Source organism: Patiria miniata, unplaced genomic scaffold (assembly GCF_015706575.1).
Source record: "Patiria miniata isolate m_02_andy unplaced genomic scaffold, ASM1570657v1 HiC_scaffold_24, whole genome shotgun sequence".
In the NCBI taxonomy this organism is placed as follows: domain Eukaryota; kingdom Metazoa; phylum Echinodermata; class Asteroidea; order Valvatida; family Asterinidae; genus Patiria; species Patiria miniata.
Genome location: NW_024037063.1, coordinates 15,182,221 through 15,246,339, shown reverse-complemented (window position 1 = coordinate 15,246,339; position 64,119 = coordinate 15,182,221). Strand labels below are relative to the sequence as shown.

Here is a 64,119-nt window from a genome sequence, read left to right as displayed (position 1 = left end):
CCCTAGCTGTAACAAGATTCCGTAAAATAGTTGAATTGGAAGGTGAAGTTCAGAAACACATAAACCACGGAGTTGGTAGGATGGGTCCTAGCTCTATGGTAGGAATGACAGATACATTTTTCTTACATTCATTCCCGAGATTAAGCCTAAGATTTTTATCTAAATATATGAGTGGTTAACATTGATTATTTCGACACCCCACCCCCTGCCCGAAAATATGCTTCGGTCTCAAACTCAATTTTCCTTGTCCGCATCCGGATCCGAGTCGAGTTGTTATTTCAATCAGTTCTAAATCTACATTATCTCAACACAACAAGCTACTATCACCCCACTGTCATAATGACAGCTTTCGCTTTCATTTTATCGTTTCGGCTTGAAGTTTTGTTGTTCACGAGGAGTTCGAGCGAAAACAAAAAGCCACAGTCGGACAAAGCTACGGTATCTTTGATTGTGTTCATTGGCGTTTAGATGACAATAGGGTTCAATTTGAAAAGAGCCACTTGTTTGCAGAATAATGCCAAGTTTAATTTTGTGATGTTATTAAAGGCGAAAAAAAGAGATAAATTGCCGTTAAATGTTGGGTTTTGTATTTCTTCAACCGACAGGTCCATTTTGTATCATAACTTTGAAGAAAGAAAAGACAATCGGGAAAAAACTTAGTTTTTTGGGGTCGCGTTTCCATTTCAAGTTTAATACTAAAGCATACTTATGTCATTGTTATAAGTGCCTGATTTCAGAGAACTGCGCGGCTTTTTAGTCACTGTGCAGCGTGGGAATTGCCGGTTGCTAGCATTGACCTTGGTTGTACTATGTGGCGGTCATGACAACTCCAAGAACGGGACAATGAATTCAGTCATGTGTAGAAATACTATGAGGATTTGTCAGAAGGGTTTTATGCAGACATAATAGGCCAGCGTAGGCAATTTTTGACCTATTTAATTTTCGTAGAGCCGCGATATGCTAGAAATAACTGTTGCTAAGCATATTTATTTGCTCTGCAGAAATCGGACGGGAATTGTCCCAAGCAATGTACAAGGCATGACATAATAGCTGGTAAACGCAGAGTTTGCTAAGCTAACATTTTCTTTTCTTAGCAAGCTTCTGTGCTATCAGGGGCGGATCTAGCTTTCAGGAAACTTGCAGGGGGGTGAGTGAAGGTTTGCCGAACGCGTTGCTGGGGGGGGGGGGGGGTTCCACCGGGCACCGGATAATTGTAAAATCTACGATCCTTTCTCCTGCATTTTCATGCAATTTGAAAATAAATTTAGGAACTTTTGCGTTCCATTTATTTTCTTTGGCACCATTTTATAATAACATTAGTCAGCGGCTGAACCGGGGGTGGGGGTGGGGGCCCGGAAACGATAGTCCTTGTCGACAAACTATCTAAAAAAAAATTAGTAAAACATTGAATTGAACGGTGGCCAGGTGATTTATCATAAAAAAATAGACAAACTAGACAGAAGATTAAGACAAAATATTCTCGTTCTCTTCCTCAACAGTGTCTTGTGTCAACACGGAGAAAAACTTGGCGATAGGATGCAGTCCCAGTTCAAACAGACCATTTTCCCCTCATTTTGCTCGGAAACGATAGTCCTTGTCGACAAACTATCTAAAAAAATTAGTAAAACATTGAATTGAACGGTGGCCAGGTGATTTATCATAAAAAAATAGACAAACTAGACAGAAGATTAAGACAAAATATTGTTGTTCTCTTCCTCAACAGTGTCTTATGTCAACACGGAGAAAAACTCGGCGATAGGATGCAGTCCCAGCCGAAACATACCATTTTCCCCTCATTTTGCTCGGAAACGACAGTCCTTGTCTACAAACTATCTAAAAAATTAAGTAACACATTAAATTTAAACGGTGGCCAAGTGATTTATCATGAAAAATAGACAAACTAGACAGAAGATTAAGACAAAATATTGTTTTTCTCTCCCTCAATAGTGTCTTGTGTCAACACGGAGAAAAACTTGGCGATAGGATGCAGTCCCAGTCAAAACAGACCATTTTCCCCTCATTTTGCTCGGAAACGATAGTCCTTGTCGACAAACTATCTAAAAAAACTAAGTAACGCATTAAATTGAACGGTGGCCAGGTGATTTATCATGAAAAATAGACAAACTAGACAAACTAGCCCCCCGTGGCTACGCCACTGCGTGTATTTCTTGAGTTGTTGGCCCCAAATCGGGTTTGGTGGTGGAGATCGAGACCACTACAATAGAGGGCGCGCCACATAAACAGTGGTCTCGGCAACGCATCAACACGGATGCTGCACAATTGAAGAAAAAGAACAACCTCGTTTCCGATGAACAACTCAAGAAATACAAAATAGATTAAATTGAAATTTCGTGCAATTAGTTTTCACGATGTGTAGCATGAGTAGTTTGAATGGCGTGAGAAACCGTGGAGCTATAAATATAATATGATCGTAACAATCTAGATAAGTGTTTTAAACGTTAAAAATCCATGTTGACTTACATAAGGATTGTATTTGTTGCGATTAAAACCCTTTATTGTTACGGCCATAATAGCTTGATTATTTGACTTTTTTTTTCTGAAATGAAATCTTTTGATGCCAAACATCATGACAAATGAGTGTACGAAAATTCATTCTAATGTAACGTGTATTTCTTGAGTTGTTGGCCCCAAATCGGGTTTGGTGGTGGAGATCGAGACCACTATAATAGAGGGCGCGCCACATCAATAGTGGTCTCAACAACGCATCAATACGGATGCTGCACAAGTGAAGAAAAAGAACAACCTCGTTTCCGATGAACTACTCAAGAAATTCCAAATGGATTAAATTAAAATTTCGTGCAATTAGTTTTCACGATGTGTAGCATGAGTAGTTTGAATGGTGTGAGAAACCGTGGAGCTATAAATATAATATGATCGTAACAATATAGTGTTTTAAACGTTAAAAATCCATGTTGACTTCCATTAGGATTGTATTGGTTGCAAATAAAATCCTGTATTGTTACGGTCATAATAGCTTGATTAATGGACTTTTTTTTAATGAAATGAAATCTTTTGATGCCAAACATCATGACAAATGAGTGTACGAAAATTCGTTTTAATGTAACGTGTATTTCTTGAGTTGTTGGCCCGAAATCGGGTTTGGTGGTGGAGATCGAGACCACTATAATAGAGGGCGCGCCACATAAATAGTGGTCTCAACAACGCATCAATACGGATGCTGCACAAGTGAAGAAAAAGAACAACCTCGGAATTCGAAAGAATTCGTAATTATTATGAAATATGCGACGTGTTTATCTACAACAATGTTGATCATTTTATGTTTTTCATTTTACATCTCACCGGCAAATGCCATTACAAAAATCGCTAATTTCTAGTGAATAAAACGTATAGGCGTATATAGGCCTGGTATGCTAATATGCTTTAAAGAAAAGAAAAAAAAGAATTTTGTTCTTCGATTAATACACTATTAATTAATTGACATATACACAAGATTTCAGTTTAACAAATATATGTTACAAACTTTGAAATGATAAATAAACCTTAATATTATAAGTATAGGGTCAAATTAGCATTTTTGTCTTGTCTTAATTCAACTTACGACCAAACAAAACTACTTCGGACTACGGCCGGTGTGATATGAAAATTGGACTCTCTTGAAAATCGGACTCCTTTTCCTTTTCATTGGTTAAACTTTCTCAAGTGACCGGTCCCTATGCATGAGCATGCGCAATACAACCAAAGAGTCTGTATTTCATAAAACCTAAATTCACGCTACACCGGTAGCTATAAGACGTGCAGGAAGTTAATTTGACAACTTTATAGGCGCACTGTAATTCCGGGCGCGCGCAGCCATGCATGTAATGCAGACGCATTATATTCACTCTTAATTAAGCGAAGTTTAGGTAAAACTTCTTCAATCTTGTTTGACGGCGAAAGGATGTGTCAGGTCTTCATCGAGACATTCTTGTTGCCGGGTGTTTATTAAAGGCCGCTTGTACAGGCTGTCACGAGAGATCATCATAAGCTCGATACCAGACGGGGATTTCTCGCTCGTCACACGGGTCGCCTGAGTGGCGTTGCCCGCTGCCGGCACTTTATCGTTCCCGCTTAAACAAAACACTCGCTTAGTTTTACTGATGGTGCTGAACTTCCCCCAAATCACTGCGCGGATGTTCTCCTGTCTCACGCAGAACAGCAGGAAGATGAACAACCCCTGGAGCGAGTTGAAGACGGAGAACAAGACCTGGAAGGCAAAGTTGGCAGCTTGGATCATCGAGAGCAGACCGAAGACCCAGGTCAGCCCCAGCAAGACCGAGATAGCGACGGCGTTCTGTACCCGGCGGTTGAGCTTGCGACGGCGGTTTTGGTCGGCCGTGCTGCGGACTTGATTCCGTCCGTAGAGGTTGACCAGAACCATGACATACATGGTCGCGTTGTACAAGAGAACGATGGCCAGTATCAGTATCTCGCCGAAAAAGAAGGCCGGGCCAGATTTCAAGAAACAGCTGTGAAAAATACAATGAGATATTTGTTTCGATGTAATTCCATGGTTTCCTTACAGAAATAAATTCTACACTGAACTCCCATCTCTCTTAATCACGGCCAAAAAAAACTGGGAGGGGGGGGGTCGAATTTTTGTTTAAAGCAATACAACAGTCCAGATAAATAACTGCAGGACTTACTAATCATTGTTCTGATATTGCGTGTAGTCAACTGCAAGGATGATGACAATAACCACAAGCGGAATTCCTGTTGTAAAAGGAAAACAAACAAGAATTCTTGAACATTTGAAATATTGTATAAAAAAAAATGACCTTCAACACCAGTTTTTGTTCTTTTCTCTTATTGTCGCCAACGGCATAAAACTATTCAATATTTTTAACCCGCCTAACTATGTCTGTTCGTTTTTGCCATCTTCCGGTGCAACTAAAGTTGACCATAATTTGTAAAAATGTCTTATCCAATGCCTATAATCCCATCGTCTTACTATATTTTACTGAGAGTGAAATTCATTCAACTGAAAATATCGAGTTTTCACTCTAGCCTCGACTGAATTGACACTTTATTATTTCAATTAAACAGAGAGATTTAATACCAAATCGTCCAACCCAAAATTTCACATTTATCTTGCCCCCATAAAGAGTTATAAATCCTGTCATTGAAATAAATATACCATTTTCAGCTATCCAAAAAGTAACACCAAAATATTGTGAAAAAGCTTAAGGGCCTACTTGGAGATTATTGACACTAAACTCCCTGTGAAATGATTCCTTCTGGCATTATCATGTTGTCATTTTGAAGAAAACAATAAAATAAAGGTAATTTCCAAAGATGTGTCAAGCGACACATTTTTGGAAATTGACGAGAATCCGCCCCGTAGTTGGTTTGCAATTGGGCGAATCCGTTAATGTAGACAGCCGGCTGAATGACAATCATGTGATATTAGGATTGTGTCACGAGAGGGCGCAATCAAATTAAAATCGAGACCCAGAATATTGGTTTGATGTCTGTTCTGTTTTCTCGAAATAAAAAACATTCACAGAGCTAAAGTTTATCAGGTTAGTTATTAAGCATCCGTCTTGAGCACTTTTGTTGGTCCAAACGAAAAAAAATAAAATACAGGGTGAGTCAAAAAGCGGAACCCAAACCCCCAAAATATATTTCTTATTTAAATTCATGATACTGCTCAATTCGTTCATAGAATATCACCATTTAAATGCAATGACCCTAAAACCTGTTTGGTTCAAAAAGTAATTTATTGTGTATACTGAATGCTTGAAACAACAAAGAAAATGATACAGAATACTTGTTTCAACAACTGTCAACAACTGTAGTACACAATATCTTTATTAGGCAAACAATATGATTTATACTGATTTGTTGAACATTTTTAACTTTTAAACTGAGGTTTTGAAGACGATTCTTGAAATCGCATTTTTGGACGAAAGAGGTTTTAGGGTCGTTGTGTTCAAATGGTGATATTCTTTGAACGGATTGAGTAATTTCAGTAATTTTTTTCATCTAAAAGTAGCTTATAAAAATGGCTTTCCAGTCATTATTATGCATGGTGATAAAGTGCTACATATTTTCAAAATATGAAATTTACAATTTGGGGGTTTGGGTTCCGCTTTCTTTTGACTCGCCCTGTATCACAAACAGCAAGGTCTACACTGCAAAAACTGTAGTCTTAATTTAACACCATTCGGTATCTATATAGGACAACACCAGTGAAATTTAACACCAGATGGTCCTATATAGATACCAATGGTGTAAATTTAACACTGCCGTTTTTGCAGTGTTCTAGCAACCTTTAAGGCACACTGTTTGTCTAGTCGACATCGTAAGTTCACATTGAATTATAATGTTCCTTTTTCTCCAAATTTCCCGTCCACGACATCAATACCCCAGCAACTCACCCCAGGCTGCGAGGGACGCCTTGAGCATAAAGTGTCTCATGCTCGTGGTATGGATGACTTTGACCAGTAACAGGTACATATTAGTGGCTTCTACGGCCATCCATGCCAGCGATGCCAGGGTGAAGTAATGAATTAAGATGGCTACGACTAGGCAGCCACGATGCGAAGACGTCTGCTCAATACCCGCCAAGAAGACCAGGTAAAGACACAGAAGAGACAGGCACAGACAGATCAGGATGCGGCTGGGTATCTTTGCTCGCAGAGAACTTTGAAAATAAAAGTGTGGCCGCGAAGAGTTTGGTAAAATTTAAAGTGCCAGGATTTTCATTTTTTTTGGCACGATATTTTGTTTCAAACGCATACAGTAACATTATACAGATATTGTAACACATTGAGATCAGTATGGGCTTACTAAACCGAGAAAACATCTGGACTACAAAATTAAAATAGTTTTCTTGAAGTTGTTACTTTATTGATGAACACTAATAAAGTTGTTGCTTAAAGACCAAAGTGAGAAATGTTATCCATTTTTTTTTGAGGGGGGGGGGGGGGGTAGGGGTGATCTCAAACCACGTGGTGACGAAACTGATGGACACTTTCCATCAGGTAAACTGGACCGGTAAACCTTAGCATAATGGAAGCAGCCGTCTGCCATATTGGGTCACCCACGATGCACGCGCAGTAAATATGAGTAAAATATGGATACGTACATGTATATAGTTGGGTACTATTTCCTCTCAGAATTACGGCAACGAAAATAAGAAATTCATTTTCTGACCTAGGACTGGCCAACATACAAAAAATAATTGATTATTAGGAGAATTGTTGTTTTAAATGAAAAAAAAAAAAAAAACTAGCACAGTGCAGAACAATGTCACGGTGTGACGTTTTGGGGATCCAAGATGGCGGATTATTTGCTTCAAGGGTTATATGACCAGTTTCGCAGCGATCAAGGACAGTTCAAAATAACGTACCGTATTCCTGTGTAGATAGTGATGACAATAACTAAACAAGCTACGGATATCCCACAGCCGACCTTGCTGATAATATCCAGGGTAAGACTAGTATGCGCCTGGCCGTAAATATCCTACAAAAAGAATTCGATTTTAGCCATTTATATAATTGTGCATTAAACGGCATTTGTGTCGTTGGACATTAAGGAAAACCGTAATGAAACTCAATATTAAATTTAATTTAATATTGACAGATAAATATGACTATTCATACGATGGAATTCGCGTCGGGGTGATGTAAATTAATATTAAATTAATATATTAAAGGGTTGTATGAATATGAATTTCAACATTTCTAGAATTTCAACATTTCTAGAATTGGCATATCTCGTGATGTTGAACGTTAATTTTCAAAGGATTTAAGAATGTGTACTTATTTCATGATTTTCTTGTTGAGGTACCGTAACCCTTGACAACTTGTATACTTTTAACCTTGAATTTGCACCCGACAATATTATATTTTTCCAAACATTCCCCGGTTTTGGCTGGATATCGTAAAACCCTATCTGAGATTTTTGAATCTGTCCTATGAAAGGCAAAATAGTTTTACGGTCTCCAACTATTAAAATGCAAATATTAAGTACCCGACGCGATCGAACGAAACTCGGCTGTCGAGACGCTATTTGTTTTTCGTTTACTCTGACAACTTTTATTTCAGCATACATTTTGAGTGCAAGATGTCTTCGTCGAGATAGTTGTATCACTTCTCAACCTTATGGAAGTGTTTTATGATGTGAACGTTTACTTAATGTACTGAGAAACAACACGATGTCCTTGTGGTGTGTAGAAAAAACAAAACCAGACGCCAGTCAAGTATTAATGATGTTTCAATAGAACGACGAATCATCTCAACATATCTTTATCCCACTCCAAATACTTACAACCAGCACAGCGAAGGATGTCAAGTGGTTACAGCTACACACCGCCCTCTCTTGGTTCGAAGAGACCAGGTAGCAACCCTCACTTGACCAATCGCCGATTCCATTATTCAGTTGGAAATCCCAGAAAACGCACTGTGCGTTCTGCAGTTGGTGTTCGTCATCTTCAGTAACCTGTAGCGGGTACGATGTTGATGATAAGATGTTCAACATCCAATATCGGCTATATGGCGCAGGCTTCCTTGAGTTCAATGGTACAGGCTAATTTAAATCGTTTTTTTCATTGGATAGTTTGTGTGTGACGACTGACGACACAGCGCACTGTGATTGGCCGTCACTTTAAACGTGACCTAGCTTATACATTTATATAGCTGATAAATTATTTTGCGATAGCCATGGTGTATTCTGTATATTCGCAGGCATGTACCAATGTTCTTTTATGGTAAAAATGAACGGTCCTTTCTATTCACATTTTTGTGTATTAATAACTTTTATAGCTTGAATTATGAAGTCTTTTTCGTGGTGAAATTTCAAGACACAACCCTTCGTCTTTAAGGAAGAAGATTTTGGGGAATACAAGGTAATACAATTTCGGTGGACACACACAGACGAGACTAATGCATTACCTCCGTTAGACTAAATGTCGACAAAACCGACGAATTAGCTGGGAGGTCGTCGATCTTGACGCCATCTAGGGAGGCTGTTAGCACTCTACCGCCGACAGTTCGACGGAAGGAGTCCGACTCTTGGCCCGGTAAGGTTTGAGATCGGAACAGTTTGTCGTTATGATACATCAGGAAACTTAGTGGCACATTGCTTCCATTCATTGCTGCGCAGAAATTCAAAAAGAAAACACGATTATTTGTTGTCATAATAATCATGGATGGGTAACTGTGGAAACTTGCGGGAAACATCACAAAAAGTTCTTACATTTTGTTGGCAGCAATTTCAACTCTGAGAGTCTGTAGCAGCGCCTCCGGAGTACATATCATGGCGTTTTACCATAATCTAGCAAGTATTTCAATTTCCAAATTATAATTTAGTCTGTTTTTTGAAAGTACATTTCTAGTATACCTCATTTTAAGATCATCATTTTTCAGTCGACGTGACCAGACCACGTGCCTAATTTATGGAGTTAACAATAAAAGAAATGCATGGTTTTCTCCTTTTCCCCTGTTTATGCTTTTATTGGGCTGGGGTGGGCCAAGGGAGTGCCCCTCCCTTGGCCGTTCCTCGCGATATGAACCTCCATCAATATCAACTCACCTTCTGAGGGAAGCCAGTCCACGATTTCTTTTGGCAACGTGATGGATGCCACCACGTCCCGATCCTCGTCACCTTCGCATTGACCTCTGCAGATGCTCAAATCATCGTCCTCCTCAAGCCGTTCGTGTCCGTCTCCACTCCCTCGGGCCGCTATTCCTATTCCATATTCGCGGAGAGACTCGGAAGGGACATTGAGCGCCTTGACGGCGAGGCTACTGGTGACGGAACTAAAGTTTCCTCCTCCTGATAAGACCAGAGAGACTTGCGTCTCCAGTGACTTGATGATACGGGACGAAGAGTTGTCGTTGGAGTCAAAGGACTCCTCGGATACTTGGAGAATGTTATTAACAACATTGACAACATCTGAAGTCACCTGTCAAATTAACGATTATTAAACAGGGTGACTAAAAAACACACAAATGTCGGGACCATTGTTTTAGTGAAGTACTGCATGTAGCACTTCAAAATCTAGGATATGAAAGCCCATTTTATAAGCTTTATTTGTTTTATTACAAAAATCTTTCCAATCACTCTGGTTTTTTTTTAAATTACGGAATTGTAAACACAACCAAAAACACATGCGGCAAAACAAAAAGAAATCACATAGGGAAGTGCGTGAATTTTTTTTTTTTGGTGAAAGAACGCACACTTTTTGTGATCCGTGGACAGAACTTTAAAACGGTGGTTGGGTTTAAAATTCCGTAACTTGAAAAGTACATAAGTGATTTGAATGCTTTTTGTGCTAAACGAAAGCTTTGCTTACGATTACCAAAATAAAAGTAACTGTTTATCATGGCAAACAAACTGAGCGTTGCGAGGGCTTATTGCGAGCCAGTTTAAGCAAGAATTTAAAAATCTGCTCAGCATGTTTTGCTAACCACTAAGCATGCTTTCAAATTAGCCTACTTAAGGACCGACCTCTGGCGATGGGTTTCCCGCCTCTGCTATTCCATCCAGAATATCAGCCGCGGAGGACACGCCCTCACTATCGATTGCCGACGTCTGATTGGTCAGAGCCACCAAGGTGTCTGACACGTCATGCACGTTGTCGTCTGTGATTGGTTTCTGATGAAAACAATGTTCATGAATGTCCATGAATGGCAGAAATTAGGGCACCTAGGCGTGGTTTTATATCAGGGCCATTAGCAATAATGCGAGTACGAGAGACGTATGCGGCTCGGAACAAAGTTGCTGGTTTACATCACTTCTGTGTATTGCGTGGTTATTTCATCAGGCAATCTATGGGCGACGTGCATGCATCTGTCATCAAAATGTTAGCATGTAGATATGTGGGTCACTAGGTGTAATAACCACACAAAATGAAGATAATTATCAAATAGCAAGTTTTTGCATATAATTTCTAATTACCTAATGTAATGATTCTTTGGATGTACTTGTTGGTGTATGAAATACAATTTAAATACTGGTACAAATTTATAATGCTATATGTACTTTGACTTTATTGTGGCCAAAAAGCCAGAAACTCATAATTCCATTGAAGAGTTTGATATGGTCCTTGAAATTACGTTGACAGTTTAGTTTCTGCATCTTGTGACGTCACGTATCACTTCCAACTCACACCTTCACAATGAGTTCTAAAGTAAACGGGGAAAACTGTGACGCACAACATCTTATCAGAAACCATTCGGGCGACAGGCATCAAGCATTCGTTGCAATAAACAACAATTCTAAAATAAATTCGCTATAGAATATAATGCCATCTTTACATTATTCTCGGTAATGAGATGTAATATCTCACCTCGGCTAACTCATCAAGGCCGTCATTAACATCGAACTCTTGCTTGCAGTCGACGAACTCAGGCGCCCGCCAGAGGGCGCCCGTCTCGATGCTGCCACCGCACAGCCGAGATGCTCGAGGGTACATGGTGTCTAGAAAATTGACATAAAAAAAAGAAACACAAGATAGGTCAAGTCAAAGCCTTGTTCATTCGGGAAGGAGGGGGAATCCCTGACAAAAAAAATTCTTAGTCAAAAAATCGCAAAAGACTTATGAATTCAAAATGGTCGCATGTAATACAGTTTCATCACGTGCCGGCACGTGAACTATATGTCTAAAACTCTATATACATCGTTTTTTATTTACTATTTTATGATTTCATCAAAATCTAATTGTATCATTCCTTACCTGTTCCGTCGTTTGTGACACATTTCTCCAGTGAGTTTTGAGTCGCTGATAGTCTGGTTTCTGGGAAGGTCACATACCCCGCTGATACAACAAAAAGGTCGTCTGGGCACCAGGCTACGCGATACAAAAAATCACATTTCACAACATGAAGATAACAAAACAAAGAACAATTTTGCGAATAAAACATCTTGCCTGGTAATTGCAACTGATGAAAATTACAATGAACCTTCATGTGTTTGTTTGCGTTTCCATCTTACTCGAGAAAAAATGAATACATTAACGTTTAGAACTGTCATATGTAGAAATGCCAATCTTGATTTTTAGTTACCTGCGACAGTCACATTGAAGGAACACTGTGCTATGTTATCAGCATCATCTCTCACGGTACAGATAACTTCAGTTTCCCCGATGCGGAATTCACTACCAGATCTCGGCGTGCACTCTGCAAGGTTCGTGGAGCCGGTGACGGTAGGTGACGGCCAGACGATCGCGGTGGTTGGGCTTCCATCGGTGATTTCACGATCCAGACTGGCTGGACACTCAATCGAGACACCTAGCGGAGAGAAGATGATTGGTTTTCTTCAACTTCTCAAATTTTTAAAATTCTGCTCGTCAATTAACCAGTTAGATTACGACTTTTGGTCAGGTGACCATGGTCGCTCGGTCAAACTCGTCAGAAGGATTGTGAGAAAGCAAAAGATGGGTGGGGCTCATGGACAAATCCGGAAGTGTCCATTTTGAGTGTTGGATCGGCTAACTCCACTTCTGTCTTACATCTAAACACGTTTTAAATAGGCAGCATCTTCACTTACCATCGGAATCTGTTGTGGCCTGCACGTTCGTGGTTCCTTCAGTAGTCTGCTCTGTAGTAGCTGCACCGGTTGTTGTAGTTATTCTTAATGTGACATCTTCAGTGGTGACCACTTCATTTGTGACTGCTTCGGTTGTGACTGCTTCGGTTGTGACTTCTTTGGTTGTGACCACTTCAGTTGTGACATCTGCAGTTGTGAACACTTTAGTTGTGACATTTTCAGTTGTGACATCTGCAGTCGTGACCACTTCGGTGGTGACATTTTCAGTTGTGACACCTGCAGTCGTGACCACTTCAGTTGTGACATTTTCAGTTGTGACGTCTGAAGTCGTTACCACTTCAGTTGTGACATTTTCAGTTGTGAAACCTGCAGTAGTGACCACTTCAGTTGTGACATTTTCAGTTGTGACGTCTGCAGTCGTGACCACTTCGGTTGTGACATTTTCAGCTGTGACACCTGCAGTCGTTACCACTTCAGTTGTGACATTTTCAGTTGTGAAACCTGCAGTCGTGACCACTTCAGTTGTGACATTTTCAGTTGTGACCTCTGCAGTCGTGACCACTTCGGTTGTGACATTTTCAGTTGTGACGCCTGCAGTCGTGAACACTTCGATGGTGACATTTTCAGTTGTGACATTTGAAGTCGTGACCAGTTCGGTGGTGACATTTTCAGTTGTGACTCCTGCAGTCGTGAACACTTCAGTTGTGACATTTTCAGTTGTGACATTTTCAGTTGTGACATTTTCAGTTGTGTTGGATGGTTCGGTAGGCACCTGGTCTGTGGCGGCTGTGATCGCCGTTCCTAGTGTGCCGGTAACGTCTGTCACATTGGTGGCTGAATTTGAGAAATAAAAAGAATGCCAACATGCATGTAGTGCCTACAATATCTTCATACGAGAAGGGAAGATTCTTAAATATATTAAAATACATTTACCACCCCCCCCCCTTTCTCGATTCCCAAAAATGAGTTAGAAAATCCGATGAAATTCGTACTTCGTCGTTGAAAGACGTTACAGAGGTTCATCAATATTTAAATATTACAAAGATGCCAAAAGAAAGAGATTTTGCACCAATTGCGCTTCAAATTTTCAAAAGCAAAAGATCAACTTCTAGACATTGACACCACGTCCCCGGACACAAAACCTGATATACTGAAAAAAACACTTTTTATAATAATTGGTACGGAAAACCTACCTTCGGTTATTGGCGTGGTGTTTGTTGCACCCGTACCGGAAACTATCACGATGTTTGCACGAGTGCTGTTTGTTGTCTGGCCTGTCGTAATAGGGACAACAACGAACGATGGTTAGTCTTAGATCAATTAATGATAATGTGGGCTTAGTGCATTAAGTTCGCAAGACCTTTTATGGAAAGAAAATTCCCGAGATATTTGAATGGATATTCGAGAACATGAATCATGTATTTACTTCATCTGAAATCTGAATTAATATTTCCTCAGCCCTTTTCAGGGTAAAAAAGGGCTGACCCTTTTAAGGTCAACATTAACATTTCTCTAGGTCGATTGTACCAAGAAAAACATAATTTTTTTAACCGGAAAGAACTGAACAAATTTTGAATTAAGATTACTTGTCAATCTGACCAAGGAGGTTTTAGAGTATAGTTGGAACGTCGTCGGCTAACGTCATATTGATCAAGGGCGATTCCAGAACCACATTTTCGGATGGGGGAGGCAACCGGCCAGCAAGATGTTGCAAATTTGAAGGGGGGGGGGGGGGGAGAGGCTGACACTCATTTGACACATGGTTTTGGGTGCTCTTTTTTTCCAATTTCTCTTATCTCTATTTTTATTCATATTTCACGAATCCGTAAAGGGGTAAGGAGTTGCATCGATTTAAACGCAGTCCCATTGACTCCTATTATGATCTGCCTATATATGGATCATATATCAAAATAATGTTGAAAATTGTGTTCAATACACCAAGAAATATTTCATCAAAATATTTGAAGGGAAGTAGGCCTAAATGTAATGTAATTATATAAATTCTGGCTCAAGGTATCTGCTCAATCCGAATAATAACTATGAAAACTCCGCAAATTTTAAAGCCGATTCTTATTGATTCTAATCGATTGAACCGATTTAATCGATTCTTTTCATCTTTTGACCAGTTTTGGATTTAGTCCGTTTTGATTTCTAGTCCAATACTATGGCTGTTTAGAGTATCTACAATCTTTGTCATTTGAAAAACATAATAGGTTTAACAACGAGCAATGGCTGCCATTTTGAAAATTTTGAATATTGCTGGTGATTTTTGTACCTTTATTTGTTTTTAAAGGGCAAATCTGCGATGGCCCTACAGCCAAATATCTTTCTCATGACACATCTGTGTGCCAAATGCCATGCTTATACCATCAAAGCCACAATTCCATCTGCCGTACTCAATAGATTGTATATACGACAAAAGAAACCGCTTCTGAACTGATAAAAAAGTTCCCACCATTTTCCAGCGGGTTTTGTTTAGTATAAAACTTTACACAACGGTATATATAATACTTCTTTAAACAACAGCCTACTTCTTTCAATCAATGAATGTATAAACTGTATTACCTTTTGAACTGCCTGCTTTGTTGATATAACTGTCTTTTTAGCGAATATATGTCCATTGATTGACGCATAAACTCAATATTGAGTAAATCGACAACACGAGGACTGCTAAAGCGAAACTTGCTTTAAAATTTGATATTTACAATACAAATGCCCACAGTGTTTGCAGTTTTGGGTCTCATTCAGTTTCTGTTTCGGTTGAGTTGTTGGTAGATATAAGACTTACGCACACACATTACGTGCAATTTTAGATTTTGTAAAATTGAAACGTCACAATCCATGGTAGAATTTATAGTAACCTTTAAAATACTGTATCCACCTGGAATATGCCACTAGGCCTGTGTAGAAAAAAAATTCCCAATCTAGCAGGAATACTGCACTAGATTTATGGTGAAAATATCCATGTAATTTAACTTCTCCATGCCATTTAAACTGTATGGTTTTTTTTTTCGCTTTCATCTGCCTGTCAAATATTTATTCTCGTCCAAAGCTAGCTATACGAATATTAAGCTTATTCCACGGTGCTATGCAAGAAAAAAAACAAAGTTTACATCGTGTTTTGTTTCTGACACTGTAATTGTGTTACTGCTCAAAAGTTCACCAGCCCATACAGTGAGGAAGACATAACGAATTTCACATTAGCACATGCGTCACAAACGCGCAACGCGTCTGATGTAAAAAATAAAGGTAAAAAATCACGAGACCGTGGCAGGTTATTTCATGACCGGCAAGAAAGCTCTCAAAGATCATTCTGCGATAGTTTGAAGTCAGATCTTTTCAGAAGAAATCACAACTTCAATGTGTTTCACTGATTGACACCATGTGACAAATAATTGACCGCTGTGATATGGTGCGGGACATGTTTTTTGACACCCTCACGGACGCATGTTACCCTTGATTCTATAACCGTGCCATACAATGTATTACAACCGGCGTTCCATACCACAGTAGTTCAAGTTTTTTAAACAAAATCTTTAAGATCTTTCTTCAGTATACATGCTTCAAAACATTAGTACCAAACAACATCTTGCTAATGGTATAGTGAGTCAAGGTAAGCCTGGTAAAGTCGTTCCTAAAGCGCAAAGTAGCTCTATTTAAATAATTGATTAAGAATGCTGTCCTGAATCTATCCTACAAATTTGTAAACTGTTGAAATGGGATGGTGCCAAACACTTGAAGTGCGTGCCAATTAGCCTCACCTTCATTTGCTTTTTTTATGTCTAAAAAAAAATAGGCCAAATTTAATCAAAACTTTTATATTGTTCATCAGAGCAGACTTGTTTTAATTTTTCATGAACGTTTATTTCATTGCTTTCTTTTCTACTCGCGAGTACCAAAAGTGAAGAGTCTTTCAATTTAACATGGCGGAATAAAGTCTATTCACAAGTAACTGTTAGTAAGTCAGTCAGTTAAAAGGACAATATGTATAGGCGGGCATTTTTGGTATCAGAAAAACAACCGAATGTATTATACTAACCGTGTGTTTTAGCGGCGACGGACAACATAGCAAGTAGTTCCAGTAAACCAAGGAGTCTTCGAAAAAAACGCATTTTCATCCTTTAAGATCTCGCTCAGTCTTTTAAAATTGAGGTTAACGTCTGGTATGATGCGCAACTTTCGCGATACTGTTTGGTGTCGTATCGAGTACCAATCAAACACTACGGAGAATGACTCAAAGGTGTAGCAGGCCTAGGCAAACTTTCGCTTCTCAAAAGCGATTGGAATATGAGAGGTAATAGGACGAACACTAACTAATAAATAACAGAGAATCAACAATCAATTGAATCGCAGGTTGTTGTTTATTATGGCGTTTACTTTCAAATTCAACATTACTATGGCAACGCAGTTATTAGTTCTTATTTATACGCTATTTATACAATAATTCTACAATCGCGTTTCGTTCTAAAGGTTTGATGAGAATAAACTGGATTAGAATTGTCTACTTCTTGACGAGTTTATAACTAAGGCATATGGGCCTATGTACAATAGACAACGAAAACCTAACACAGCGGTCGATATGAATACAATTTGTTAAAATGTACTACTAATAGGATATTGCAATGTGTTTAAAATGCTTTTTAAAGTTGAATAAATTGTCAATGTCCTCAAAATTTCTAGGGATCGAGACTTAGTGCGCCGCATCCCAATGGTGTTCGACTCGCATGCCGTGGTGTGTGCGTTCGAACCTGACGGGGAACATGGTGCTTGTGTTCTTGGGCAAGAACACAATTATATATTACCTCTCTCCACCCAGGAGTATAAAAATAGGTAAACGGCCGGGGACCAGAATGCACTGATCTTGAGTTGCTTGCAAAAACAGGTCTCGTTGCCTGATGAACAGGGGTAATAATTGTGATGCGCTTTGAGACCTTTGGTATAAAGCGCTACATAAGCACCATATTAGCATTTTTATTAGATAAAACAAACTGAAAATGACTGTTTGTTTGCTGTTGTCCCGACAATTGCTTGAGTATTGCAGTTTGGTCTGGTGAACCTTATGGATCCAGTTACCAGCTAACACCATCTGTGTGCTATGAATTTGTTTCACCTGTTCAGTTCACTAACTCTTTGTTATTTGTGGATAAGGTCGAAAAATATGAACTCAGTTGCTGCTAGCTACAGACGACAAGTCTGAGCGCAACCTTTGGAATCCAATTAACGCGTCAATTTGTTTAGTAAAATATAACAAATAGTCTCGAATTGCATCATGATTTATAGAAAATGTCATGTAGGAATCTTTCAATCACCGACATGCATTGCAAAATGATGAAATATGCAAAATAATTTAATAATTTATAATTTACAGATTTTCGTAGGTTAGTATGTTGATACTTTAGAAAAGACAGAAATTAGGCAAAACCAGATTGCAATTCCATCTTACGACTAAAAAAAAGTCGAACACAACTTAGATCTTGTCCTACGTGGCACTCTATATTTAAATAGTCTGGATGAATCTTTTAAATCATCACCCACTCTCTCTATCTTTGCTAGAAAACTTAAAACTTATTTTTTAATTACATATACTAAAGTAATGTAATAGGGATAATAACGGCCGTGATTTCTGTCTTACACCGGTGTCTGCGCTTTGTCTTTTCATATATGTTTGTCACTTGTCTGTCTGTCCATAGGCTGGGGAACAAAAGCTGATGCTTCACCCCGGACCTACATGTTGCCATTTAGTTAATGTTCACTACTATATCAATTGTAAATATATCTATGTACATGTATTGTCAAGTTGATTATGTATTATTATTTATCATCCTATATGGCAGCATTGAGATAAATTTATCTAACACCGAATTTCTTGCAATTGGAGGTAACATCTACAAATAATGACAATTATTCAGATTCACTATAATCTTTTCAGAGTCCATTAGGCAGAGACCATTCACCGTTAGTCACAGGAACGGAGAAGGGATGTTCTATATCATCTTCAGGGGACGTGGACATAGTCTGGCTCCGGGTTGTCAGATGAATAAACCCACTGTCTGATGATGAAGGGGCGTGTCGTGCGTACTTCTTCCCAGTCGAGAGGCTGATCTCCAACACGCTGCGTGCCCGCCTCTGAAGACACCTCCCCAGCACCGCGCGAGTGGCCTCCTGCCTCAAGCAGAACAGCAAGAAGATGAAAAGCCCCTGGAGCGAACTGAAGACGGAGAACAGGACCTGGAAGGCGAAGGTGGCTGCCTCGAAGACGGACAGGATCCCGAAGATCCAGGTCAGCCCCATCAGGTTGGAGATGGCGATGGCATTTTGAGCTCGAATCATGAGTTTCTGGCGTCTGCGGGCCGAGCCTTGGAGCTTCCCTGGCCGGTACAAGTTGATCATCACCAGGACGAAAATGACGGTGTTGTACGCCAGAACAAGTCCGAGGACTAAGAGTTGGCCGTAGTAGAAGGCGTTGCCACGCTTCAAGAAGCAACTATTAAAAGGCCAATAAGCAGTAAAGTCAAAACAGAGGATAGTGACAACTTCATACTCTTAAAACAAATTGTGAGATGTAAGAAAAATGGTGAATTTTACAACTTAGGAACTGGAGACCGTAAGGTGTTTTGGTAGAATTTGATGAGAAAAGGGAAAACTTACAAGTTGGTGTTCTCGTATTGGGTGGGGTCAAACCCCAAGATTATGACGACAATCAGTAAAGGAGCACCTGCATTAGAATAAATGTGATAAAGGAGCTTTTGTATTACCTGCATTCCGAGACCATGAACAAAAAAGAGAGAACAACAGGTTCTTTGTTGTCCTCGAACGTTCATCTTTTGTTGAAAACGGTCCTCGAACGTAAGTCTGTGTGCTTAGTCTATGGTGAAGGCTCCCTTTGCTGCCAGTTCCTTTCTGTATGTCGTTATTAATTTGATGATGTTTTCAAAGACATACATGTAGTTATTGCCAGGCAGTGGTAGGTAAAATATAAGCGGCAAATCACTATAAAGCAAACTCACAAAGTTTAACACACCAAAGTATACAGTGTGTATAAAAAATGATACATTCAGAGAAAAAAATGTTGAAAATGATAGCTCCTATGTTGTTACTAATAACTTATAATATAAGTATAAGTATATTGTGCGCTTAAATAATGATGATTTCTGAACACAATGCTGTTTTACCTATCTCATTTGGACACCTACATCCAGATATTTAGACAGTTAATTGAAAGGGATGATAATATGTCAATTTCTGGTTCAATTTGCGGCAAAGTGGATGAAAGGAGATTAACAAGCCAACAATCTCTCTGTTGGTCAACTTCAATATTCCTATTGTTCTTTGCCAATCAACATTGAGTTGGAACAACCTAAACTAATTATGCTACATTGATCATGTAAAGGACTTACATAATAAATGAATCGTAGGTTCCACTTGAACTAACTTAAGAAACTGTCTTGCATACTGGGGGTTTATATGCGTCGTTAAATTAAAATCGCACATTGCAAAGTTGAAAAATTAAAAATGTGACACTTGTTGCCGCCTTAAGAAGGACCTATTCTCAAAGGTTTACAACTCCGCAAAGAGCAACCTGCTACACCTCATACTAGCACCTACTTACCCCAGGCTATGACTGAAGCCTTCAACACAAAATGTCGACGTTGGATGTTGAGTACCTTGACCAAATACAGATAGAGATTGGTGGCTTCTACGGCCATCCATGCCAGCGATGACAGAGTGAAGTAATGAATCAAGACGGCTACGACTTGGCAGCCACGATGCGAAGACGTCTGCTCAATACCAACCAAGAAGACCAGGTAAAGACACAGAAGAGACAGGCACAGACAGATCAGGATGCGGCTGGGTGTTTTTGCTCGTAGCGATCTCGGAGAAAGACACACAGAGAAAAAAAATATGCAATTATTTTATTCCGTATGGAGTGCCGTGGCCTCGTGGTCTAGAGCAATGAATGCGTGGCCTGCGGGTAATTCTGGAGGTTGTGCATGGGTTCAAGTCCAGCACGGGTCATGGGGCGTGTGCCCTTGGGCAAGGCACTTTGTCACTATTGCTTCTCTCCACCCAGGAGTAAATGGGTACCTGTGAGGACAGAGATTGTTAATGTGGTTGTTTTTTTAGCTGCTTTGCTCCGAAATGGCAGCATCGAGCTGAGATTGTCTTTGGAATGTTTCATTGGTCAAATGAGAGCCCTGTAATGATGATGATGTAGGGCCTTGAGCACCAATACTGGTGGATACGTGCGCTTTGAACTGCATTATTTTTAAAAGTGAGCGATACTATTAAAACGAAACCGTTTGGTTGTTCAATACGAACTTAATGAAATTTAAGTATTTTAAGATAGGGCCAGCATTGATGTTACAAGAAAACGTACGATATGAAAATATTTATATTTATAAGTCCCGTAATATGTCAAACGCATACCAAAGTACAAATACAGGCTTCAAATGACAAGGACTGTACAATGACATTGGGAGGTCTTTGAATAGTTTTTTTTTCTAGATGCTAAATGACTTGTGATTGAATTTTGATTAACTGGCGAGGACTTGTGATGGACTTGACTCAAACGCTTATCTTAAAGAAGTTAGTATGTTTGCTTACTCGATCGCAAGATAAACGGTGATCGTGATGAGAAGTGCAACTATGGAAATTCCACAGCCGATCTTGCTGATGATATCCAGCGTGGAACTAGTGTGAGTCTGACCGTATACATCCTTCATATCAACAGAAAACCATATATAAGAAATAAGACTGAGGGGTTTACATGGTGGACATGGTCAATGAATGGGAGGTTTGCATTAACACTCTGTGAATGATGACTCTTGGTTAGTTGTGTGGTTCTGAGAAGAACCAGTTGAAGTTTAATATTAAAGAAAATTGCCTTAAACGGAGAGTCACTATTTCCAGACAGATCTCAATTCACTCACGATGTTAAACCGACATCTTTGGCAAAATTCTTTCTTTTCGGAACTTTCTTCTTTTATCAGTTTTGAAACTTTTAAAAATCCTTTTTTTTTCGTAAAATTTTGGGAACCAAACATGCAACTTCTTTTGATCGAAAGTCCATTTTTTCAAACACGTCAAGGACCATATTTGCATCAAGCACGCGCAAACTGCCATTCCCTACACATCGTAAGGCATTTCTCCAAGACTTAAAAAAAAAAACTGCCAGCATCATCACTCAACAGCAGAATGCAACGCCAATCCTTTTGCTGTTATATTCAGGTTTGAAGGCAAAACAGTCAAATTGCCAAATTAATATCCATATTAGCTAGGTTGGAATTGTTGTACTGACTGTTTTCTAGTATTCCCAACGAGTTATTTTGAGTGCATTGAATGGTTAGTAATAGAACGGTTATTTTATTGAATCTGTACTCTTAGTGCACAGAGTAACAGCATCCAGTAAGCCCCTCCCACTGCGCACTGGGCAAATTAACACGTGCTCCTCTCCAAGGCCACACTGCATTTTCCTGCCGCGCGCATCATACGCGCGTGCACGCGTGTCGAACTTTTGTGCACGCATGTCGGACATAAATCACGGCTGTGATTGGTCAGAATACAATGGGGCGGTGCTTACTGGATTGGTCCATTGGCTAGGACCACTGATCTCTATATAAAGACTGGATAGCGGATATGCATACAACATTCACACAGTAGACTTTGCATATTGACCAATTCGCCCCCGGTCTCACGAAGATGGCCGCGTATATACGAACGTTCTACGCGTAAATACGCGCGCGTTGTATCAACGGTTGACGCGCATTTTGGTCACGTACACATATTATGATGTTCTAAAAAGGACACATTTCCGTAGTGGTTATTATTTCAAAAACGCCGAAAAAGTGATTTGCGGCATTATAAAAGTAATCACGACGTTAGAAAAATTGTAGTAAACCTTGGTCAGTTGGTCAGTGGTGGTGGCCAAAATATAAGTCAAGTGAGTGAACCGCGACGTTACAAAAGAAATCATGCTGTCTATAAAGACGGCAACTTGTCCTTTGTAGATCACCAGCCGGTCTCACCAATATGGCGTCAAATTCGTACATTGTGCGGCTCTTTATTAGCTATCCAGTCTTTATATAGAGATCAGTGGCTAGGACTTGTAACACACGCGCATATGGAAGCGACTGAATGCACTTTCAATAGATACGTGTATTACTTCCGGTCGTAGTCAATAATTCGAGCGCAGTCGTTCTTACCACGAGTACAGCGAAGCTGGTGAGATGATTACAACTACATAAGGTCAATCCATAATAGTCGGTAGAAACAGTCTTGCACCCTGCCTTCGACCAGTCACCACTGCCGTTATTCAAAGTGAAATCCCAAAACACACATTCTTTCGTATACTGGTCAGTATTACTGCCTGCCGATACCTGAGAAAAATGTTTCATGTCTTGAAATTTGTTTTATTCTTGATATTTTTTTAAGTTAACTAAAATTAAAAAATACTCTATATTCAGTAATGATTAGAGTTGCTGACTCGAGTCATGTGACTTGGACTCGAGTCGGACTCGAGTCGCTATTGTTGTGACTTGTGACTTGACTTGTAAATACCAGCTTTGACTTGTGACTTGACTTGGACTTGCAAACAATGACTTGTGACTTGACTTGGGATTGCAAAAAATGACTTGTTACCAACCCAAGTCAGACGCTACTCGAGCGACCCAATACACTTTAATTAAGCTATTATACTTTTAATTAGCTTTTTCATTCCAGAAAATAGACCACTGAATCCAGTAAAATGAATAGTTCCCACTAGTTTCAAAAGTTTTCAATAAGACTGTCACAACAAACTACAGTTTTCAATGACCCATTGTCTCTTGCTTAATGTATTGGTTGAACAAACTTTGAAAGGAACCTTTCATGAAAAGAAAGCAGGCCTTTGTCAATTGCATGTAAAATACCGGATAGCCTAACCCATTGGTAGGCGTTTAGTATACATGAAAATTGAACAATAAATTGTTAGTATACTACATGTAATCGAGTGAGGAAGTCGACAAGTGTTGACAAGTGTTAACCATGTTTCGTGAATAAAAACACAAAAGAGACTTCTAGTCCTTACTATTACATAAACTTTTCACTCCAATATTAATTAATAACCAGGGAAGTGAAAGCCTGTATAGGAAGTCGGTATACAGTTTGAAGCTATACGGCTGGGCTTTGGCTAATATTGATAGAGTATCAGTACAAAAGGTGATTAGCCTATGTGGGCCAGGCCATTATGGGAAAAAATCCGGAATGTATTAAAGAAACAAATTGAGACTTTGTTCATGCCACAGTAACGTTGAACCAGTTCCTGACCCAAAACTTACCATGATACGGAACGTGCTCATGATGGACGAGTTAGACGGGAGATTCTCCACTTTCACCCCGTCGAAGGAGGCCGTGACGATCCTGCTACCAACCAACCGCTGATTGGACTTCACATTTGCCTCAAGGAGACTCTGAGATCGAAATAGGTTGCTGTTTTGGTAAACAACGAAGCTGAGCGGGAGGTCATTATCACCTACGTATTTGTAAGGGAAAGAAATCATATTTATAAAAGCCTACAAATTGCAATGAAACCTAAATTGACGTGCTGAAAATTGACAGGATAAAGCTATTGATACTTATGACAAGATGGTTTATCTTTCTGAAAATACTTTAAAGATTTGGGCATCTGCAGGGAGCAGTCGAGTAAAATCGGGGAGAAAACTACTAAACATGATGTTACTAGGATCAAAAGATAGGTAGGACCATGCTTGTGAATAGGAAATAATAATTTATATACTGCTGTTAACTGCAAAACTGCGTTGTAAAATGCATGAACGCTGCTTGGTATGGTTATTGAAGCACTTGTCTAGAATAAACAAAGCACGGAAGACGCAGTCTTTTTAGTGTGTGGGGCTTTTCACTCTCAATGTCTCGCTCTGATCATTGTCATTCAACGTTTCAAACGGTAGAAATCGTTGAGACAACGCGAAACGACCTGACTGAATAAACTGAAATTCATCAATTTGGAAACAGCCTATGCTAACAGATATGAGGATTCTATTTTACCCTCTGCTGAAGGCAATAGATCAACTAGTGCCCCGGGCAGATATATCTTTGTCTCAATGTCATCAGTTTGAACGTCGCCACCGTCAGTGAGCGTCACAATCGCGTCTTCCGTCAAGACTCCGTTTGCAGACTGGTTGTAGATTGTGGTAAACGACACTCCGCCACTCAGCGTCGACAGCGGCAAGTTGAACGCCTTGACAGCAAGACTAGACGTCACGGTGCTGAAGTTGCCTCCCTGGGAAAGAGTGTGGGATACTTGCCGCTCCATGCATCGTACGACGTTAGAGGGCGAGTCCGTAGTCTTGTCGAAGGCGTCCTCTGGAGCATGAAGCAAGTTGTTGACGGCGTGCACGACCTGCTCAGTGATCTAACATTGGGAAGTCATCAGGAATGGCGTATTACATCAGGACAACTGCCTCTGTATCTACATTTTCTCAACAGAGGGCGGGATAATGTTACAGCTATCACGCACGTGACTGTTGTCTACAGAGTAACTGTGAAATCGAAGAGCCACCATTGGTGGAATGAATGTGTCAACCACTGTACAAAACACCAGCAATAACTAGATCAATGTCATTTCCAAGAGCCTTTGTGAACGTACCTCTTGTATTTCTTGGTCTCTAAAAAGCCTGCTCTGCAACTATGAACATCAACATTAAATATACCAAGTATTCTCTAAGAGAAGGAAAGGAAATGACTAAAGCCTAAAATCGTCAGATTTATTTGCCACCATGTTGCTGAATGTTGACTTACCTCCGGAGATGTGTTTTCAACGCGGACAATGTTATTCAGTATATCAGCCGATGCCTGCACGCCGTCACTGTCTAGAGATGACGGGCTGTCTGTCAGACCTAGGAAGACTTTGGTAATCTTATCGACATTTTCTTCTGTCACAGGATACTAAACGGGGAAAAAAAATAAGATAATTAGATAATTAGATTGTAATAGATGTAATTATCTTAATTTGCTACCTAACGCGCACGTGCCTGTAACTGAGTAAATGATGCACCATTTAATTGGCTTCTTTGAAAAGAACTGCTACCGTTTGAAAAAGAGAATCGGAATCGTCAACTCAGTTCCAGAGCAAAACCTCCAACAAGATGTTGATAAATAAACACTGTGACAATACATCTTTCCAATTTCATCAAATCTTTCATAATGATGCACGATTTAACTGACAGTTTGCATAATCTTTATATAGGCCTAGGCCTAGGCTAAGCTTGCTTCGCTCCAAAATATCAAGTGACTATAAATTCAACGACAAAGGAGCTTCTGATGTTTGCTGCCACCAACAGAACATCTAACCCACAAATAGTTCAAAATGTGACTCAAGGAAGCCTTAAGCGTTATTATCTTGAGCTACTTGTTTTGAGAGATTTCGAAGCGGATGTTTCAACGTACTTCGGCCAAGTCATCGAGTTGCTCATTGATGACGTCGCTGTCCACCCGGCAGTCTTGGATGACAGGCTCGCGCCAGAAGGCGCTGATTTGGGCGCTTCCATCGCATAGTCGTGACGCTACAGGCGTCTTTTCACCTTCCAAATTAATAATTCATAAAACAAGTTGACCGTTTTATCATTGAATGAATCACTTTTTGGAACTTTAAAAAAAATTGTGTTCCAGTGATATTCTACTTGGATTTTGGAACTTCATGCTTACACAAAGTTACACATGCATAAAAGGCCTTAAAGCAATCATTCAAAATTCTGTGCTAAAAAGAACAAGCATGTTTACTTTGTTCTGATCTGATAATTGATGTATTTCCCTTCTCATGTTAAATCATTTCAGTTCCATTTAAAGGTTCAATCGCTCAAGAAATGTTTTCTCCTTCCCACAAAATAAGGCATTTGACAGTAAAAGATACCACATTGTCAGGTAATAACGAATCCATCAAAACATCGATCGCAATCGATCAGATTTTCAGAATACTAGGTAGTAGCACAATATAACATTTTGTCTATCTACCTGTTTCTTTGTTTGTGACACATTCCTCCACTGAGGTCTGGTTTTCGGTCACTTTTGTCTTTTGGAAGGTCAGATACCCGCCTGAATATTCGTACATGGTATCCGTGCACCAATCTAAAGCTGAAGGCAACAAATGAAAAACAAGTGAAAAATAAGACAAAACACAATTGACAAGACCTACACATTGAGAAATTCAACAAACTCGCAATCATATACACCAATGGGCAAATGATTCTCATAACGAAAAAGAGGTATGCAGCAAAATAGAAATTAAAAATTCTTTTAACTGACTCGAATTCTTTTAACTGACTCGAACCTATCGTGGTAGAATCGCGTCAACACAGCTTGTGAAATATTGTCCAATTACATGATATAGGCCTACAAATGGACGCAGAACGCGCAAAATCTGAGACAAACAAAACTTAACATACTAAATTCCATGGGGTGGTCTAAGGAGCGTGGCTAACTCTCATTCGGCGATAGGTCAATTGAACGATCCATTAAGCCCCGCCCAGTGGTGTTTTGACCAATCACAGTCATGATAGTTTGTCCGACATGCATGCATAAAAGTCAAACTTGCGTGAGCGCGCCTAACGACGCGCGCAGTATTGCCCATACGTGGGCAGTAGGTGGGGCCTAATGCATCGATCAATACTACAACGACACGGCTACAGCAGAAGCTTAACTTCACTGAATCTCAACATTATCATTGCTCTGTCGATTGGCTTATTGTGATCTGTGTTTAGAGGTCGAACGTTGTGGCTTTTCTCCATTTAAGTGGGCCTTTATGTGTTAGACATTTGCTGCCCTTTCATAGTTGGACTTTGGTAATTTTACATGAAAGGATACAAATTCATGTATAGAACAATACCTATGACAGTTACAGTGAAGCTGCATTCTTGCTGGTTCCCGGCACCATCTGCAGCTGTACACGTGACAAGCTGGTCCCCAACCCTAAATTCGACACCACTTGTAGGTTGGCAGTCAATGCTTGGATTCACGCCCGAATTATCACTAGCTGTGGGGTCTGACCACGTGACTAGCGTACAGTCCAGTCCTGGTGATGCGCCTCTACTAAACGAAGTCGGGCACCACGAGAAAACTGGCTTCTCCTTGTCTGAAAAAAAATATGATTACGAAATTAAGATTTTCTCTGATAAGCTACCAGATGAATCAGAACTATTAAAACTTAGAGTTTTAATCAAGCAATAAGCGACATTCTGCGTTCTTAGAAAGATCAACATTGAAGATCAACCCAAATTGTTATCACCATTGACAGTCACGACGAAGCTGCATTCTTGCTGGTTCCCGGCGCCATCACTGGCCACACACGAGACACGCTGGTCTCCAATCCTGAAATCGTTACCATTTGCAGGTTGGCAGTCAATGGTTGGATCTAAGCCCGAATTATCACTAGCTATGGGGTCTGACCACATGACCAACGAATAGTCCAACCCTGGTGAGGTGTCTCTACTAAACGAAGACGGGCAGAAAGCGAAAACTGGGTTTTCGTTGTCTGAAAAGAAAAACAGATAAGCATAGTGTTTACAACAAGATATAATTGTAATGTATTGGAACCCAAATTATGGGCACTTCCCGACATGGTCGTACGCCGATCTCCCACCTTTGATTTCTGTACATTTCTCACAGTGCTTGTGACGTAGTTTGATCAACGACGAACCAACCAACCGATCTTGTTAGCTAGGTGGTGAAGAGGCAAGACCTCTGCACTAGAAAGCAGGAGGTCGTGGGTTCGAGTTCCATCCGAGTGATTTTTTTCCATCTTTCACTCGGGAGGTAACACACTGAGTATACAGTGTTTATACGTCGGTGAAGGGCAAAACCTAATTTGATTTACATCACCCCGACGCAAAATTCCATCTTATGAAGGGAGATGTGTGTTCTAAATAAGTTGATTTTGAAATTATTCTGACAGCTTAAAAAACATACCAATGACAGCAACAACGAAGCCGCATTCCTGTTGATTCTCCGCACCATCCGTGGCGGTACACGTGACACTTTGGTCACCAATTAAGAAAGTGCCATTGTTTGCTGGTTGGCAGTCAATGCTTGGAATAACGCCCGAATTATCAGTAGCTGTAGGGTCTGGCCACGTGACTAGCGTAGAGTCCAATCCTGGTGATGTGTCTACACTAAACGAAGTTGGGCACGATGAGAAAACTGGGTCTTCGTTATCTGGAAAACAAAGTGTATCGGAAAAGTCTCAAATGAATTTAGTCTCTCTACACACAATGTCAGACATAACACTAAAGAATCGAAGTCATACGTTTATCAGCTTCATGGCTGCCGTCCATGGACATATTTGTAGGTCTAACATAATTTCACAAACGCCTCGTACCACTTAAGACAAGGGGAAACACTGTTTTTGCAAATTCGGAAAGTGCTGTTCAACTTCAGAACATCGACTTCCTAAGTGACTTTCGGATTCATTCTTCCAAAAACTTTGAAACAAGTACACGAATTAAGCAAACATTCAATAGTTTCACAATATTTTTTTACCAAGATTTTGAAGGCACATTATGAACGAATGGTGGTCAAAACATACAGAGTCATCATAAGCCTCAGAACATGAAACATAGTGGAGAAACAAGAGCGTGTGCACAAAAAGCTCTGTCGAAATATGCGACGCCGCGATAGCACACTTTTGGTCAATTTGGGGAACATTTCCTCCTTCTTGATACCGTCCAAACACTACACAAAATACCACCGACTATAACATTACTGCACATATTAACAAACTTTTCATAAACGTCTTTCTAAATTGTTACAAACAATTTTGGTTAAGTATTAAATTTATTTCGTTTTGTTTTTTTGAAAAAAAAAAAAATTTGGTACTTATATTTTTATGGGAAACTAAGGGGGCTTATTTTAGTAAATTTTTGGGACAGACATAATGCGCATCGATCGAAATAAAACCCGTGTTCCAAAAACTTTCGTCAAGAGTGCATTTACTGATGAGGGCATGGCCTTTAGTCAATTAGTCAATAAGTTTTGGTCAAATATTTTGGCCAATTTTCGAGGACAGACAAGCAGATCGACCGATTGACCGACCGACCACCAAGTGACATGTAGAAGTTCCTGCCAGAGCTTAAAAACGTCAAAAAGTACGCACCTCTAACAGTGACAGTAAAGCTGCATTCTTGCTGGTTGCTGTATGCATCTGTAGCAGTACACGTGACAAGCTGGTCACCAATCACAAACTTGCTACCACTTATCGGTGAGCAGTCAATTGAATCTAAGCCCGAATTATCACTAGCTATGGGGTCTGCCCACGTGACTAGTGTATAATCCAATCCCGGTGAAGTGTCTTTAATCAATGGATTTGGGCACCGCGAGAAAACTGGCTTTTCGTTATCTGAAAAGGTAACAGGAAAGTTTATGACAAACTTTTAAAACAAAAGTCTGGTAGCTTGTGTAAAAGAAAAGTTGCGTTAGCAAAAGTAAGCTACATTGTTTATGAAGTTCAATCGTAGGATTCTATATGCTGTTATAAAACATTATTTGAACTTCAGTTCGTTCAACATTGTGTTTGCTCCAATACAGCGAATAAAGGCTGAGACACTTTTCTAAGAAATGTCCGACCTTCGTGGATTTATAACTCAACATCTTTCACCTATCAACCCTCCCAAACACTTCTCAAGGCAACTTCAATCGCCAATTCGAGCTATGCCGGACACAATCCTTTTATGTTCGTTGGATTTAAAACTACTTTTTATCGTTTTCATCGGCAATAAAATCTGAAAAGTAGATTTTTTTCCCCGGACACTTGGCCTCCATTAAATCAAAACAATGGAGGGGGGGGGGGGGGGGGGAAGTGAGGTCAATTTTTTTGCCACAAATTTTTCTCTTGCACCGTCGTGCGACTTTTCAGTTTCTATAAATTGAGATGCTAGTAATACTGTTACAAAGGTCTTTTCGGAGGCCCGAGGGTAATGTTCTAAAGATGTCAATGTACTAAAGGCAATTAAAAAAACTCCGAACTATATATACACGCTAAATTTCCAATTCAAGGGTTCCGGAAGCGCGCCACCAGGGGTCGACTTTCAGGCTCATTACCTACTATTTAATGCTCCAAATCACAAGGCCACGGCATTCCAACGAAAATCAGTCTAGCTAGGAACGAAACAGGCACTCTAATAATTGTGTTTACCTTACGACAAAGCGCCAACCAATAGGCCTGAGACTAATGACGTCACGCTTTGCTTACAAGTCATGTGCGCGTTCCCATGTAGTAGACGGTCCCTTCTTCGTCTGGCGTCCCGACTTCGCCCTCATTGGAAAGCGCATTTTGTAAACAAACCATTACGTCCTTAAATCTTAGGTATTGTGGCTGGCGTCAAAGATTGATACTCTTTATTACCTATGACGGTTACATTGAAGCTGCACATTTGTTGGTTGTCGGAATAATCCGTTGCAGTACACGTGACACTTTCCTCGCCAATCCAGAAAATGTCATAACTTGCCGGTTGGCAGTCAATGGCTGGAACCGGTCCCGAATTATCTCTAGCTATGGGGTCTGGCCACTTGACTTGCGTATAGTCCAAACCTGGCGATGTGTGTCGACTTATTGAAGGTGGGCACCACAAGAAAATTGGCTTCTCGTTATCTGCGAATTTAAAATATATATATATTTTTTTTTATAATAAAAAAAAAATGCAAAATAGGAATTACAAAGCATTCCTGAATTATTCTGATTAATGTTTACTTGATTTGAATAAGATACCTTTTGTTTTTACAACGAACTACATTTTTGGTACCTTTCCATGAGTTCATTTTCCTGCGGATACTAGGTGTAACAGAAAAGATTAGTCTGTATGCTACTCACAAGCTTGATGATTGAGTAATCAGGGTAACGAATATGGTTAATTCGAGCGATTCACATGCAGTGCGCCACCAAGAGTTTGCCACGGAGAGTCCATTTTTCAAGTTTACGGTCGACAAAACATGGCCCATTTGAATGAGTGTCGGAAGACAACTTGAGCTAATTATGTCATAGATTGGGGCATGGCGTTCTGCCGCCTTAAAAAAAACCACCATATTGATAACAAGAAAAGAAATGGGCAAACATACACTCGAATCATACGCTTACGAAACCACAATTTCAAATCTCTCACAATGCACTGGGAAAAAATGAACTCCCCTTGGCAAACTCTTGGTGGCGCACTGCATTGTGAATCGCCCGAATTGGAAAAGAATGTCATTGAGGACGAAATTGAGTAAAGGCGTGTGTGGCCGTCGTAGTGTGCATTCTAGCATGTGGCTATCAAAGGTTGATTAATTTTAATGACCAAATTAATACATTGTTTTTTTTATTTAAAACATGAGGAGACACTTGGATGACATTTATGCAAAAAGAACATTCATGCGAATCAAGAATTACAAATCTATAAGGGATTTGCCTCAAGGTTTTCCAGATTTTTTATCTCGTAGAATGTTTCTCGCCCTGGAAAAAGAAAAGTAATACAATGAAAATCATAGATATATACGAATTCAGTATTAATTATTAAAATGTTAACCTACAGCAACTGTAATTGAAGAAAGGACGTCTCGAGCTACGAAAAACTCAACCGACGCAAAAGAGAGCTTATATCGAATGTTTTGTAACTAAATATACAGCAATTTGAATACAAATATTGTGAACTGTAAATAATAAGCTGAAAATAGATTAACCTACCTTACCTAGCCAGGTGGCAGGCTACATGCAATAAATTGTGATATTTGCATTTAAAATTGAATGTTGAAATGGAGTAGTAATCGCTAAGTAGGTGTGCGCAGAACAGACGTTATTTCGGGCGCTGCCTTACTTCCAATTGCAATCTCGAAATCCCGGAGGAAAACAAAGCTTCCCTACAATTTAAAGACACAGGGATGAAAGTTGAATGCAATAAACAAAGACATACCCAAAACAGTAATGGTGAAACCACATGCCCCGCACCAAACTGGAGTGATGCCAATATCGAAATGACCAGGAGGTGGGTAGCAGGCAGGCGGCGGGTCGTAGGAGGGGAAGGAGTGGCTATAATACGCGCTGGGGTAAGAAGGCTCATCCCATGTGACGTCAGCAGTAGACGACCCTGAGTCTGTGTTCACAATGATGTCATCTTGGAAACATGGCGCAAATGTGGCTGAACCTGCAGCAAAAAAAAAACATCCATTAGAATAAACTGTGACAGGAAAATGCAATTGGTCTGCTGAATTAAATACGCACTCATGATCGTAATTCATTAAGCCAAGCACACATTTCGATCACTGGAAGGCTTTTCACAATCATATGGTTTGCACAAAGGACCAGAATTAGCCCATTCATTGGCACTATACGCGGTTAGTCCTACACGATATCACCACCCAGCTAAGTCGGTCAATCGGTCAGTAGGCTTAGGTCAGGTCAGGTCAGTTCAGGTCAGGTCAGTCGGTCGATCGATCGGTCGGTGGGTCGGTGAGTCACACGGGCAAAGAAAGGGCACTCGCCCCCCCCCCCCCCCAGTAAAAACCATCATTAAACACACTATTAATTCACACAATCAATCAAGCCGACTTGATTCTGAACTTCGCTATAAAAATTATATCATTCATGTTTTCTAGCAAAAAAAACCCATACAGCGTTCAAAAGTGAAAAACTCCATTTGACTTCCATAATGTATAAAAAAAACCCATTAACGTCTTGAACTTAACTAAGGCTATAGTATCGAAATGAAACACACTCACCTAATGACGAACCCGTGCAAGCCCAGTCAGGGCTGGTACCCGAATCCGAATCCGAGCTAATCGACCCTGCTTCCAAACAAAACAAAACAAAGAAATATGCCGAGAAAAGTTTGTCCCGTTTTAAAACCACCGGGCTGCGAAGTTTGTCCTTAAAAAAATATCTATAATTAGTGAGGAAGCGTATTTAAATTGGATGATGCGATGCGATGCGAGGGTGCAGCCTCGCCTACATCAACTCGGAACTTGGTCGCCGCCCTCCACTTATCCCTTACCAGCATTAGGGTCCTCAGCTCCCCCGTGTCACTGAGACCAACGTCCCGCCGCAGCGTGTCCATAAATTGGATAACTCAAGATTCTTAGGGTTAAACATAATACTAATATGTTTTTAATTGCGTATTTAGTACATTTTAATGACATTTTTATTGTGCGGATGCCTCAAATAAATATGAAAACATTGGGACACTTTATGAGTAAGTTTATTAAAATTTTAAAATCGACGCACTCGGGTCTCGACACAAACTGCGTACGTCACGAATTCCTAAACCGACTGTATACACTTGCGAAACCAGGGAAATATTAATGAATACTTCACTATTGTTATACCTTTATCGAGTGTGTGTAAACAACGTTTTGAAAGGTTATGAGTCAGGCGCTATATGAATCTATAAACACACCCGTAGATGCGATATTTGACCAATCAATAATCATGGACTGATCACCCCATAGCATCAACTTAACTGCAAAATCAACGACTGTTTTGTTCAGAATTGTTTATATTTTTAGGCCTTTCCGGATCGACAACTATATGACCAGAGACTGGGGAAGGGGAGGGGTTCGGGGGAAAGGGGAAGGGGCTTGGGGGAAGGGGAGGGGTTGAGGAAAGGGGGAAGGGCTCAGACTAGAGGTGGACCTGCCCAATACACATGGATGTTTGGTGTGCACCAAGGTTACTGAACAACATTAAACTTTGTACGTTTTAGACCACATTATTCTGATGATCATTGATTAAAACCCTCCTATGAAAACATGCATTTTGAGCCATGCTGTTTGGGGTCAATATTGATCAAGTGACCCATTGGTTTGTTAAACTACACCAGGGGACGTGGACAGAAATTTTGACCATCTGTGATCTTTTAAATAGCAGGAGGGTACGCGTATGTAGAGCTAGGGTTGAACGTCTGATATAACAGGCAAATTGTATGCGACCCCGCGCGGCCGCCAATCGGAGTCGACCTTGGACGTGTTACATCATTTCGATAAGAATATGGACTAAACTGTTGATTGGACAATTTGGAAGCCACGTTTTTGTTCATACAACAACGGGTAATACCGAAGACCCGATATAGAAGGAGCCCGCTGAATGGTCAGAATCTCGAGGTCAAGATGCAATCTTGTTTTGCATAATTAATCGCCGAATCTGCTCGCATATCATAGGCCCTTGCTGTGCAAGGGGATATTCCATACACTAAGGCCACACCTGCTCCCAGATTAACATAAATAAACCAAAGCAAAAAACAACAACAAAAAACAAAGAAACGGTAAAAGAAGAGAACTCGGAGAACGAGGATAGGTCGTTCCATCTTGTATATTCATGCGCCACATTAATTTAACAATGACATTACGGCTACCTTCGACCCAACGTATAGGTTGTTCGATGACAGACTTGTTAATTAGATCAATTCCCGTTGCACCCAACTTTCCATCTAAAAAACAGGAAATTGATTTTGATTGTGAACCCTGTAATAAGATTCATTAGACGGCTGGTTTATAGTATTATGATTTGGGCTTCCGCTTTGGACGCGGTCAAACAATTAATAAACAATTTTCGCCACCTGGGCTGCGGTCGAAAATGTTATAAAAATCAAAACGACTCGTTCAATTAGTGGCAGAACTTGCTTCAATTTGCAGGGGGGGGGGGGGGGCACTTAGGGGCCAAATGCTCGAAGGGGTAACACTAAATGTAGTACAATACTAATTTTTGCCTTCCCCGAGTTCTGAGTGCCGGATGGAGCGGCGGGATGTGCCACTTATTTCTACCTCTTAGTAACTCAACTGTGAGAAAGACCCCAACTGCCCAGCCGAAAAAAATTTGGGGACATAACAATTATGAATACGTTGCGGTGATGTCGGCCAATATGCACGGGGGCAGCCGATTCTGCCTCGGCTATTTATGGATGCAATGAAGTGTGTTTGTTTTCCATCGGGAACGAAATGTGCCGACGCTAAGACGAAATACAATGGAATGCAACACTGCACAAAAATGAATGTTAGGCCTTATGGTGCAATATGATGTGCATTTGAACTGAAGCTCAACGATGTTGCGGAACGAAGCGTAATATTGTCTTTCGAATAATAACCAAATATTGTACGTTTCAACGGAAAAGCCTACATGCAACATATTTTGGATCTTTTCTCCTCTGTTTGGCACGATCCAGACTGCCAACCGATGAAAAAAGAACACTTTCAACCTACCTCTCAGCAGCATCAAACCGACAACAAAGCAGCCATAAAGCCGGGATATCGTCCTACAGCAAAACATCCTTATCATTCTAGGATCCAGCAAAAAATAGATCCACCCGGAAAACTAGGTAGGGGTGAAATGGTCAATACGTCTCGAGGTTTTTAGTCACCGTCACGATCGCGTCAACAGGCTTCGGCCGACAAAACGATAAGTGCGTGTATCACGCCAAAAGACGCCTACGTTTTGGTATAAACTAACCAACGAGGTAATGTCAACATTCGTTCTCGCTGGAGTATCAACTTAGTCGCTAATGACTCTATAATTGATAGGGGTGGTTATGACGATCAGTGTAAACATATTTCTCATGCAGATGTCGTAATTAAATAAACGTTTATTTGATGTTTGCAAGTGGAACTAGATATCTGCCGTTCGTCCGCCCGTCTTTCGCTATCATTGTTTGTCTGTGGGTTAAAGTACAGCTGAAGATGTATTACAATATAATAATAATAATAATAATAATAATTTGGGAGGATAATCATCCTTACTCGCAGATGGTATGCTGAATTGCGAAAGACGCAGCAACAACGCGGTCGGGCCGCTGGCACGTAAAGGCGCCTATGGCTGCCTGCCACATCGACCCATATAATGACCACGGGTCTCGAATTAAAACATACACATTCCCAGTGTATCAGAGATTCAAAAACTGTGTATTTAATTTACAGGAAATTAATATCCTTCACAACACTATTATGTAAATTAACAAAAGTGAAGGAATATTTAACCCAAATTACAATTTAAACGATTTTCAGCTACTAAAATGGAAATAAATAGTTCCAAAATATACAACATGAATTAATTAAATCATGGCAGTTTTTTAAGTAAAATGCCGAGTTGTATGTATAGTAAAAAGAATTCGGACCAAGGCCTGTCAATCTTCGTTTAAGACGCGCATGCGTAGTTGATACGCAATCAATTCGCTCCGAACCCCCCCCCCCCCCCCCCCCCGCCCTGCAAACAAGGCGCTGGGAAGGGCTGATGAGCTTCACAGAATCTTGTGAAGGAAGTGGGGATGGCATTCTGGGTAACTTATCATGAATTACGGCCTATTCAACGCCCGTAGTAATAACACACTGTTTACCTTTCCATTCATATCATACATTCTAAAACAGCTTTGTGCGATCCCTTCTAACAGTAAAACTTCTGAATAAAATTATAACCGCTTGTAACTGTTCTGCAAGAAAACACCTCATATATCTATTCACAAATTTACACCGTAATGCATTAAAAACTGCCGTTATTTGTCATGAGTAAAAGTAGTCTAGTTTGTAGAATTTTTTTTTTTGGTACTTGCAGGAAACTTCACAATTATTCAGTAAGTACGTTTTCTTTGGGGAATAACTTTAACAATATTTAAGAACACATTTCTGACACTGCAACTCATGTCGCCAAGGCAAACTGGCTACAGTTATGCTCGCGTTTGGTCAATTTTCGGTTGGCGAAAAGAAGTTGACCGATGAAGTGTGAATTAAACCTGCCATCTCCAGAATACCATACATAGGCTGTAGTGACCTCCTGAATATGACTATATTAGTCACTATAAATAACCAATAGATCATTTGACAATTTTTTTCCCCAGATATACAAACAAGGTGATAAAAACTACGTTATAAATTTCAATTGATTTGCAACCCTTACACAACTGACTTTACCCGTATCAGGAATGCACGTGTTCATCTTATTCTGACTGAAATACTCTGCTAGTTATTAGAAATACACTCAATTTAATATCAGGCAAGTTTCAATTTCTGCAAAGTTCTGGCTTTCAAACAGAAACGTATAAACTACTTTTGAAAATAATGCTCATATAAATCACTCAGTGTCTAGCAAAGAGGAGGGGGGGGGGGGGGGTTACTGGAAAATTATTAGTCCTATAACTATTTATAGTGTCATGGCCTAGCGGTTAAGAGCACCGGACTCATGACTCATTCTCTGGTGTTTCAGATGCAACAGTGGCGTGGGTTCGAGCTCGGGCCTGGACACTTGTGCCCTTAAGCAAGGCACTTAACCATTAATGCTTCGTCCTTCCGATGGGACGCTAGGCCGGAGGTCCCGTGTGTTGTATAAGGCCTAACGCACGTAAAAGAACCCAGTAACACTTATCGCTAAGAGAAGGGGGTTTGCCTCTGTGTTTCTGGCCTACTAGTTATACTCCCTTGTGGAAGTCCTTAGGAGAAGAACCAACCAAGTACCAAGTAATATAAGTGATCATGGTTGACGAGTTTAACAGAAATTAGGTGCCCCACTGTAACATCCAGCACCCCCTCTCTCCCCCCCCCCCCCCCGGTGGGGAAAACCCTGGCTACACCGCTGATCTTACTATATTTTATGCATCTTGTAAAATCACTTTCCTTCAATGTACAGATCAGTTGGTCCTCCATGACTAAAATCAATTAGTTTATACAATTTGTATCAAATCTAGCATTTATCTATTTTGTTGTAAAGGGTTACTCAACCCAAATGTATACATTCCACATGCTTTTTTCACTATTGACTAAAAGCAAACAAAAACAAAAAAGACCAAAATAAAAGTCAACCTTGCTCCATGCCTTCCGTCGCAAATAGGTTCAACTTAAAATATTCTCTATTAATGGTAATGTGCACAATTTACAAAAAAACACACACAAATTGTTTTTGCCGGTTACAGAAACAACAACACACTGAAGCAGATTTTTAAATCTGTTGAATTTTTGGCTAAGTAGATTATACTTTTTGAAAAAGACTAATTATGCATCTTCATTTTTTTCAATGAAAAGCATACATGTAGGTCTTCAGTTGAAAGCGCAGTGGTTTGGTCCTTACCATGGCAAAGAAATGATGGTAAATTCCTCTTTTTCTCAAAAATAACAGTACATTTGTATATACTAAGCGCAACAATTTCACAGGATGCATGACCCTAGTTTAAGTTACTTACAATTAAGTAGGATATTTCATATTTTGAGTATCATTTTTAAATGTTTGCAAATGGTGCTATAACCCGTAAAATAATGGATCTAATGAATTTGACAAAATGTGTTTCACTGCGTTTTTAATTTAATTTCTTTGGTAATATATAAGTCAATATTGCCAGCAAATTCTCCTATATGCACAATTCCAAGAAAAAAAATACCCTAAGAAGGATTGCATTAAAAACAAACCCGAAACGCTCCGTGCAGACAAAACAAATCTAAAGAGAAGCTGAATCAGCAAGGTATAAAGGCTCATTGGTTCCAATAAATATTTTTTTTTGTAATATAGAAAATGTCGAGGTCAGGTAAAGCCTGGTTCATTCTCCACGCGAATGCAAATGCGAAGCGAATTTGACGCCATGAAACGTTCGCTGCGAAATTCGCCCGAGTTGAAATGTGTTCAACTTTTACGAATTTGCAGCGCGAATGCTTGCCATGACGTCACAAATTCGCGTTCGCTTTCGCGCCAAGTATGAACCGGGCTTAACACCTCTAGCTACTATCTTATTCCAACCCCAAACCTATCACTTGGCAAGTAAAAACATTCAGCAAGTTCAAGCGAGATGTATACAACCATATAGTTTGCGCATCTTCGTTTGAACAATGCTAATCGGCCATATTTTGACAAGATGAACACATTGGCTGTTTGACTATTCAGGAGAAGTCAAAATCAGAGGTCTGTTACATCACTGGTTACAATAGTCCAACACATCATAGTGCTGGGCAAGTAACTCGATTACTCAAGTACTCCCGAGTACTACATGCGAGTACCCAACAACTAGAAAACAAATGGAGTACCAGTACACATGTACTGGTTTTGTTCTTTGGGATGCGGTGGAAGGTGCATGAGGCCACACTTCCAAGTAAAACGTTTTTACATAGAACTGACATAAATACACTCAACCAAAAAAAAAGTCCCTCCTTCCAGTTATTTTTTGTCTAACTCAAAAACTACTGAACACCTCTCAGAAGTTCCTTAGCAATCCAGCCGTACTCTTAATTTGGCCCAAAACAGTGACAATGAGTACGTATTTATGCAATTTATGACAAATGATACTGAAAACAGTTGCACTTTTGTACACACGCAAGTTGTGGTTCACACTCACTTTGCATGTGTACAAAAGTGCAACTTTTTTCGGTACCATTTGTCATAGATTGCATAATTGTGTACATACAGTATTATCACTGTTTTGGGCCAAACAAAGAGTAGGCCTACGGCTGGATTGCTAAAGAGTTTCTGTATTGATCAGTTGTAATTTGAGTAAGATGTGCCCAGTTGTTTACGAGTTAGATAAAAAAAGTATTGGGGGGGGGGGACTTTTTTTTTGGCTGAGTGAACATGTTCGCAAGAAATGTCCGATGAGCACATGTATTATGAAGAGTCTGAAGTGCGAGTCTCAAGTCTTTTGTAAATTCATTGACATTTTCAGTATACAATTTAGTCTCAACCGCAACACTGCCATTAATTATGTAAATCAGTAAATTATAAATCAGTGAATTGTAGACAAGTGAAATGTAAGGTCCCCCCACCTGCCTTTGCATTCAGGCTTCATACCGCCCTCTATAGTTCCTTCATGGACCCATTAGGCTCATCTACCTCCTCAGACTTCTATGACCTCTGATTGGTCGTCGTAAGAAGCCCCACCGTTACCAACTAACTGTTGCTGCGTTGATTTAAAGGGAATCGAGGATGATGATACTCCTTTCTCAACATCGGCCATGGGCGTGACAAGTGAAAGACTAAAATAAAATAACACAGTTCAGTTTTATAAACTTGCCAGAATTGCCAAATGTTCAAAAATACCTAGGACAGTTTTCCTGTTGCTATCAGGTCGACAGCCCATCACATGGGGGTTTTAAATCATAGTTAAGAAGTAATATACAACATTTCCTTTTGCTGTTATTTTCAGAGAAAGACGGATTTGTGAACAAGTATTTTATAGCCAATTTTTTTTTCTGCTGACAAGTTTTGCATTCCCTGACGCTACGCTTCAGACGAAATGGGACAAGGAAGTGTAGAGAATGGCCATTCATGGGTTTGTTATCGATTGAAAACAAAATGTGGTCTTACTAAATTCGGTCAATTGAGGGTAGTATTTAAAAAAAAACACCATTTTTTTTCCATCGATGGTTGGCCGAACCATCGTTAGAAAATGATACAAAATTCCACTTTTCTTGAAAATAACAGCTAGCGTACCGGGCACAATAATTTCACACAATGCTTGAGACTGTTATTTACTTGCAATCAAGTAAGGTATTTCATAATAATTTGGCAGTTTCATTTTTTAATGTTTGCAAATCTTGTACATTATCTTTAAGCACCAGTGAAAGAAAAAAATCAATCATATACAAAATAGGGATCTGCTATATTAGATTTGAACTGTCCAGCCATTTGGGGCAAGTATGCACGGTCGAGTAGTAAGACGTCTGCACTAGTAAGCAGGAGGTTGTGGGTTCAACTCCCACCACAGTACGCTAGTGAATTGTTTTACCAAGCCCTAAGACAACACCAAGTATACAATGCAAATGAATATACATCCATGATGGGCAAAAACCAATAAGGGATTAAACTTGTAAAATAATTAGGTTGTGAGGAAACTTACCGATACAGCCACCATTGCACACCAGAGGCCAGTAAAAGCAGTGCAACACAAAATTTGAAGATAGTTATCATACTTAAATTCTGCAAATCCAACAGACAAAACATGACAAAAATTAGGAAAATTTGAAGCAAGTGTCCTGAACTGACCTATAAAAACATTCAACATCTCTTAATTGAAGAATCTTTTTAATGTTACCGATAATCTGAAGATTTAGGTCCGACACTGTGGTGTTATTTTATGCATCAGGTCAGGTGACCAGGCCAAACCGACCTGAAACAGTTATAACAAACATAAAACCTTGGTCCCGACTGTGCATTTATGTGCACAATGAATGGGACTGATGTTCCTCTTAATACAAAATTCTGATATAACAAACAATTTGGCTAGGTTCGAACGAATTTGTTATAACGAGAGTCCGAAACGAATCGATCTTAACTTTCCAAATCCAACCCGACCCGACCTGACAAAAAATCAGGGAAAAACTGACCTGAACCTATGTGGCTTGGGCAAATTTTCCTAAATTTAATGAACATTGTGTCCGTTGTTTGTGTCTGAACTTAGCCACATCGCATGATGTTTTTTTTTTTTAAATCATCGCCTGTCAGTGAAGAATTGTATCGTAAAGTACGGAACGGTGAACACTCCTAACGTGATCTACAGGTGGGCCTACACGTTAAAGTCTGTGTGTGATAGACCACAAACCACATGCACAATTGGGAGGTGGGCTGACGTTTGTCGTACCGGGCACCCGGACTCTGCAATAATATTGCACCATGGGAATTTTCAAATTGTTTTTTTTTTTTTTCTTCAGGTTATGTCAGGTTTCACATGATGGCTTAACTGATCTCATGCGAAAATCACAAATGTGATGCGATCAAGCTAAATGAGTCGTTTGTCGACCCCGGTCAAAAATAAAATTATTACAGATTTGAAAAGAGCACAATCTCAGCATTCCTGTTGTGAAAACCGCATGCTGATACCATCTTTAGTTAAAAAAATTATGGAAGTCTGACACCAAGAGATGTGATGAAGTGATGTGATGAAATGGCCCTATTTTGGCCTGTATCTCCAAATGAAAATTCCTGACAAACGACTCATGTGGCTTGATCGCATCACAAATGCAAAGCTGAAACTGACCAGACTTGACTGAAATGATTGAAAAACTGATCCAGTTTGGTTTGGGGACCGGTTTGCACAACATTACTATTGCGAACAAATGTTTGGGATTTTTACTGTTTGAGCTTTATGCTCTTGTAAGATATGATATTAGTGTGCAAATATTTAAATAAAAATGCAAATTGCACAACGGGACATGGAACTTACCTGTAAAAGGATAAAAATGACAATCAAATTCAAGGGAATCCGAAAGAAATTCATGATGGTTGACCGGGCTGTGAAAAAAAAAAAATAGTAATTGAATATTAATTTTTTTTTTGGCTTCTGTCAAAACCAAGGTTATTTTCTCTGGTCTTTGCAGAACTATTGAAGCACAATGTGAACAAATAAAAATTTCCATATTGTAGTACAAAATAAATATTGTTTTATTGCACTAAAAATTGTCTGTCTTAAAAAAAAATAGTGCATGGTCTCTGAAAACTGGTTTATGTGGACATCTTTTGTTCAGAAGTCCACATACCGGAAGTGAATGTAATGCTTGTACAGGTTTGTTTATGGTGTAAATCGAGGATTTTCTATTGTTCCTCTTCCCTTTTCATTTGTTTATGCTCTTTGCAACAGCTCTCATTGGTTTTGTACACGTTTTCTAATCGAGGTCGTTTCGATTTGGTTCCTGTCCTAAATTCATCGATGATGTTGCACGTATGTGTCCCTGATTTACACCATAAACACGCACATCCCTACATACACCCTTTGTGCTTTATAATATGTAATAAAACTTTAAAGGGAATATACAACATTTGCAAACATCGAAAAATGAAACTATCAAGTTTTTACATAATACAGAATACTAGGATGATGGCAAATGACAGTCTAAAGCATCCTGTAAAATTATGGCACACGGTGTGAAGTCATTTTTAAGAAAATGGTACTTTTGTATACATTTCCAAGGGTGGTCGGCCGACCACCGTTGGAAAAACCTAACTATTTTTCAACTCCTGCTCCAAATTTACAATTTGTTTCAGTTTTTTTGTTTGCTATTGGTTACATGTTCATGAACGGGTGCAGGCCAGCTACACTGGTTCCCTTACCTTACAATTTTCCGGCATCCATAAATTGATCCATTTTATCCTTAGTGGAGTCAGGGAACCAGACTACTTGAACATTTTTGTTTTTCTTCATACATGTCAGTGTAACAATATTTGATCTATTATACTAACCCCTCAAATAATTCATTTCTGAAAATTACAGCAAACGCCAATGATGTACATTCCCTTTAACCACCAAAAAGAGTGTAACGCACCTTCTTCTGGTACGTACTTCCCCCTCATAGTGCCCAACGACGGCCAGAAGATTCCTACGCAACCCTCAAACACCAAAAAACCTACAAAAACTGCAGCTTGACTCTGCAAAAAATAAATAAATACACAAACAAACAGATTATCATATCAGCTCCCATCAAAGGTAAAAATTGTTATCAATGTTACATGTGTAACCCCAATTTTAATAACGGAGTTCTGCCATTTTTCCCCTCATAATGCTTCTCTCTGGAACTCCCTATGGGCTCCATGTGCCGATCAAAGAGGGCGCCCTTTTACCTAGCAACGACGTCCTATGGGTGGGACATTTTGCTGGTTGACACGCACTGTTCCTTGTGTGTGACGCATGTACACCAGGGGATTTGTACTACACGCAGTGGCCGTGCTTCGCAGTATATGTCTATGTTCGCAGCAAATGAATTACAGTCAGGTAAGATGGCGTCGGTCGGTCACCCCCAACTGTACTTTCTTTGCCGGTGAGGGGGTACTTGTGAACGGAGCAGATGTGTCTTGAACTTTGTTTCTCTTCTACTTCTTAAATGTGACCACTATGACCTTTTCTGTTCTGATTAGGATGTAGTCCACACATTGAGTGGCACTTGGCCACGTGTTTGGACGATACCGATTAAAAATATCCCCAAAAACCCACCAACGGCATACTCTACTTGTCAACTTATGTTGACAAGTAGGGGAATCAACAATCCGTCAAGCCTTTATCTAGTCCTTTGGTTAGCTCAATCAGGGGATGCTATCAGATCAATTCTACCATGATGGCAAACACATTGTGCTAGCCATTGTACAGATTATCCATCAGGGGCAGTAGCTTTGCACAATGCTTTCACCATTAAAGGGGGCCTCATGTTTGTGCAGTGATCATGTGCCTGGATTCATCTAAACTGATACACCCACTATTCCACTGCAGGAATCATGGCTCCTCCCCCTAAAAGGGAGACATATGGAGTTCTTAAAACCTGGCCTTTGTCTTAAATATCCTTTGACTTGACAAGCTCTATCACACTATAGGATTATTTTCTGCTTCAGAAAAAAGAAATTCTATTTTATAAAGCCAAAGTTTGGAGTATGTCCAATCAGTTAGCTTATACAAGTTTTAAAACCGGTAAATGGAGCCGAAACCTGCCATAAAGCTGTGATTTAAAAAAATAAACATTGACATGAAAGCTAGCTCACCGATGGCATGATGACTGGAGCACACAGTGCTAATGCTGAAATGAAGAGAACGGGCCTCATGAACGATTCCACGGACAAGTAGCGACTGGCGACCTTGAAGACAGATGAGCCAATCATGATGGCCACCTGCAAATTGAAAACAAACAAACAAACAAACAAATAAACACAAATGTATCAACCTTTTTATTCACAGGGTATTGCAGCAGACAAAATATATGCTAAGTTCCTTTTTTTTGTTGGGCCCACATTGAATATCTTTCAAAATTATGTTTATAAACAAGTTTCGGAAGACCAACCTCTAGCGTGTTTTTCATATTATGTGGCTTAACCCATATTTTGTGCATTGGATATAAAATCTTTTCTTTTTCTGGTTTTCATTTTCTTGTTTTTTTTAATTATAAATTTTACACTTCTACTAATTGACTGGAATTTTCAGGTGTTAATATTGGATAAATGTAACTCACCATAAATCCGGCAAATATGAAGCCATGCGGGATGACCTCTTTGGGTTTATTGGGGTCAGTTTGGACCTGAGACTGACCCAACGCTGGCGTCCACTCCAGGACAAATGTATACATGGCTCCCTCGAATAGCGACTGGATCAGGCCGAGACATAAGACTTTGCGATCTGAGGAGGCAAACCATTGGACGGTTTTCAGGGTCACAAAATGTTGCTCAGTAATGATAACTGGTTTAATTGAGAAGGGTTAGCGAAAACCTAGTAAAGCTGTTCACACCCTAGTCTAAGTAAGAGTGCACATTATTCTACTCAGTTGAGTTAGAATGGCTATTAGACAAAATGTTAGAGGCACATAGGATCATTTGTATTTGTCGTAATTTCATGAATTGGAACGATTTACAAATGTAAGGGCTAGTAATTTAGCAGACATCGTTCCACTGAGCTGTTCAATGCTTTGTGTCCATTGGTTCTGGAAAAACACAGAAAAACTCTGTTCCTTCGAATATGTCGTGCATACATGTACAACCCATTGGTCACAGGGAGTAGCCAATTAAATGCCGGCACTGTCTTTTGTTATAAATGGGTTGCTAACAATGCATTTTTACGCAACCGGTTCGCCAAAACCTTTCGCTGTAACAGGAATTTCGTACTGTCCATTTTCGTCTTAAGCGAAATTTTCCCCATAGACATGTGCACAATTTTGTCGGGACCGAAGACATTTGTTTGTAATAACCGGAATTTCGTTCTAGCCGTTTTCGCTATAACGGGAGCCGACTGTACATGCATACATACATCTAGTGTACCCGAGTGTACGCATGAAGTCAACAGCCGATTCGCAGCCGTTTAATGGATGAAGCATTTGAGAAAACTGTTTGTTCTCAGCAATGGTTAGCTCCTAACCATCGCTAGTACCGATACAAAAAAATTCTCTTTTCTTATGAATGACAGCATAGTAAATGTACCAGAAACTACAGGATACGTGGGACTATTTTATTTAATTCAAGTGGGCAATTTCATATTATTTTGGCAGTTTTGTTTTTGAGTGTTTGTAAATAATCCTATACGCCTTAAGTCTTTTTGGGACACATGGAGTTATCTCTCAAAAAACAGTCTGGTTCCTGACCTGTCTTTATGTGTGAAAGTGCTGTCTTGAAGGAGGTTCCTATACTGGCTTTAGCGTCACCGTAGTTCTCAGACCACACCATCGTGATCAGAATGACCATTATGATGAGAACGACCATAGAGGCATCAAAGGGTGACCTAATGTAACAAATAAATGGGGAGGAAAAAAAGGGACGATACTCTGTTAACAGGAACGGAGTGCCCATCTCTCTTTCGTTAGTGATTGGGCCAGACTCATATGCTGCTGTGGGGGATCGCCACACCTCCTCCACAGCGAGTCTGTTACCTTCCCAGCATTGAATAATGCCGGTACCCATTTAACACCTGGGTTGAGAGGAGTAATTGAGGTAAAGCGCCTTACTCAAGGGCACAACACGCATGGCCACGGCGGGGCCCGAACCCACAACCTCACGATCATGAATCCTGTGCTCCACCGCTAGACCACACGTGCCCATAAATGGGGAATTCCATGGTTATGACGTTACATTCAGGGCCTGACCAATTCGCAAAGCTGCCTTCAAATTACTTCCCTCTGTCAAAATTAAAACAATCAAAGTTATTTTCCTGTTTTGTTTTTGGGTATTTGTTTTCTAAACATGTTACATTTCTGAACACATGCTTGGTTTTGTGCCTCTACATGTATGCATATATGCCCAGCCCCATTGGGGTTTTTGTGTGTGTGGTTTTACAGGTTCACTCATGAATATATATTGTCATTGCAAGGTCCATACATAGAGTAAAAATTGAACTCTGCAATTTTGTCTAAAAAACTTCTCACAAAAACATGGCACTTACACAAAACCATAGCGATCGGCAACAAACTGGGCCACAACACCTGCTGCTATAGCAACGATGGAGTTACCAAGCGTGGCATGGGAGAATATGGTGCCTAACAGATCCTTGTCAAATGTTCTCTGCAGATGAGAAAAACAAAACCATTGAATTTCTATACATCTTGACACAGTTTGTGATTACTATTTATCATCTAAAGAACAGATTTAAGGCCAAAAAAAAAAATAAGTCGGTCTTTGGTCAGCGCACGCGTCGATTTTAATTGTGCGCATCGATCTTTTTTTTTTCCAAAATGTTCCCGCGGTAGCTCCAACAGCACCCTCTATTTCCGTACCTCCTCAATTTTTTTTTTACCAAAGAGCACCAAGGAATGGGAAATTGCACCAAGGCAAATGATCGAAAGCACCAAGGCAAATTATGGAGGACACCAATGTACATGAGACACCAAAAAAGCAAAATAGTACCCACCTTGTCTGTACAATCCAAGCTTGAAGAAAAAAAAAAAAAAGCCGCGTGGTCGCGTCAATTCTGGAACTTCAGTCTGACCAGAGACCAAATATTTTTTTTTTTGGCCTAAGGAGACATTCCACCTATCTCTGCTATTGCTGCTCAACGATGAGTTCGCTTTGCTGGCCTTTGCTACCGTGCTGTTTTTACGACCTTTAGATGAATGCGTACCTTAAACGTTTAGCAGCTGATGTCTGACTTACCGCATGGTGCTCATAGACTAGCCAGGATTCAAAGGCACTGTACAGAATGGATGTGGCCGTCCCTCCCAGCAATCGACCAATCATAAGGATGTAGAAATTGTTGAAGTGTTTGGTGATGCAAGCCAAGGCATACAAGATGCCGTAGAGGATGCAGTTTGCCCTGCGACCACTGAAAAGGCAAACAGAGAAATGTAGTGTCTCAGTGAAGATTTGGACACAATTTTTTTTTAAATTAAGCAAACAACTCATGAGGGGACAATTTAATCCCAGTGTGAGATTTTGGCTGGTTTCAAATTTATAGGCCTATTAGGTAAATATAGCTTGGGTTATATGTAGGGCCAGTGTGCATTAATGGGTAAATGTGTCAAGTGACACATTTTTGGAAATTACGGTGAATCCACCCACATGCGTTCTAATCTGTTTGCAACTGGGCAAAATCCACAAATGGGTGACAACTGTTTGAATGCGAATCATGTCCTGAATGCTGATTTCAGGATTTTGTCAAGAGAGGGCGCAATTTTTAGAACATGACTGAGCAACTCTGGAAGTAAAATTGAGATCCAGAATATTGTGTTTACGTTTGTTTCGTTTTCTCAAAATACAGCCTACAGCATTCACAGAGCTAAAACTTTATCAGGTTAGTTTCAAGCATCCGTCTTTAGATGTTGAGCACTTTTGTTGCTTCAAACGAAAAGAAAATCACGAATTACAAGTGGTCAACTACATGTATACCTTCAACTCTGTTTTTAATTTCCCAGATTAAAATTAATTTGTATATAACTGCCTTTTTAATAGCTCAATTTGCAATGCAAGCAGCTGCAGTGTCTAGCATACACAAAAGCCCACATTTAGACCGCAAAAATCAATAATTGAACAACAAATCGAGCTACACAGAAAACTTAAAAAACAGCTGACGGTGATACATGTATGTATACGCTGGTGAATCTACAGGCACGATAAACATTGTAAAACCAAAGTTTTACAATTTTTATGAAATGAGAATATTATCGGGAACATTGAGATTTTAAATTTAGTTTTACACTTTTTTTTCAGAACCATATAAACCCACTAATGAAAGCTGCTTTAAATGCAATGCAGACATAACATAGCAATTTTTGAATCATATCGATATATCGAAATTTTCCAAATTGAGAAATGATATCGAAATGATATTAAAAATTATTAGTAAATGTGTCAGATTATCGTCAAAATAAATCTCCCGTTGGTGCTTACACTATGTGTTTAATATTTGCTGTATAATAAAATTAAATAAACTAAAGCGGCAAATTGTGCTTGTGACTTGAATAAAAACATCGCGAAATGCCAAGCGGCGTTGCTTTGTGCTCTGCGTTCGCAGTAATTCATGCTCTCCCCAATGCAAAACCTCAAAAGAAACCGCCTGTTGTGGACAAACTGTCAGTGCTGAGATTTGTTTTAAAACGTTTGATCAATATAGGCTCCAGAAAAAGCCGTGGCAATTTGGATTTCAGATTTTTTTTTTAATCAAAGTGTCAACTTTATGATCTTTAAATTTTATATGGGATAGGCCTATATTATATATTCTCGATACTGGATTTCCGATATTATTTTGATAATTGAAACTTATGATATGGATGGTACGCACAGTCACTGCTCAAAAGTAGAACAGTTTTCTGCTAACTGTAAGAGCTGGTTCATATCAAACAAATGCAAAAGGAATATTTATAACACCAAGAAACCTTTGCTACGAAATTTGCTACCGTTGAAATGATGGGCGGTATCATAAGTCCGACGCCTCAAAGGTCCGACGCCTCATAAGTCCGAAATTTCGGAGTTATGAGGCATCGGACTTATGAGGCATACAATTTATTTATTCCGCCTCATACATGTAGGTCCGACGCCTCATAAGTCTGATGCCTCGTAAGTCCAAAATCGGAAAAATGAGGCGTTTAATTTGTCGGACTAACGAGGTATCGGAGCTATGAGGCGTTGGATTTATGAGGCGTCAGACCTATGAGGCTTCGGACTTATGGGCCTTTATTTGGTTTGGGGATGCGATTTTGTCAGACTTATGAGGCGTCGGACCTACGAGGCGTCGGACTTATGAGCGGACCCCATGTTCAACTTTGCAAATTTGCAACGGACAGACTTGACTTGACAATTCACATTCGTGCCGAGCATGAAGGGGCCCTTATGCAACGCCATCAGATTGACCCCAGGATGTGACCACTGTGTCAAGGGTGAAAGGTCATTTATTCATGGTTTATTTATAAATCCATTTTTTTAAAAAGTGACACATGGCCGCGACAAATAAGACTGAACTGCAGCAATGCCACTTACTATTTATCAGCAAATGAGCCCACCACGGTGCCGACAATCATACTGGATCCGAAGCCAGCTACGAAGAGTTGCTCTATCTGGTGTGGTGTCATCCCATAATGCTCGTACAAGGCATAAACGTAGGGACCCTGTAACCAATCGGCAGCTGTAATCACAGGAAAAAAACACTGTCATCGAAAAAGCGAATTTCGCCCCCCCCCCCCAAGATCTCGGAGATCGAGTGACTAAATTTTGAAACTCAGTACATGCGTAAAGCAACTCATCATGAGCATACCCAAGAAATTTTGTGACTATAGGTCAAAGGGTTTTGGAATGATGGCGAATTAATTATTCATATGTACGAATGGTAATTTTGGTCTGTGTACACGACGTATATGGAAAAATTCTGTAAAAATGTTTCGCTACGCAGCAAAACATGGTCCGATTTTTATGTTTTTGGGTTCAAAAGATGCGCAAGGCTTGAGGCTAAAACGTCACAACAGCTCGGGTCGCGAAATTTCTTTTTTCAAAGCTATCGCGGAAAACAATTTAAGGGGGAGGGGCAGATTCCCCCGGCACTTTTAGGGTTAAGAGCAAAGCATTTGACATGAATGTAAACTTGTAGAGCTCTACATGTACATGTACCTACCCATGGCCAAGAGGTAAACCACCAAATATGTGTGCTGAAACTTCTTGAAAACGACATCATCTGAAGACGGTACAGCAGAGCGTGTGTACAAGTACAGCAGACCACAGAATACGCACAAGGCGTAGAAAGACTGTATGAAAATCATGAGGCAGCTTTAGATCCGACGACTCTGTGGAATGCATACAAATTCAAAAGGAAATACAAAATTTGTATTAATAAACACAGCACGTACAAAATTAATATATCAAAATTAAATGCAGACATGTGATGTAGGCCTCATGTCATGCATGTAGGCCTATACTATGATCATGATGATGCCGGTACATTGTGCCCAATGTAACTTGTATTGTAAATAAAGGTAGGCTTTTTGGAGACAAACTTTGGGTAATACTTATGCAGTTTTAGGCCTATAGACCCCTTACTTCAGTCCAAAATTAGGATGTAAAATACGGCAGACGGGGTGCATGCTGCACTCTTACCTCTTTTCTAAAAATTGAAAATCCTGGCTTAATTCACGATCGATCCATCGTGCTTGCGTTCAGCTGTGGTGTGGTCACGTCAGTGGGAAATTCATGAAATTATGCGATGTGTGGTCTCCTGCAACTACATGGATTCTGGGGAGATATTTGTAAGGGGTTGAAGCCTGATAGGTAGATAGAGGGCGCTATGCATTTTGTGGACAAGCCTTTCCGTCTTCAGTTTCCACTGGCAACCACTGACTCTAAATTTTTAAACAACATGCTCTCGTGAAACAGAAGAACACGGGCTCATCTGTGCCATGTGTTAATTTTTGTATTGTATTATCACTTCAAATGTATTGCCGCTCAAAAACTGTCGTGTTTTTTTTGCATCCTCAATGTACCGGTTTTCAAAACACCGACATCCCGACTTGAGTTACACCCTATCATACTACTCGAAAATAGGCCACATACATAATATCATTATCACCAAGGTCAAGTCGTGGGACTAAAAAAAAATTACCCCCCCCCAAAAAAAAACGTGGGGGGGGGGTGATCAAGCCCCCCACCCCCAGGACCCCCCCCCCCCCCCCCTTGGGTGCGCCACAGTGATCCAACTCATTTTGCAGACCTGAACTTGCATGCAAATTGTGTAGACCCGAACTTGCATGAAATTTCGTACCTATGAGGCGTCGGATTTATGAGGCGTCGGATTTATGAGGCGTCGGACCTATGAGGCGCGTCGGACTTATGATACGGCCCGAATGTGCTTCCCTCTCGGGCGAAATGTTATTGTGCTATGATGGGGTGGGACACTGAATAGCTTTGTCCAAAACATATATAGGCCCATTAATTTGATGTGCTGCCCTCTATACATTTGGATGTCTGCTATCACTCTCGCAATGCATCACGTTTACTGACGCATATTCACACTCGATGCTTCGTGAAAAGATGTTGCTGAAAAAAATGGCCGTATTACATTTTTTGACATCTGCCACGGTTGTGTCCCCAAATATGCGTTGTCCTTTGAGTTTGCAGTGATTATGTATTCAAAACTGCGCTTAAAGCTGGTATTTTGTACGTGGTATTTTGTAAATAACATTCTCCCACACAGTCAACTCTAAATTTAAAAACAACACTTTAAATCAATTAAATCAAACAAACTCAACCATGGATTGGTTCTCGTCACTCGGTTTATTCAACGTCATTGGTCATTGGAACCATTGTTTTTATCGCAATATACAAGCAAAATGTAAAATGTGCACATTAATTTACATCCAATGAAAATGATTAGTTTTTTCCTCTTCCCATAATATGGATGTGTCTTAAAACGGCATGCGATCAAGCTACATGAGTCGTTTGTCGACCCTGGTAATTTTTTTATTACAGATTTGAAAAGAGCACAATCTCAGCATTACTGCTGTGAAAGCCGCATAGGCCTACTGATACCATCTTTAGTTAATAAATTATGGAAGTCGGAACACCAAGAGATGTGATGAAGTGATGTGATGAAGTGGCCCTATTTTGTCCTGTATCTCCAAATGAAAATTCCTGACAAACGACTCATTTAGCTTGAACACATCACAATTAAGCTGTCAAATGATGACAAAACGCCCTCAGTCATGCATAATGCGAACATTTTGATTAACTGATTTTACTTTAATAAGTTATTACCATTTTTCCCCTGCATTTTCAAACAATTACACCCGCCCCCTCCCCACCCCCAAAAAGCTTTTGCAATACGATAATTAGTGAACAACATGCTGACAATGCAAAGGCCCATGGTAAAACAAGTTTGATTGGTTGAAAAGCATTTCTTTTTCTTTGGAGGAAGGAATAAACATCAACCTAAATATTTTCAGTTTGTGCAGAAAAAAATAGTAAATAATGATCATATCATAATAATTCAACAAGTGATTTTCAACTTTGAAGACTTTAGAGTCTTTTCTTGTGACAGTAAGTGAATAAGAATTATGTTAAAAATGTCAAATCGTTTCGAAGGAGAGTTGGCAATCTGCCACAAATTCTGAGCTGACGTCATTAAATGTTGTGCAACTTCATTCCATTTGTGCAATATAATTTGAAATATTAAATTGGAAACCAGACTAACATAACAATTAAGTTAAAATTCTGCTTGTTTGTTTTGTTTCTACTCTTGGTTTAGTGTTCGTGTCTTTTTACTTTTCGGCCGATAACATTTGAAGAAAAAAATCGGTCGGAAGAAAACAAACACTCAAATAACCCATTATTTGTGTTTGTAATACCAATAACACCCAAACGCATTTTCTGGGCTAACTTAATATGTTTTTGTGGAAATTTAATTGTGCATAACAATATAAATAATAATAATGGAAATCAGAATCGAATTACATTTTGTTTCACATATTAATAAGCGGCGACTACATTTTACATCATGTTTCGTTAGAGAGGCGTATGTATAGCTCAATTTCTTTTCGATTATTGTTATTGTCATAATTGTTATCGCGGAAAATTAACTAAGGATTTAAGTCCTTAAAAACATGCACTTATCGGCGCAATAGACCTAAACTGCAATGAAAACGAACAATCACGTGACTTTTTTTTTTAAAAAAAATAAGACAAACAAGTTTAATCTGTGCCTGTATAAATGAACTTGCTTTGGTGTAGTTAGGCCTATTGTGAATGTAACTATATAATCAAACATGTACATTCTTTGTGGATACAAGCTCAGTCCAAATTCCGAGCTGTTTCGGTTGAATTCGGCAGAAACTTAACATTTCGGTTGGATAAAATGTGTAAAAACCTTTCTTGCTTTAATAATATTAAACTCGTGGCAATATTGTTATAGTTCGTGCAATATATTCTTGTGTCCTCCGAAAAAAGGCATGCAATATTATACAATTATGAATAAGCTATATAATGTTCATGGTCCAATTTCACGCATTTTCATGCTACATGCTTTCAGAGAATAGTGCAAATGCCATGCAAACCATTGCACGCCCTTGTTACTACCTGTATTCTCATCTGGGTAATATTGACCATTCAAGTGAGAGAAAAAACACCCTTTGAACCACCAGGCTCCTGTATGCATTTGTGCACAATTATTATGATTTGCTGCATCATTGTCACGATCCTTTGTTGTGAAGGGCTGTCCTCTGTGATCCTGATGAGCGCGAGCGGGTATCTGATAACCAAGAGAGTCCCCGGCAGTGCTGCTGGCATCGTATTGGCCAATATTCAGATTGTACTCACCCGGGGATATTTGGAAATCTGCGTACTTTGCCCATGCCGTGTTGTTCTCCCAGTCCTCTAAATCAACTCGTAGCTCCCATGTTCCACGTGAATCATCAGACGTCAGAGTCACCAAGTTGTCATTGCCCAACCAGAACTCACCGGACAGATCACCAAAGCCAGACTGGTACTCGGCCCAGTTACGGTAAAAGTCCACGCTGCCATCTTGTCGCCTCTGAAACACGATCCATCCTCCGCCGTCAGTTTCCATGTCACAGTAGACACGAAGACCGCAATTACCGAATCCCTCTGGGTAGATTGTGTAGATACCGCTTGAACGATAACCGGCATCTAAGAGCATCTTGCAACTTCTGTAGCGATTGAAGGAGCTATCAGTCAGTGAGTAGAGAGGTGTGTCCTCATCTGCATCAAAGTACACACTCCCTTGAGTTGCATTGAAGTCTTCGGGATGCTCTCGTCTTGTGGCAAGGTTCAACTCGCACATTTTATTGCAGTCGTTAAAGTTAAAAGACTTGCAACGTTCATCCATACTACATTCCCGTCCGCAGATGACACGAGATCGCACAAGTTTGGTCATATACCCAAACTCTTTTAGGGCGCGATTTTCAGCGGCGTAAAACGTGTGTTTCTCTGTGTAAGAAGTTTCAAATCCAGAGACAGACAAGGTAGCTCCCTGACATATTATGATGGATATTATGTGAAACAGTTCCAAACCATTAATGATCCGTTTCGCAATTGTTTCTATTACTTGAATTCCTCGTTGTGACCGAAGGACTTATCGTTGATCACAGTGGGTTTTTTTTTGGTAATGTGTGCCAGATAGTTGAAATCACGGGGAACAAAACGACTGCGAATTGAAGCCCCACTGCTTTTGATATCCGTCTTCTCTACACAACTGCTATATTGCTCTATTGGTACAGAGGCCTGGCGATGATGTGAATTGGTAGTTTACAGAAAGGAATGGGTTGACGATGTGTATCCCTCTGATTGGTTATCAAAGTTAGCACGTCATTCCATATCGGTGACGTCCAATAATGATCAGTCTTCCCGCCAGTCACAATTAAACCGTGTCCTTTAATTGGCGGAGCAGTCTTTACAATAATCGTATCGTTGGCATCAATAGCTCTCACGATAATGATTTAGCTCTAGAGATTCTATTGAAAGGGAGAGCGAGGATTATTGTTGTCGTGGGAACAATATTCTGTGTTGCTACGCTGTAACGCACTGAAGTCCAGTCTTCGTTTTGTATATTAATTGTCGTCATACACAATGCAACCCTGCAACAACAAAGGCACCGTCCATCAGAAGATTGAGTCTGTATCAAATTCACGCTCTGTGCTTCCATTCTCAAAATTGAATTTGAAGGCCAGTATTAAAGACGTCACTAATTTCAGCAGTCGTTTAGACAACAAGCAGCTACACAAAATGATAACACGAACTGTCACGATATCGATTTAGTTCCTGTAAAACTAATGAGATTGGGAGGGGACACATTGTTGTTCTCGATGCCTACTGCTGAAGGCCACAAGCTTATTGCTTTCCATTAAGAAAGATTGCCGAACCTGAATTGCTGGCCTGATATCAAGAAAAGAAAATGGAGTCACGAATATTTGGAGTGGCGTTCATAAAAATCCCAACTCTTAGGTGTGAATTAGTGAATATATAATAGTTCGTCCTTCGAAATTCGAAGATGACAGCCAACATCTTCATACTAGTTGGTGTTGTGTGTTCGCAGATGGCTAATAAGTCCAATTCTAGCCAGGAAGCTACGGTCCAACACTGGACACACTAGGTTGGGGTGGGGGTGGACACGAATAGTATTGCTTTCGAGGTACAACTTTCTAGTTACTATGCTCTATTTATGCTGAAGGCCAGATGCGTATTGCGTTCAAGTAGGAATGATTACCGAACCTAAATTGGCAGCATAAAATGTGAATATAATCGCTAATATTTCGAGATGTCTGCACAATTATCTTAACTCTTTTATGTACGTGTTTGATAAATTATTACTAAATTTGTTGGAAGTGTTGCGAAAAGTAAACTAATAAGAACTATCTTCAAAATATAGAAATAAATCACGGACATACTGATTGATTACTTTGGTTTGTTTGTTTGTTTCTCTACCTAGAAATGCCATAACCACTTTTCAATAATAATCTTATAATGTTCACACTGTCATTATCGACATGGCATAATCCATAACCCGTCGCGTTTTTTTCCATACTGGCGAACAGGTAGCACCACGCCTTTTCCATACCGGCGAACGAGTATACTCTTCACTGTGTTTAGTTAGAGCGCCACCAAGCGCCACGATAAGCCTGTGATAGGGAAAAATTCGTCCTTCCTCCTTCGCTCGTACGGGCACCGCCCTGAAAATATGACCCTGGGAAGGGCTGATCTCTTTGAGCGCTCATTGGATAGATTTTTTTGTGACCTGTGACGTAGCATGCAACGTATAATACCCATAATGCCATCCGTACTTCCTTCACAGTATTCTGTGAATCGGCATTATCGCACACTCAACACTTTACATTAATCAAAAAAATTAACCACAGTTTGGTTCTTGTCACTCAGTTTATTCAACGTCATTGGTCATTGGAACCATATTATTTATCGCATATACAAGCAAAGAGTAAAATGTGCATATTAATTATGATACATTGAAAATAGTTGGGTTTTTGGCCATCTTCCCTGTATCTAGATGCGTATATTTTAAGGTCAATATAATTTAATATCAATTAAGCACTCAAAACGTCAACAACACGCCCTAATAAACATGTGTGATGTTCAAATTTTGATTATTATTATTTATTATTTATAATTATATTACACAGACGGAATGTTGCACAAATGACGTCAGCTTAGAATTTGTAGTAGAGTCCTATCATTACTCTTGCAAAAAGGTTTCACAATTTTCAACTTATTTTTAATCCCGTTACTATCACAAGAAAAGGTATTTTAAACTTTCACAAAACCTTTGCAAGATAATACAAATTCCACTTATTGTTAATATTTTACTGCTAAAATGGCAAATATTTGAGTTGCTGGTTATCCGCCACAGAAAAAAGTTAAAATGCTCTTCGATCGATCTAACTAATTTTTTGGTCAGGGTAATTTGTTTGCAATAAAAGAAATACATTAGTAATAACAATATCAAAAATAATAATAGACCATTAAATTTTACTCTTTTTTTCACTTTTTACTTTTCATTTTACTTTTCTCATAATAATAATGGAAAAAAAAAATCGGTCCACAAAACAAAGAGTGAAAATAACGCTTATTTCAACACTCGACTGCAAATGTCCTCATTTTGTGGGACTACAAATATGCAATAAAAGTATGAATAATGAATATTGAAATTCTTGGTTTTTTTTGGTTTTTTGGTTTCATATTTACAATTGGCGAGAACATTTTCCACCAAGTTCTGCCATAGTCCGGCAGAAAAAAGAACAAATTGTGCACTTTTCCATAAAAGCGTGAAGCCTTGAACTGACCCTTATATTCATGAGAGAAAATTCACCCTTTTATGGGCGTGACAGCCATTTGTATAAAAGGGGGCGCTCATTATGCCCACTGTTAAATAAATTGTACCCATCTTTCCCCAAGGCATAAAACTTCACACAGAAACATATATATTTATGATATTTTTTTTCAGATGTGCAGCCATCGCAAAAGTACCCTTTTAGAGGCTTGGCCGCCGTTTTAAAAATGGGGAGGGCAACGAGTGTGCCCACATGTATTAAACGACTAAAACTTCCCACAGATGTTTATATTCATGAGAAAAAAAATTCCAGATGTGGAGCCATCCCTAACCCAGCCTTAATGAAATGTGGGCAGTGGCGTAGCCAAGGGGGAGGGCCGTGGGGGGCGACAGCCCCCCCATGAAACCTTGTCGCCCCCCCCCCCGTCGCCCCCTACTGAGATTTTGAGTTTCTAAAAAAATTATCATTGATCTACATGACACCCCCCCCCCCATGAAATGTTCCAGCCCCCAATTTTGTTTATTGTTATTGGCTCTGTCATAATGCCGAAAATACCCAGCATCGAGGAAAACGTTTATGGGAAAAACGTTTTAAATTTTTGCCTTTGGAAATGGCTATTGTTAACATCCTCAAAATGTAATAGCAGCGTGGAAACAAGTTGAGTCTAAATCTGTTGCTGCTTCGGTTGAAAACGGCTGAAATTTAGCATTCGCTATAGGATCAAGTGCGGCGCTACAGGGGGCTGTGGGGGATTTGATCCGAGTTTTGTCCTTGTTTTTAAATGTTAAACGCGATGTTTATTCCAATTTATTCAAGGCGCGAGGTGCTAATAGATAATCATGGTTGTACAATTATCCATGATTTACAAGTGCCAACTAAAAGTAAAAATTTACAATAAACAATATAACGTTCATGGTCCAACTTCACGCATTTTCATGCTACATGCTTTCATAGAAAAAAACGGTTTCCAAGAAAACCATTGAACGCCCGTGATACTACCTGCATTTGAATTTAAGAAGTATTGACCATTCAAGTGAGAATACCAACAATTATTGAACCACCAGGCTCCTACTAACTGTTGAGCACAATTATGCCTTGCTGCATCATTGTCACGATCCTTTGTTGTAAAGGGACGTCCTCTGTGAATCCACTTTGGATCTGTCTGATAACCAAGAGAGTCACCGGCAGTGCTGCTGGCATCGTATTGGCCAATATTCAGATTGTACTCACCCGGGGATATTTGGAAATCTGAGTACTTTGCCCATGCCGTGTAGCCCACCCAGTCCTCTAAATCAACGCGTAGCTCCCATGGTCCGCGTGAATCATCAGACGTTACAGTCACCAAGTTGTCGTTGCCCAACCAGAACTCACCGGACAGATCACCAAAGCCAGACTGATACTCGGCCCAGTTACGGTAGAAGTCCACACTGGCATCTTGTCGCCTCTGAAACACGATCCATCCCCCGCCGTCAGTTTCCATGTCACAGTAGACACGAAGACCGCCATTACCAAATCCCTCTGGGTAGATTGTGTAGATACCGCTTGAGTGATATCGGGCATGTAAGAGCATCTTGCAACTTCTGTAGCCATCCTCATCTGCATCAAAGTACACACTCCCTTGAGTTGTATTGAAGTTGTCGGGGTGCTCTCGTCTTGTGGCAAGGTTCAACTCGCACAGTTTACTGCAGTCGTTAAAGTTAAACGACTTGCAACGTTCATCCATGCTGCATTCCCGTCCACAGATGACACGAGATCTCACAATTGTGGTTGCATATGCAGACTCCGTTAGGGTGCGATTTTCAGCGGCATTAAACCTAATTTCCCGTGTATAAGATAAGGTTTTCAATCCAGCGACAGTTAGGGTAACTCCCTGGCAAATGATATATATTACGTGTACCATTTCAAAACTAAAGATCTGTTTTGCCATTGTTTCCGTTTACAAAGGACTCAACGATGATATAAACTATTCTTGTAATGCTCGCCAGGTAGTTTAAATCGATGAGAACACGTCGAACGATTTGTCGCGTCTGATTGTTGTATGACCGAAAATACCACCCATAATACTGCTTGAGTACTAAAGCTGTCTTCTGAAAACCAATTCTTGATAGCTCAATAGAGATCTGGCGGTGTTGGAATTTGGAATAGCTTGGCAAGGAATGGGTTCTGGTAGGTGATGTCTGATTGGGTATCGAAGTTAATACGTCATTCCGCACATAAGGCTTGTAATTCGTCAGTGTTTCTCCCAGTAACGAACCGTAGCCTTTGATTGGCTTCATGATTTATGTAGAGGTGTATCCGAGTTGTAACAGATAGGCCGAGTCCTAATTGCTTTTCTAAGTACTTGTCTTATTTCTTTGTTTGCATGCGTAATAACAGCGGCTGAAGGCTCCCATGGTCACGTTAGGTATTGCCGGCCAAAGCCCATTAATTCAGTCGACGCCACGGATCCGGCCATGGATATACGGTAGCCTTGGTGTCACTGGATGCCATACATGATATATCGCTGCAATTAAGAGGTACCAACTAAATGGCTAAAAGACGTTCGGTCAGTTTTACGCTCGTTGATTTTGATCTCGACACTGAAAATAAATTTCACCGACCAGTCCGGTATTGAAGGTCTCTTAATTTCAGCAGCGGTCTTAATGGGCAGTCTCATCGATCATGGGATAGCGAGACAAATTTACAAAGTGATCGTAGTCATGTCGTTGTTTTCGAAGGAAAAGCTCCTGGTTAATATGCTCATACTCCTTATGTCGAAGGTAACAAGCTCACTGATAGCTTGGCATTAAGACATTAAAATGTAGTCCCAAAATATTTGTAGTTGCATCACAAACATCTGAGATAATGATTGAACTGTTGGATACAATGCCAAAAAAATCTGATCGCTGTGCTTTAACTAAAACACATTTGCACCTAGCTTCGAGCGATGCTATAATGTCCGCACGCCAGCTTGCCCTTTCATAACTGCAAATTTCAATATGTCATTATAGTCGTAAATCTATCCACAGCTCTAGCTGTATTGTGTAAACTAAGAGCGCCACCAAGCGCCGTAATATGCCCAGTAAATCTCCACCACTCTCCCAATCTACTTCATCTTCCAAAATACTGTCCAGTTTTTAACGATCAGGTTCTTGTGTTGCGCATGCGGGGATCAAGTCTGCATTTTGAACACACTGATAGTACTTATTGATTCGAGAGAGAAGCTAACTGCACAACCAATACGGGCGATTCACAATAGTGCGCCTCCAAGAGTTTGCAACGCGTTGGCCAATCACAGTGCGCGAAATCAGTCGACTGATGTTGCGCATTGTAATTGGCCAACTCGTTGCAAACTCTTGGAGGCGCACTATTGTGAAACGACCGTATATTATTGCATGTCATCACCAGCGTCCTTGTCAAGTTTAACATCAGTATCAATCCATATCATTTTGAAGATAGTGTTCAGACATTTTTGTCAGTGGACTATGCAAATAAAGGAGAAATAATATATGAGCTCCCATCTTGGATGCCTTCTTTGTTTAAATGATGTTCGTTTCTTGCCATATTTCTTTTCTTTTGAATAATGGGAAATACATTTCAATTAAAACTAGTAAAACTATCTGTAAATGAAACCAAATTTCAAATAAGATTAATTTTGATATGAAAACACACACCATGGTTCTTAATTTGTTCGAAAGTGTACAATATCAGATTCAGTTTACTACTTGGGAGCCTGATATAAATAATAATTCGAAACGCCTTCGTGATACTGTGACCGAATAGGTCTGTGCTGTGTGTAAAGAGGGTAGGCAAAGAATAATATTTGATGAACTTCAACACTGTCAAAGTGTATTCATCTTCAGGGATGATTCATCAAGTTTCCACTGCTACATTATTTGCATCTCTGCAGTCACGGATGTCCGAACACAACTTCCATTCATTATAGGTTTTTGTTGGGGCTGTGACTTTTGTCGAGGATGTATGTTACTGTTAGGTCTTCAAAATCATGCACAATTAATTCGATGCTTTCGGCAACAAATCCGAATCCAGGAAAACTGATCCACCTTCCGTGGTCCAATATTGAGGTTGGGTTTGAAGGTTGCGGATGGAAAGATACACAGATAAACTGTCAATAACACTTACATGCTCGCACACTCAACACTTTTAATCAATCGAGAAAAATCAATCACAGATTGGTTCTCGTCACTCAGTTTATTCAACGTCATTGGTCATTTGAACATCTTTTTGTATCGCAATATACATGCAAAAAGCAAAATACACAGAGTTTGAATATATAGTTATTAAAATTATATGAAAGTTATTCGGGTTTTGCAATCACTTAATGTATTCCGACGACCGACGTGTCTGTCAATTCAGGATTCAAAGGATAACAACACGCCCTTAATCATGCGTATTTTGTTCAAGTTTTTATCAATTTGATAATTATAATTAACCCAAAATATTCTCTCCAAAATAGCTTTTCGCAAAGCCAAGTAGCAACCCACGGCAGCCGGGTATCGTGAAAAAAAATGATTATTCGGACCGTTCGTGCGTCTGGGCCATACCGGTACCTCGAGAGTACAGAAATGAAAGCGATTGGGGCGTGACCTAATATGCAAATATATACAAATTAGACGCAGACGCATTAGTGTTTGCAAAGCCGATCTTCAAATGCAAAGTTGTAACTTTCGAGGTGCATGAATACAATGTTAGCAGCTCAAGCCCGTAAAAGCAATATTTTAATTGTGACGATCCTCGCAAATACTTATTATTTAACAAGTAAAATTCAAAGATTTTTGTTTTTGTGGATTTTCAATTATTTTCCTAGAATAAACCTAGTCCAAAGTTTCCACTCTGTCGTCATTTGTGTAACATTCCATGTTTGGAATATTGAATAACATTAACTTGAATGTAAAGGTATTGTTTATTGTATTTGACTTATTTTTTGTATTTCTATTTATATTTTTTTTTTTTTTTTTACTATTTTTCAATATTAACTACAGAATAAAAAGTGCTCGGAATAAAAGAAAGAGTTAAAATATCCCGTAATCTTTATCAATAGGAATACAAACAAACGCAGTTTCTATAAGCTGACGTCATACTTTTGTGGAATAATAATTGAGCATTAAAACTATACATGTTATCCGAACAACCTACCAGTATTTTTTTTTTCATATTTTTTTAACATATTTACAATTCGCGAAACCACCATGGTCTATTTACAGAGACTCATTTTTTTTTTTTACTATTTCTGGCTCTGTCGTACAGGGTGATTGAAAAAAAGCGGAACCAAACCCCCAAAATTATATTTGATATTTAAAAAAAATATGTAGCACCAAAAATTATAATGACTGGGAAGCCAATTTTATAAGGTACTTTTAGATAAACAAAATTACTGAAATTGCTCAATCCGTTCAAAGAATATCAACATTTAAACACAATGACCCTAAAACCTGTCTCGTCCAAAAATGCGATTTCAAGAATCGTCGTCACAATTGTCTTCAAACATCACCAGCGATAAAACGTCAGTTTAAAAATTAAAAATATTCAACAAAGTCCTTTTGAAGGCCCGCCTTTAAAAAAGTGGATTTTATAAATCATATTGTTTGCCTAACCAGGGTTGTTAATAAAGATATTGTGTACTACAGTTGTTGACAGTTATTGAAACAAGTATTCTGTGTCATTTTCTTTGTTGCTCCAAACAGTCAAAACACACAATAAATTGGTTTTTTTTTGGAGGAGAGATGTTTTAGGGTCATTGCGTTTAAAAGGTGATATTCTTTGAACGGATCGAGCAATTTCAGTAATTTTTCATCTAAACGTAGCTTTTGAATTTGGCTGTCCAGTAATTATTATTATTTTTTGGTGCTACATGTTTTATTCAATATGAAATATATTTTTGGGGTTTTGGGTTCCGCTTTTTTTGACCCACCCTGTATATTCAAAAATTCAACAGGATTTCAGTCTTATACATAAGGGCCTACGTTTTGTAGGGCAAAC

General features: G+C 39.6%; 3 protein-coding genes across 3 annotated transcripts; all 3 read right to left on the bottom strand.

The window, feature by feature from the left end:
• Positions 1–17,988: 17,988 nt before the first annotated feature.
• LOC119732651 (adhesion G-protein coupled receptor G4-like) lies at positions 17,989–31,014 on the bottom strand. Its single transcript, XM_038206278.1, has 15 exons — positions 30,902–31,014; positions 29,654–29,896; positions 28,471–28,716; positions 27,791–28,036; positions 27,392–27,637; positions 26,521–26,640; positions 25,957–26,090; positions 25,309–25,455; positions 24,556–24,922; positions 23,829–24,022; positions 22,716–22,889; positions 21,118–21,230; positions 20,123–20,385; positions 19,162–19,228; positions 17,989–18,997 (listed from the first exon to the last, which is right to left on the bottom strand). Exons 1-15 carry the CDS (start codon positions 30,927–30,929, stop codon positions 18,439–18,441), a joined length of 3,147 nt encoding a protein of 1,048 aa, XP_038062206.1. The 5' UTR covers positions 30,930–31,014; the 3' UTR covers positions 17,989–18,438.
• Positions 31,015–40,028: 9,014 nt separating this feature from the next.
• LOC119732616 (molybdate-anion transporter-like) lies at positions 40,029–51,524 on the bottom strand. Its single transcript, XM_038206199.1, has 12 exons — positions 51,449–51,524; positions 50,970–51,138; positions 50,342–50,486; positions 48,023–48,191; positions 47,316–47,434; positions 46,522–46,658; positions 45,403–45,566; positions 44,939–45,064; positions 43,735–43,837; positions 42,639–42,706; positions 41,316–41,395; positions 40,029–40,452 (listed from the first exon to the last, which is right to left on the bottom strand). Exons 2-12 carry the CDS (start codon positions 51,112–51,114, stop codon positions 40,314–40,316), a joined length of 1,395 nt encoding a protein of 464 aa, XP_038062127.1. The 5' UTR covers positions 51,115–51,138; positions 51,449–51,524; the 3' UTR covers positions 40,029–40,313.
• A 2,529-nt stretch (positions 51,525–54,053) lies between these two features.
• LOC119732323 (angiopoietin-related protein 1-like) lies at positions 54,054–59,863 on the bottom strand. The gene is made up of 2 exons (XM_038205782.1): positions 59,213–59,863; positions 54,054–55,433 (listed from the first exon to the last, which is right to left on the bottom strand). The coding sequence occupies exons 1-2, from the start codon at positions 59,861–59,863 to the stop codon at positions 54,330–54,332; spliced, it is 1,755 nt and encodes a 584-aa protein (XP_038061710.1). The 3' UTR covers positions 54,054–54,329.
• Between the last annotated feature and the right edge of the window lie 4,256 nt (positions 59,864–64,119).

Excerpts from the sequence above, each read along its gene's own strand:
- LOC119732323 (XM_038205782.1), bottom strand. The coding sequence starts at position 59,863 with ATGGATGAACGTTGCAAGTCGTTTAACTTTAACGACTGCAGTAAACTG. Across the intron at positions 55,434-59,212 it reads ATAATTGTGCTCAACAGTTA|GTCCTTCGGTCACAACGAGG; the intron begins GTAGGAGCCTGG and ends GATCAACGATAA.
- LOC119732651 (XM_038206278.1), bottom strand. The coding sequence starts at position 30,929 with ATGTGCAGCTTCAATGTAACCGTCATAG. Across the intron at positions 27,638-27,790 it reads CTTCGTCGTGACTGTCAATG|ACAAGGAGAAGCCAGTTTTC; the intron begins GTGATAACAATT and ends ATTTTTTTTCAG. Across the intron at positions 24,923-25,308 it reads TTGAAAACACATCTCCGGAG|ATCACTGAGCAGGTCGTGCA; the intron begins GTAAGTCAACAT and ends TCCCAATGTTAG.
- LOC119732616 (XM_038206199.1), bottom strand. The coding sequence starts at position 51,114 with ATGATTTTCATACAGTCTTTCTACGCCTTGTGCGTATTCTGTGGTCTG. Across the intron at positions 45,567-46,521 it reads ACTTTCACACATAAAGACAG|ATCGCAAAGTCTTATGTCTC; the intron begins GTCAGGAACCAG and ends TTGCCTCCTCAG. Across the intron at positions 43,838-44,938 it reads CTCCAGTCATCATGCCATCG|AGTCAAGCTGCAGTTTTTGT; the intron begins GTGAGCTAGCTT and ends TATTTTTTGCAG.